General features: G+C 39.5%; 1 protein-coding gene across 2 annotated transcripts; it reads left to right on the top strand.

Annotated features, from left to right (window-relative positions):
• Positions 1-656: 656 nt before the first annotated feature.
• LOC119527373 (cytochrome P450 4X1) lies at positions 657-34,249 on the top strand. 2 transcript variants are annotated; one of them, XM_037827301.1, is made up of 12 exons: positions 657-946; positions 9,709-9,850; positions 10,720-10,764; positions 12,179-12,306; positions 14,364-14,491; positions 14,576-14,730; positions 23,944-24,050; positions 24,614-24,804; positions 30,402-30,535; positions 31,839-31,903; positions 33,393-33,475; positions 33,969-34,249. In XM_037827301.1, exons 1-12 carry the CDS (start codon positions 770-772, stop codon positions 34,135-34,137), a joined length of 1,524 nt encoding a protein of 507 aa, XP_037683229.1. In that variant the 5' UTR covers positions 657-769; the 3' UTR covers positions 34,138-34,249. The 2 variants fall into 2 exon arrangements, with proteins under 2 accessions (XP_037683229.1, XP_037683230.1); XM_037827302.1 differs by lacking the exons at positions 657-946; positions 9,709-9,850 and adding an exon at positions 9,932-10,597.
• The last annotated feature ends 26,699 nt before the right edge of the window (positions 34,250-60,948 follow it).

Raw genomic sequence — 60,948 nt, 5'->3', positions numbered from 1 at the left:
TGGCAAAATAGAACACATGAGGGGGCCAATGCTTGGTCAGATGAAGTTACCATCCCTGGGGTCCTAACCATTTGCCTGCTAAATGAAATCTGGCTCCAGAGCCTGGAGTGGGGGCAGATCATATAGCCGGGAATAGGAAGTCATAGCAGAGATCGGGTCTGTTGATCAGGCCTATAAATTCAACACCTAGCATAAGCTTGTCTCAGCACAAATAAATGAATAGATAATGCATTGTGGACAATGCCTATTAAAAAAAAAAAGAAGTCTGGAGAGTGGGAGACAGCAGTTTGGGAACTCAGCCTGTTGGATCCTAGTTCCCTACCTCCACCCCGCAAATCCCTATGGGTTTTGGTAAAACTCCAGAGTGGAAAAGAAGGTCTTCTTAAATAGCAAGTTGCTATTTATTTTTGACAAACAAGAAAAACAATGACCTCAGCCTTGGCACTATTTAAAAAATCTAAATTCAGGTCCTCGGTAATGAAAAACTGTCGCGCTTTAAATATGACACTCCAGGTGTAAGAAGTCCTGAATCAAGGCTTGCAGCTATGGGTTACGGGTGAGAAACCCCGACCGCGCGCCAGCTTCCTCTCCCAGGCCTGAGCGGCCCCTCCCACAGCCCTGCCGCCTTCCCCCGGATGCAGGGGGCGCTCCCTCAGGGCTCAGAGACGTGGTGGGCTGGCTGATCCCCCGCCCCGAGCGCCGGGCAGCGAACGCTCGCGGTCTCCACGGACCCCGGAAACCGACACCGTTCTGCGGTGCTCGGAACGAGATGGAGTCCTCCTGGTTGGAGACGCGCTGGGCGCGGCCCTTCTACCTGGCCTTCGTGTTCTGCCTGGCCCTGGTGATGCTGCAGGCCATCAAGCTCTACCTGCGGAGGCAGCGGCTGCTGCGAGACCTGCGCCGCTTCCCGGCGCCCCCCACCCACTGGCTCTTCGGGCACCAGAAGGTATCTAGGCAGGGGCGGGAGGAGGATGCTGAAGGGAAGACCCGCTAGGCAGAGAGGGGGCAGCTCACTTCCCCTCCTTGGAATCCTGAACCCCCTACAGCCCTCTCCAGCCTGGCCACTGGCTCTCGCATCTCTTCTTCACAGTGGAGTCTTGCTCCGCCCGCAGCCTTGCTGGGAAAGGGAAACACCCTGGTATAGCCACTGGAAAGGAAGCTTTGGGGGCTGGGAGGAGGCTATTTAAAGGGCAAAATATATCGGAAGCGAGGTGTCACTCAGGTCTGTCTCTAATGGGTTCCCCAATCGCTTGCTTGTATGTACTGCTTTTTAAAAAGCCCTTCAAAAGTGTTATTTTAAAAATAGTATGTTACCTAAATAATAATTATTAATTGCAGAAAGTATGCAACATCTGGACAGAGTATTGCCACTCTTGGTCCAATCCAACCAGAGAAAATTAGCTTTCATTTTCTAGGATTCTTGTGAAGTAGGGAGCACCCTAGCCACCCATTCAAGAAATGATTGATTGATTGATTGAAATGGGTAAAGTGGCATTAGACTATTACTTTTTGGATTCTTCTGTTCTCTAAATCCATCCCCATCTATGGTTCATTTTTTCATTCATTCACCAACTTTGAATGGTGCAGATTGCAAACAAAAGACTGGTCTCTGCCTTCAAGGGGCCCAAGCCGGTGCAGACTTATGCCACAAAGAGAAGGTGAACATACAGGGTAATGAATGCTCTGAAAGAGGCCTAGGGCAAGGGAATCTTGGAGGATGGTATGCATCTCTGCTTAGGGGAGGAGAGACAATCTGCGACAGGCTGGGCAGAATTTTAAAGGATGGGTGGGGTAGGGAGGGAGATCCCAGCAGGGCAAAAGTGTGAGCCATGGCATTGGGGTGAGAAATTGCGCGTTCTGTCCAAAGACCTTCAAGCTTCTGTTTGGGAGTGCAGGGAAGAGATGTTGAGGCAGGCAGCTGAGGCCTGTGGTGGTAGACAGTTGGGGCCGACAGTGGGGACCTGCTCTATGGCATTATCCATTATCCAAGGCATTATCTTTCCCATGTTAAACCTGTGATTTAACCCTGATCCTGCATGCCTCAGCAGCATCAGGTAAATTCCCATATAAAATAAAAACAAACTTTTAGCACATTTACTTATTTTCAATTAGATTTTATTTTCTCAAATGGTACTAAATGATTTATAGCAAAAAAAAAAAAAAAAAAAACTGCAACCTTTTGGCTCTTAATTCTCCCTTCTTCCCACTTCTAGTATTTCTTCCCCAAAGCAACATCTTTCAACTTTTGTCTGTTTCTTCTGGTATTTAAGTCCTTATTTGTAAAATAATATTATATTGCATTTCTTAATTTAATAATTTTAGACATCCATCTATAAACTTCTTTATGACAATTTATCACTTACACCTCACCTTCCTCTGTCCCAATATATGTCCCAATATATGTTGTATTTTTTGGTTAAATAGAAAATTAGGATTTATGTTATATTGACTATTACGTATGGCTGATCAAAGTGGTCCCCTTTGATTTTGATCCTTTTCTCATGTTTTTTTTTTTTCTCTCATGGTGTATTGACTGCCTCCTTTCTTTTTCATCTGTTTGGTTTTTCAATATCTATCACTTTTTTCCCCAGTGCTTTAGTAGAGCTGTAACACATCTCAGTATTTCCAAATAATCAGGCACACCAAATAATCTATCAGTGTATATGTTTTCACACAGACCTCTCCTTCTGTTCCAGTCTGAACTGATTGTTCTTTAGGACTGGTACATACATGTTGTTCTGGGACATCCAATTGATGCTGTACTGTGCTGGATACCATATTTTCTTTTTTTCTTGATTTATTACATCATTTTGATGATAGCTTCCTGAGAATGAGTTAAGGAATGTAAGGTAAATTTTTTGAGCTCTTAAATGGATAGAAATGTCTTTATTCTACTTTTAACTTGAATGATAATTTATCAGGGTATAGAATTTTACCTTGGGAATTGCTTTTCTCATAGATTTGAAGGCTTCTTCAATTGTCTTCTAGCTTTCAGGACTTTTGAAAATTCCTATACCTTTCTGATTCTTAGTCCTTATTATGTTACCTTTTCTCTCCTTTTTACAGCTTTAAGGGCTTCTTCAATTTACCTCTGGTATTCTAAAATTTATTGATGATATGCCTAGGTATGGCTCTTTATTTATTCATTGTGCTTGACACTTAGTGAGCAAGCCTTTCAATTCTGGAAACTCATATTCACCAGTTCTGGGAAATTTACATCCCACCTCCTCGTGAAGAGATTAACCATGCTGTGCCTGATAAACCTGTTACTACCTCCCCAGAGGAAACAGCCCTCAAGCCTCTCTCTGATGAGCTTAACTCTGTTCCACCAGAGGAAACTGTAATGGAATGCTCAAAGTAGTTGACTTGCAAAGCAACATAATTCTTCTCATGACTACCTCCTAACCCCTCTTTTCTTCTAGACCTATAACTAAACTGAAAACCCAACAGATACTGAAAGGTGAGGTATAAAGTATGACTCATGAGGAGATGCACTACACTCCAAAAGAAATGCTTGATTTTTCCAATTTATACAGACATAAATCAGGGGAGTATGTGTGGAAATGGATTTTAAAGGTATGGGATAATGGTGGAAGGAATATCAAGTTGGATCAGACTGAATTTATTGATATGGGCCCACTAAGCAGAGATCCTGGATTCAGTGTTGTAGCTCAAGGGGTTAAAAAGGGCTCTAAAAGTTTGTTCAGGTTGTTGGCTGAAGCATGAACCAAAAGGTTGCCTACACTGAATGAAGTTGAAATATCAGGATTGTCCTCATGTAATATAGATGAGGGAATCCAAAGGCTTAGAGACATTGGAATGTTAGAGTGTATTTATCGTAGAAGACATGCTCACCCATCCTAGGCATATCCAGAAAACACACCTTTCACCACTACTGTGAGGAATAAATATATGAGAACAGCTCCATCTAACCTGCGGAGCTCTATGGTCACTCTTCTCTGTAGGCCAAATTTTAATGTGGGAACTACTGCTACTGAACTTGGATCCTTAAATACATTGGGGGTGATCAGATCCCAGGTTGACCGGAGCCAAGTGGTGGCACTGTCAAAGGTGAGGTGAATGTGGCTGCTGTAAGGGACAGCAGAATCATAGCTGTAATAAGAATAGTCTGACTCATAGAGCCCTATCACATTGGCTAGTTGATCTTGGGATATGCAGAAGTAAAATAGATGAGCAGTCTAGCAAATTCTTACTTGATCTACAGCAGAAGAGTGCTAGGTCAAGTGGACAAAAGTCTAACTTGAATGATAAAAACAGACAGTCATGACCCCTTGAATGAAGGGAAAGTCAGGTCCCTTTGGGGAAAGACCCTGCTACTCTGTCAAAAAATGTATCCTTTTACTCTTCCTCCAGCCTTCCCCAAAAAGACATAGACCATTTAACAGGGTGGCTGTGCACTGGAGAAAAGGAATAATCAGACATTTTGGGGTTTACTGGACACTGGCTCTGAACTGCCCTTAATTCTAGGAGACCCAAAACATCACTGTGGACTACCAGTCAAAGCAGGGCTTAAGAAGGTCAGGTGATCAATGGAGGTTTAGCTTGGGTTCATCTCACAGTGGGTCCAGTAGGTCTCTGAATCCATATTGTGGTTATTTCCCCCGTTCCAGAATGCACAATTGGACTAGGCATACGCAGCAACTGGCAGAATCCCCACATTGATTCCCTGACTTATGGTAAGAAAGGCCAAGTGGAAGCCACTAGTACAGCTTCTACCTAGCAAAATAGTAAACCCAAAACAATGTCATGTTCCTGGAGGGATTGCAGAGATTAATGCCACCATCAAGGGCTTGAAGGATGTGGGGATGGTGATTCTTATCGTATCCCCATTCAGCTCTTCTGTTTGGCCTGTGAAGAAAACAGATGGATCTTGGAGGATGACAGTAGATTATTGTAAACTTAACTAGGTAGTGGCTCCAGTTGCAGCTGCTGTTCCACATATGGTATCATTCCATGTTATCATTCCAAATGTACACATCCCCTGGTACGTGGTATGCAGCTATTAATCTGGTAAATGCCATTTTTTCCCAATACCTTTAATAAATATCACCACTAACAGTTTGCTTTCAGCTGACAAGGACAGCAGTACACCTTCATTCTCCTACCTCATGGATATCAACTCTTCAGCCAACGATTGGCCCGTGGTCAAGCATTATAACATCATCTAGTCTGCAGGGACCTTGATCTCCTTTCCCTTCCACAAGATATCACACCACCGAGTTATATTGATGACATTATACTGATTAGACTTGGTGAGCAAAACGTAGCAATTACTCTAAACTTATTGGTAAGGCATTGGTATGTCAGTGGGTGGGAGATAAATCCAACAAAATGCAGGGTCCTTCCACCTCAGTGAAATTTCAAGCTTCCAGTGTTGTGGGCAATGTTGAGATATCTCTTCTAAGGTGAAGGATAAGCTGTTGCATCTGTGCCCCTTTTACAACAACAACAACATAAAAGAGACACAATGCCTAGTTGGCCTCTTTGGATTTGGGAGGGAATATATTCCTCATTTGGGTGTGCTAGTTTGGGGTGTGGACCATAACAAGAGGAAGCTCAGCAATAAGTCCAGGCTGCCATGCAAGCTGCTCTGCTACTTGTGCCATATGATCCAGAATATCTAATGGTGCTGGAAATATCAGTGGCAAATAGAGATGCTGTTTGGAGCCTTTGACTGGGCTCTCCAGGAGAATCACATCACAGAACCTTAGGATTTTGGAGCAAAGCCCCACCATCCTTGCAGATAACTACTTTCCTTTTGACAAACAGCTTTTGGCCTGCTACTGGGTCTTAGAAACCAAGCATTTACCATGGGCCACCGAGTTACCACGAGACCTGAGTAGCTCATTATGACCCACCACGCCATGAAGCTGGGCATGTGCAGCAGTACTCCATCAGCTAATGGAAGTGATATATATGAGTTTGGACTTGAGCAAGCCCTAGAAGCACAAATCACTAACACGAGGAAGTGGTCCAAATGCTTATGGCCCCACTCTTGCCACATTACATTCTCTCTCCCGGCCGACAACTATGGCCTCTTGGGGGTTTCCCTTATTCAGTTTGCCATAGGAAGAAAAACTCAGGCCTGGTTTACAGATAGTTCTACATGATACAAAGGTAGAACTAAAAGTGGACAGCTGCAGCACTAGAGCGCCTTCCTGGGATATCCCTGAAGGACAGTCGTGAAGGGAAATACTTAGTGGGGAGAATTTTGAGCATTGCACCTGACTGTTCATTTTGCTTGGAAAGAGAAATTTCTAAAAATGCATTTGTAAATTGATTTATGAGCTGTGGCTAATGATTTAGCAGAATGGTCAGGGACTTGAGAGAATTTGATTGAAAAATTGGTGACAAAGAGGTCTGCAAGAGAAGTTTACAGATAGATCTTTCTGAATTGGTATAAAATATGAAGTTATTAGTGTACTATTCATTTGAGGGTAATATGCTTTTTTTCCTCTGGTTATTAAAAAATTTTTCCCCTTGTCTTTGGTTTTCAGAAGTTTTACTATGTGGTGTTCTTTGATCTGATCCAATTTGAAATTTACAGAATTTATTGGATATGTGACTGGATTTTTTCATCAATTTTGGAAAATTCTTAGCTAATTTCTCTTCACATGTTGCTTTTGCTTCATTATCACTTCTCTCCTTCTGGAATTCCATGTATATGAATATTAGCCCTTTTATTCTCTTCCTTAACACACAGGTAGTCACAAGAAAAGGAACTATTTCACTTAGTATCATTTTAACTCTAGTCATAACATTCCAAAAGGAAAAGGTGAGTGTGTGGGGGGGGGGGTGTGGATTTCCTACAAGACAAGAAATTGCAGTCCTTGGTCTGTTCCAGTAATTCTCGTCTTCTCACCAGTCCTCAAACATGCCAAGCAAAATCTTTCCTTGGGGCTTTGAACATGCTGTTCTTTTGTTGGAATGCTCTTCCTGCAACTTACTCAGGCCTTTGAACAAGTGTCACATCTTAGGGAGGCCTTCCCTGACCACTGTAACTAAAATAGGACCTCCAGTACTCTCTACTCCCTAACCCTGCTTGTATTACCTTTTGTTTCATTACCACTTATCACTCTCTGATAATGTATTGTATATTCCTTTGATTATTAGTTATTATCTTTCTCCCTATTAGAATATGAGATCTGTTAGGGGAGGGACTTTGTTCATCCCTATAAACCCAGGTCTTGTACAGTTCCTAGCCTATAATAGGTGCTCAATTAATACTTTGTTGAATGCACAAATGTGTTAGGTGCTCAACAAATTCATTTATTTGAAGATTTATTGACTACACAGAGCCAGGTAGATTGTCATTTATTCAGTAGGTAAATGAATCCTAACCAGTGTGTGTGTATGCAAGTGTGTATATACGTATGTGTGTGTGTATGCACACATGCTTGGATATGATGTAGGGGAAGACTGTGTAATTAAGTACATAGTGAAGAACTTGGGCTCTAGACTTAAACCTGGGTTTGAATCCCCACTACTGGCCACTACTAGTTGCCAGCTATATTATGATCTTGGATAGTTAGTTAATCTCTCTAAGGCTCAACTTCCTCATCTCTAAAATAGGGATTGTAATTGTACTTCATAGGGTACCTGATGTAAATATTAAATAATATAAAACATGGAACACACTTAGCAGCACGTAGCTCATAGTAGTGCTTACTAAATGTTAGCTATTACTATTTGTTTTAATTTCCTTGGCTGCTCAAGCAAATACCATGCAAGGGATTGGTTTAAATAATGTAAATTTATTAGCTCATGGTTTTGAGGCTAAGAGAAAGTCCAATCAAGTCATCATCAAGGCAATGCTTTTTTCCCTGAAGACTGGCGTTCTGGGGCTGGTTGCCAGCAACCCTTGGTCCTTGGCTCCTCTATTACATGGTGGCCTCTCCTTGGACTCTCTGTTCGCTTTCAGGTTCCACTGAGTTTCAGCTTCTGGCTGCCCATGGCTTTCTCTCTGCCTGCCTAAATTTCATTCTGCTTATAAAGGACTCCAGTAATAGAATTAAGACCCATCCCGATTGCAGTGGGCCATACCTTAACTGAAGTACCCTCACCAGGAAGTCCTGCTTATGATGGGCCACACCCACAGGAATGGATTAGGTTTAAGCACATGTTTTTCTGGGGTACATACAGCTCCAAACTACCACACTATTTCTGTGGGCACTAAGCGTTTTCCAAACAAGTAACATGTTTCCTAGATATGTAGAATACCTATTTTTCAAATCTACTTAGATGTTGCTATAGATGAAGAAACATAAATTCACTTAAATATATTACAGATTAATAGCATCTTTTTGTCCTTACCTATGTTCCCAGTCAAGAGTTACTAAGGATATAATCAAATACTTTCATGTGGCCTAAAATGTCCTTGAAAATTTTTTACCTAAAAAAAGAAATCCTCTTATTAGGCTGCATGTCCCACAAGGGTAAAGATATTGCCCACCTTACATGTCTCTGTATCTGTACCACCTGGCATATGTAATAAGCACTTGATACAAATTGGTTTGTTTACTATTTGTAAATTAATAAATATTCAAATTGTTGGGATCTGTTGCTCTAGATAGTCATTGGGTCCTTGTTACTGGCTTGATTGTGGGAACCTCAGCAAAAAAGAGTCTGAATTTCAAGAGTCTCAGCCTTTCAAGGGCCCTAAGCTATCTGGAGAAACTTCATAGGTTAGGATTCACAGCTCATAATGGGAAATAGGAAGCCAAAGTGTTCCACCTCCCCCAAGGACAAAAAAGAAAAATCAGTCAAGTAGCAAATGTTGTGTGATTGGTTACATGATGAAAAACTTGCCCACCTCAAGGTTTCCTTAGGGACGGGGACACCCACAATCATGCTTATCTATGTAGATTGGCACACCCACACACCCATACATACACACACACACCCATACACACACACAGGTGCTCCTCCCCACTTTACACAAGAGGTGCATGTAAAAAATTAGTGATTTAGAAGAACTATTTAAATGAACCATTAGTAATCTGCTTATAAAAGCAAAAAGTCCTCTGATGGTCATATTTGCACTCTAAATTATAAACGTTGAAAGCGAGAGCTTTGTATTGGGGCTTGCGTCAAGTTTCACACACCTGTATAAATTTTTCTTCTATTGCTGTAGGGGAAAAGAAAATATTGGATGTTCTTTGTAGATGGAGCTGGCAGGTTTTTAGAGAGAAGCATGTATTATTAAGTCATATGAAAGAATCACTGATCAATAATTATAGAGAGATAAAGGAGAGGAGCAGTGAGCTGGATGATGAGGTTAAGTTCCATCTGCTAACCAGTTAGGTTTCCACATTGGAAAAGAATGTTTTTCAGCCTTCAGTTCCCACTCCTAATCTAAGTGTGTGATATTGGCAGGTAAAGCATGGGGTGGGGGTAAGTCCGCTTATTTCACCTTGTCTGTTGGGAAAACAGCTCACAGAATATATTATTCAAAAGTGACTTAGACTGAGGATGCAAAATATGTTTATATTGAGAAGATAAATACACTATTATCTTGTTTGGAAAATTATAGGCTATGCTTAGAAATCCCTAGCAAAGCATATTCACCCACTTCCAGAAAAGGCGCCAGGCCCTATCCAGGCCCTAAGTGCAATTTGTATCTATAAAAAGTGGGTACATTTCCAGACTGGCTGACTTATCTAACTTACTTTATTTTTTCCACTGAAGTTTTTTCAGGAAAATGAAATGGAGAAGTTTGAGGAGCTGGTAAAAAAATATCCTCGTGCCTTCCCTCGCTGGGTTGGGCCCTTTCAGGCGGTTTTCTATATCTATGATCCTGACTATGCAAAGACATTCCTGAGCAGAACTGGTAAGAAAAGGGACAAATTTCAGGGACCTAACTAATCCTCCTAGAAGTGGTGCACAATACCCACAGGCAGGACTCTAAAGGATGTAAATGGTTCCTGAAGCACAGGTTAGTACTGGGCCTTCAAGAGACCCTAGAGAAAAAAGGGATTCTCGTATCCTCCAAAATCCCTTTCTAGTTCAGGGCTCCCACGGGCTCTTCTAGGTCACCAGGCTGGCCAGAAGCTTCCTTTTCCTCTCTTGGTTTTGTGCCCTCAGCGTCAGCGACAACCCCACTCCAATTCCCTTTCTTGAACATGAGTCTTCAGGGGAAATCAGAAGCAGCTCTTCCTCGGACAGTTCCATATGTAGACCTAACAAAAGAAAACAACCTCTTTCTGAAAGTCTCCACGTTTCCCAGTCCCCCAGCTCTGGTTTGTCTCATGCCCATCTCTAAAAGGACAAGAGCTGTAAAACCCCTCCAGTTTTACATTCACAAAATAATCAAGAAGCATTTGTATCTCACTAACTGGTGCCTGCTGGCCTGTGCTCTAATAGTTAATCTGCTTTCCAAAAAGGATTTTGGATTTGATATGCTGTCCCAACTCCTGTTCTAGAAACTATGCAGTCCTCTGGCAATTTCTGTTTCAGTTAGAGGAAATGAAAATAAGGGAAGAATCTGGGTTTAACTGTCTGCCTCTCAGGGATTGCTGTTCTCTGGTCCCTGAACCCAGAATTCTGGTCTCCCTGGGACTGCCAAGGCCTACAGAGAGTGAGTGTTGGGCTCCCTTTTGCTCCCTGTTTGTCGTTAGTGCAGGCAAATGCACAAAACCTTTACTGATTTTGTGATTTACCTCTAATGCTGTCTTTTGTTTTCTCTGCTTGACTCTGCAGATCCCAAGTCCCAGTGCCTGCACAGGTTCTTGATTCCTTGTGTTGGTATGTATGTGCAGATGAGAGTGCAACCCAAATAAACGTGGGACTCTGCTCTCGCCCAAAGCCCCCTTTCCACACAGTAGAGCACTCCAAAGAAGCTCCAACCTGAATTCAAAAAGCATGAAGAGTAAGGTGGATCTCTGAAAGTCATCTGGGGAAGGCCAAAGGGGTGCTGTGAAGTCAACACAGACAACTTCCTAGAAACCCCCTCCATCCATTTCACTCCCCAAAGTCCCATTCTCAAGGCAGCGTATGAGTGAATCTGTCCCCCTTCTCTCTTTAAAACTGTAACCTCACCATCCCTATTCTTTATTCTATCCTTTCCTCCCTTTTGTTTTCTTTTCCTGGATCTTTTTCCTTTTTTTAAGAGTTTCTTTTTCTTCTATAAGCAAAATCAGTAAAATTTTGCTCCAAAGTACAGTTTGACAATATTCCCTGAGCAGATAAATCAAGTCCTTTAGTCACATACTTGGTATTTATGTTGGACAAGGAAGGAATTAAATGAAAGAATATAGGCTTTGGATTCAGAGCCACTTAGATGTGAATCCTGCCGCCCATTGACTAGTTGAATGTGATCTTGGGGAAGTCACTTAATATCTTCGAGTCTCAGTTTCCTTATCTTTAAAAATGAGAATAAGGGTCACATCTCTGGGCTGTTGCAAGAATTAAATGAGAAACACCTTCTCAGCTCTTAGTTAATGGCTGGCATTGTGCCAATGCCGGACAATGTATTGCAAGCCTGGGCAGGCAGTAGGCACTCAGTGAATGATGACAATTATATATTAATAAGCTTAAAAAGGTCTTTTAAAGCCAAATCCTTAATGAACTCTCTGGCAGTAGAAGGTTGTGGACCATTAGCCTTATAAGGCTTTCCACTTTCTAGCATTCACCGCATGAAGCACTGACCTGGACTCAGGGTATGGGTATCTGGGAGCAGGGTAGACACTTACTCGTTTCTTGTGAATTTCATATACACAATATAGTTTACAGCTCCCTTTGGGGTGGAGAGGAAATGAATATTTGTTGTGTTTCTACTGTGAGCTGGGGACAGTCTGGCTGCCTTATGTGATGTGTGTGCATTCATTTATTCAACACAGTGAAGTAGGTATTTATTATCACATTTTATAGTTCAGAAAACCAAGCCTCTGGAAGCTTAAGTAACTTACTCAGTTACTCCTGAGGTAGTAATTGGTGACTTAAGAATTAGCTCTGACATCAGTCTTCAAAACTTGATTCTTTCTTGCACTGTTAAATACATTCATGCCCAGATGTAAGGATCACCCCCTACCTCAATCCTAATGTGTCAGCACTGCTTCGACACTCACTATTTCATGACTACCTGTGCATCAGGTTTTTCACTTCTACTTTATCTCATCTAATAAAATGGCATGAGGTTTTGTGCCTTTTATTTCTCAAGGCAAAGGATTGACCAGTCTAGATGGGCCAAAGTGGTTCCAGCACCGCTGCCTACTAACCCCTGGATTCCATTTTAACATCTTGAAACCGTATTCAGAGGTGATGGTCCATTCTGCCAACACGATGCTGGTAAGTGGAGGGGGGAGACTGCTCTGATGCATTTCAAAATGCCTCCAACAGAAAATGTATTAGGATTATGTTTAGTGGGTGGTAAAAATAAAAAAGCAATGCTTTCTAGAAATTGATCTATGTACAAGTACCCCTTGAGTAGCAGGTGTTTATGCGAGTCTTTGCTATGTTCTTTGGGAGATAAAAATGATGAAGATCATTTTCTTTTGCTTTTGGAATTCCTTTTTTTTCCCATAAGCAAAATCAATAAAATTTCTCTTAGAAATTCTTCTGTCTTAGATATATTTTTGAGATCCTAAAACAGTAAACCAACTACCAAGTGGAGAGATTCAGATGCTAAGTACTATAGATGACAGGTAAGGAAGCCAGGAGTAGTCATGGCAGCTTCAGGGGTGAGAAGAGAGCAGATTTACCATGAAATATGAGCTGGACTTGAAAACATGGGTAAGAAAGAGGGAATTCTAGGCAGAGAGAGTTAGCATGAAGAAGGGTTTCGAGGTTGGAATGGACTTGCCCGATGGCCATAAAGAACCTAGCAAATGATTCCAGGCTGAACGAAAATCACAGATGCACGTTTCCTCCTGTAGGTGGTAGAGAATAACTAGGAGCTGATCCGCCCCTTCCAAAGGGACATGCACACATCGTGGAGGGATATTCCTATGAGCAGTCCCTCATAGGAATGAGTTCTGTTTCCAAACTCTACTTGTACATTGGTTTTAATGTTTAAAATGCATTTATTTAAAAATCAGAAAAATGATTCATTAATACAGTTTCATCATAAATATTTTGAACATCATGAACAGAACCAAAGGTTCCCTCCTCCCTTACCTGCAAACTTGCCCCTTTGGCCAGAGGGAACCACTCTTACCAACGTATGGGTTGGGTTCTCAGCCAAGCTCACAGAAGCAGATTTAACTGGACATGCTGGGACGAAGATGATATGAACGTGAGGCCTCGATGCAGAGAGCTTGCGGCCACGAAGTACAGGCTAGGGAGGGAAAAGAACATCCCCTTCCGATTCTGGTGCTGTTCAGCTTTAAGCACAGTTGCAAAACAGCCATTGATTGTATTTGAGTTTTATCTCCATTCCTATATCCTATTTCTACCTTTCTCAGTTCTCAGTCCCGCATTTCCCTGAGCTTCCTCTCACTGATGTATTTACTGTTCCAAAGTGCCTCAAGCTTTGAAGCCTTGCCCTTGCTCTCATTTCTTCTAAAATTACCATTTTTACTCAGTAAAACTGTAATTCGGAATGAAAGATATCTGGCTAGAAAATTGACACTTAAGTAAAAGTTTAAAAAAATCCCTTTGCCGTTTATTTGTGGTCTCTAAATCCTTAGCACTTATAAGTTTAGTGCTTATAAGTGCTTGATAAATGTAGGTTGAACTGAATTTAAACATTTGAATTTGTATTTTTATACAAAGAATACATTTTCAGCTGGAGCCTTTGTGGAGTTTAACAAAGTTAGGCAAAATATTTCAGGCAGTGTGAGTTGGTCTTTTTTTTGTAGGGAGATAAAGTGGGCCCAGGCAGGAGGTTGGCTGGGCGCCAGCTCCCCTAAGCTGTTGCTATTCACAGCTGCCCTCTGTTCCCCACTGCTGAATCCAAAGATGCTTTTGAAAAGTCCCAAATTTATTTTTAAATGTGGTTATGGTGGCTGAGAGTCGTAACAGGGTTTCTAGCAATTTGGGGGTTAAAGATGAAGGAAGCCCTGGGGAAACTCTTTGTAATGATGGGTCTTGAATCAGAGATTGTCTGTTTTAGTGGAACTCTAGTTTGTTTGAAAGCAGAGTTATGATAATAATTGAGAAGTCACAGATCCTTAACTCAGTCATTTTCCAGATATGCAGTTTCTTCCATGCTCTTTCCCATTCAGCTGGATACATTTTCTCCTTCTTGCCCAAATTAAGCACTTGGCTTATTTACTTTATGTGACCTTTGGTTCCTGCTGGGTCAGGTTGTCTCCCTTAAATCCTAAGACCGGGGTGAGGGAGGAACTTTCAAATAAAGGCAATTTGAGGAGGGTGATGATACCAATCTTGACCCCCAATTCCAGGAGAAGTGGGAGAAGCTGTGCATCACTCAGGACACAAGTGTGGACGTCTTTGAACACATCAACTTGATGGTCCTGGACATTCTCATGAAATGTGCTTTCAGCAAGGAGACCAACTGCCAGATAAACGGGTGGGTGACAGGAGGGCACCAGACATCTGTGTTCACCATTATCTAAGTCATTTATTAACACATTGTCCCAACTTTCTCTTCTAGCACGAATGACCCTTACGTAAAAGCAACATTCGAACTCGGAAAAATCATCTTTTACCGCCTGTACAGTTTCTGGTATCACTATGAGCTGATTTTCAATTTCAGCCCTGCAGGCTCCCACTTGCACGAGTTAAGCCAAGTGCTACATCAGTATATAGGTATTTCTTGGGTTTGGTTTGCTCAAGTCTATAAACTGTCATAATTGTATTGTCTTTCTAGAGGGTAGCCTCTATGTGAAAAGAGAAATAATTATTGTTGTTCTTAATGGCGCTCTATTTTTAAGAGCAGTAAAAATGACTTTATTGCCTCACTTCCTCTGCTATAAACATTCATGATGGGATTTTTCTCAGAATAATTGACTGTTTTTTATTTCTTTTTCTTCCCAATTTCCTTTTCTCTCTTTCTTTTCTTTTTTTGTAACTTTGAATCATCTTGCATTGTCCTTATTTCCTCTCTTTCTTTTTATTAGAGAAGTTGTAGGTGTACAGAAAAATCATGCAGAAAATAGAGTTCCCACATGACCTACCCCCCATTACTAACACTGCATTAGTGTAGTAACTTTGTTACAATTGATGAAAGAATATTATTTTAATTGTACTATTAACTGTAGTCCATGGTTTACAACAGGATTCACTGTTTGTGTTGTGTAGTTCTATGGTTTTGTGTTTCTTTTAAATTTTTATTCTAGTAACATATGTGCAACCTAGAATTTCCCTTTTTAAGCACATTCAAATAAAATTCAGTGCTGTTATATTCACAATGGTGTGCCACCAACACCATCTATCACCAAAACTTTTCCAAAGCTACAAAAAGAAATTCTGCACAAATTAAGTGTTAACTTCCCTTTCCCTGCCCCCGTCATGTCAACTGGCAACCTGGATTCCAGTTTTTCACTCTATGAATTTGCTTATTCTAATTATTTCATATCAGTAAGGTCATACAATATTTGTCCTTTTGAGTCTGGCTTATTTCATTCAACATGATGTCTTCAAGGTTCGTTGATGTTGCGTGTATCCGAACTTCACTCGTTATGGCTGAATAATATTCCTTATACGTGTATAGCACATTTTGTTTATCCACTTGTCTGTTGATGGACAGTTGGGTTGCCTCCATCTTTTGGCAATTGTGAATAATGCTTCTATGAACATTGGTGTGCACATATCCGCTCAAGTCTCTGCTTTCAATTCTTTTAAGTATATACCTAGAAGTGGGATTGCCAGGCCATATGGTAATTCTATACTTAACTTTCTGGGGAACCACCAAACTGTCTTCCATGGTGGCTGCAACATTTTACACTCCCGGCAACAATGAACAAGTGTGCCTATTTCTCTACGTCCTCTCTAACACTTTTTTCCTGTTTGTTTTTTTAATGTAGCCATTACAGTGGGTGTGAAATTGTATCTCATTGTGATTTTGATTTGCATTTCCCTAATGGCTAATGATGTTAAACAACTTTTCATGTGCTATTTGGCCATTTGTTATGTCTTCTCTGGAAAATGTCTATACAAATCTTTCACCCATTTTTCTAATTGGATTGTTTGTCTTTTTGTTGTTGAGTAGTAGTATTTTTTTACATGTTTTGGATATCAAACCCTTATCAGATATGTGGTTTCCAAAATATTTTCTCTAATTGAGTAGGTTGTCTTTTTAATTTCATAATGAAGTCCTTGATGCACAGAATATTTTTTTATTTTGATGAAGTCCATTCAATTATTTTTTCTTCTTGTTACTTGTACTTTGGGTGTAAAGTTTGAGAAATCATTCCCTGACACAAGGTCCTGAAGATGTTTCCCTATGCTTTCTTCAAGGAGTTTTATAGTCCTGGTTCTTATATTTAGGTCTACGATCCATTTTGAGTTGATTTTTGTATATGGTCTTAAATAGGGATCCACCTACATTCTTTTACACATGGATTTCCAGTTTTCCCAGCACCATTTGTCGAAGAGATATTTTTTCCCAATTGAGTGGACTTGACACCATTGTCATAAATCAATTAGTCATAGACTTGAGGGTTTATTTCTGATTCTCAATTTGATTTCATTGGTCTATATGTCTGTTCTTGTGCCAAGACCATGCTGTTTTGATTACTATGGCTTTATGATAAGTTTTAAGATTGGAAACTGTGAATCCTCCAACCTCATTCTTCTTTTTCAAGATAGCTTTGGCTATTCATATAAATTTGATGTTTGGCTTTTCCATTTCTGCAAAGAAGCCTGTTGGAATTTTGATTGGGATAGCATTCAATCTACAAATCACTTTGAGTAGAATTGACATCTTAACAATATTTAATCTTCCAATCCATGAACACAGAGTGTTCTCTCATTTATTTAGGTCTTCTTGGATTTCTTTTAGCAATGTTTGTAGTTTTCCATGTACAAGTCCTTTATATCCTTGGATAAGTTTATTCCTAGATATTTGATTCTTTTCATTGCTATTGTAAATGGAATTTTTTTTCTTGATTTCCTCTTCAGATTGTTCATTGCTGGTATATAGAAACATAACTAATTTTTGAACATTGCTGTTGTACCTCTCCACTTTGTGCATTTGTATGTTAGCTCTAGTAGCTTTCTTGTGTATTTTTTGGGATGTTCTATATATATGATCATGTCACCTACAAATAAGGAAAGTTTTACTTCTTCCTTTCCAATTTGGAAGTCTTTCACTTCCATATATTCAAGGATATGGAGAAATAGACTCCATTTCAGGATGGGAAGAATGGAAACATCACGTTGTAAAGGGTCTTGGACACGGAGGTGTGATGTGATCATTGGGTCCGTTACAATAAGGATCCATTTCACCATCCATTTCTGTTTTCTTTAGTGGTTTTATTAGGAATGGATATAGTATTTTGCTGAAGGCTCTTTTAGCATCGCTGTAAAGAATCACATGAATTTTCTCCTTAGACTTGTTAATACGGTATATATTAACAGAATTCCTAATTTGAGCCTCCTTTGCAACCCACCTGATTAGGGTGTATTATTTTCTTAATGTGGTCTTTGATAGTATTTGTTACTATCTTATTTAGGATTTTTGCACTGATTTTCATAAGTGATATTGATTTCTCGTTTTATCTTTTTTTGCTATCTTTATCACATTTATGTATCAATGTAATGCTTCATAAAAAGAATTGGAAAGTTTTCCTTTATTCCTTTGTTTTCTGTGTTCTGAAACAATTTGTGTTGTGTTGGATCTATATGGTCTCTAAAAGTTTGGCAAAATCTCCCATTGAAACTACCTGGGCCTGGCACAGAGTTTATTTTTGTTTGTTTTCTCAGGGTGATGGTGAGTGGTTCCTTGATAACTTTCTCTCTGTTTCTTCTATGGGAATTCTTCTGTTTTAGTGTTCTATTTCTACTGGTGTCAATTTTGGTATGTTAGATTTTCTTAGGATAAAAGTATGTAAAGTAGTCTCATATGATATTTAAATTTTTTCTCTTACCAATAATTATTTTCCTCTCATCATTTCTTATTTTGTATATTTGTGCTTTCCCCTTTCTTTTCTTGTTTAAATTAGCTAGAAATTCTCTGTTATTGATTTTGTTTTAAGGAATCAACATTTTGATTTGTTAATTTGGTCTTCTATTTTTATGTTCCTTATCTTATTAACTTGATGTCTTCCTTATTATTTCCTTCCTTATGCTTTCTTTGCTTTATTTGGTTGTTCTTTTTCTAATTTTTTTTTAGTTAGAAGTTAGCATATTTTCATTATCTCATTTTTATTGCTGTAAGTGTTTAAGGCTATGATTTTCCTTTGGTTAGTAATTAAATGTATCCTATACATTTTGATAAGTAGTATTTTCAGTATCATTTTCCATAGATTCTGTAGTTTCTGTTTTTATTTTCCCTTTTACCCAAGAGAAAGTTTTATACATTTCTAGGCGAAAGGGCATTTTTGTTTCTTGATTTTTAAATTTCCTAGAATTATTGCATTATGATTATAGAGTATTATTAACAATATTTCTACTTCATGGAACTTACTATTGTTCTCCTTATTTAATCTATAATCAGTTTTTGTAATTGTTCCATGTGTTCTTGAGAAAAAGATATATTCTCTGCTATCAAGTATGGTGCTTGATCCTCCCCCACCCCCACCATGCTCTACTTTATTGATTATTTTGCTTAGATCTTTTATATCCTTATTTTTTGTCCAATTGACCTGCATTGTACTGAGAGTAGTATGTTAAATATTCCTTCTGTTAGTGTGATTCTGTCTGTTTCTCACTGCATCTCTTGTAGTGTCTGTTTTAAATAGATATGGCTATGTTATTTGGTACATATATGTTCATAGCTATTATATCTTGTGATATTATGGCTTTGAGCATTAAAGAGTGACCTTGTTTGCCTCTTTTAATGCTGTTTTGCTTTAATTCCATTTTCTCTGATAACGGAATTGCAATCCCTGCTTTCTTATCATTTCTGTTTATCTAGTATAGCTCATCCCTTTTATTTTTAGCCATTTTGAATTACTTTGTTTGAGGTATATCTCATACACAGTATATAGTTGCATTTTGGATTATAAGCCAGTTTGAAAATCTTTTTAATAGGAGTCATTCCCACCTATGTTTATTAAAATGATTAATATGTTTGGTTGCAATATTTTCATATTTTAATTACTGTATTATGTTAAAATTACTGTGTTTATTTCTTTATGTAGTATGTCTTCATTACTTTTTTAAAATACAGTATCTTTTGGCTGGGAGAGGGGCAAGGATGGTGGCATAGAGAGGAGTGGAATTTAGTTAGTCCCCTGAAGCAACTAATAAACAACCAGAAATAACTACTAAATAGTTTGGAACAACTACTGGGAGACAACCATGACTATCCACACATCGTACACCAACCTGGTTTGGGTGGAATGGCTGAGATCGCAGCATAAAATCTGTAAGTAAAAACTGTGGACCCATGCTGGGAGCCCCCTACCCCACAGCAGGCTGAGCTGCAGGACCTCACTGTGGGAGAAAGCAGCATTCATGGAGCAAGCAAATATAGTTCAGCCCAGCTCCAGCTGGGGTTTTAATTAACAAAAGTGGACTGCTGAATACAAGCTACAGACACAAAACTCCAACAAGCAGCAAAGTACCCTGAGGTCACTCCCAGTGGAAAGGAAGTAGGGCTGACAGAAAAAAAAAAATTAATTAAAAAAAAGGAGAAATATGAAGGCTTTTAGAGACTAGCCTTGGAGTGCCCCAGGAGAGGGATCCCAGAGGACTGGATGCTCTATCTGACCAAAGGATGAAACTGGGGGGCTGTGGACTGGCTCTGAAAGGGGGCTTTCTTTCCCTTTTTCTCTTTCTCAACCCAAGTGGCCATTTTCAGTTCACAGCACTCTAACCCAGATAGGGGTGGAGTTACAGATTTAGAGGGACAAAGGAGTTATTCAAATGCAGAAGATAACTCCCTAGGGGGTGTATCTTCCCTAAAAGGAAGGAGGTGGGGCCCAGCTCAAGTGCCTGCCCACCCTTCAGAACTCAGTCCCCAGGGCCTTGGAGAAAACAGTCAAAATGGAAACAAACTAAGCTAAGAATTAAAGGGGCCACACCTCCTTAAACCAGTCAGGAGGGACAGGTTGACAGGCACCAGTGTCTGGGCAGGTTAGGAAAAGCACAGCAGCTAGAGGCTTCACAGGAAAGTCTGTCAGTCTTCTAAGACACACCCTCAGGGAAACTTGACTCTGAGAATAGCCCCACTCTGAGACCTGAAGCTGATCTGGTTTGGGAAAGTCTGATTGGGGTAACCAAGGAAACCAGATGCCTAGACAACAGGAAACTACAAACTACTTCAGGAAAAACAGAGATATGGCCCAGTCAAAGGAACAAACTCATACCTCAATTAAGATAGAGTTGAGCTATTGTTTCACTTTAATGAAACAATCAGTTAAAGATTTTTAAAGAAATATGTTAAATCATATCAAAAACCAAGTCAATGAGTTCAGGGAAGATACAGCATAAGAGATGAAGGATATAAAGAAAACATTGGGTGAACATAAGGTAGAAATCGAAAGTTTGTAAAAGCTACTGACAGAATCTATGGAAATGAAAGGCACAACACTAGAGATGGAAAACATAATGGAGACATACAACAGCAGAGTTCAAGAGGCAGAAGAAAACACTCAGGAACTGGACACTTGAAATCCTACACACAAAAGAACAGATAGGAAAAGGAATGGAAAAATATGAGCAATGCATCAGGGAATTGAATGACACATGAAGAACATGAATATGCACATCATGGGTGTCTCAGAAAGAGAAGAGAAGGGGAAAGAGGCAGAAGCAATAATAAAGTAAATAATTAATGAAAATTTCCCATCTCTTATGAAAGACATAAATTACAGATCCAAGAAGCACAGCATACCCCAAACAGAATAGATCTGAATGACCTACACCAAGACACTTAATAATCAGATTATCAAACATCAAAGACAAAGAGAGAATCCTGAAAACAGCAAGAGAAAAGTGATCCATCACATACAAAGGAAGCTTGATAAGACTATGTGCAAGAAGACTATGTGGAAGGCAAGAAGGAAGTGATGTGATATATTTAAGATAATGAAAGAGGAAAACCACCAACCAAGAATCCTATATCTGGCAAAACTGTCTTTCAGATATGAGGGAGAGTTTAAAACATTCTCTGATAAACAGACAATGAGAGAGTTTGTGAACAAGATACCTGCTCTACAGGAAATACTAAAGGGAGCACTATAGACAGATAGGAAGAAACAAGAGTGAGAGTTTTGGAACACAGTTTTGGGTGTTGGTAGCACAGCAATGTAAATACACTGAACAAAGATGACTGTGAGTTTGGTTGAAAGAGGAAGGTTAGGAGCATGTGGGACACCAGAAGGAAAGAGGAAAGATAAAGACTGGGACTCATTCAGTGAAACCTAGAGTGCTCAACAATTGTGATAAAATATACAAATATGTTTTATATGAGGTAGAACAAATGAATGTCACCCTTTCAAGGTGTTAAAAATGGGGTGGTATTGGGGAAAAAATACAATCAACGCACACTAGAGATTATAGTTAACAGAAACATTTTATTATGCTTCCTTTAATGTAACAAAGGCAATATATCAAAGCTAAATGCCTATAAGAGGGTGTTATAAGGGAGAGCTATGGTACTCTTGGCATTGGTGATGTTGTCTGACTCTTTTATTGCACTTTAGTTTAATTCTGTCTTTCCTTTTGTTGCATTTTAGCTGTCATTTTTTTCTTTCTTTTTATTTTTTTCTTTTGTCTCTCTACCTTCTTTGACTCTTCCTCCTTCTTTGTGGAAGAAATGGAGATGTCCTTATATAGATAGTGGTGAATGCATAAATACATGATTATACAGGGAACCATCGATTGTTTACTTAGGATGGAATGTATGGTGGGTAAACAAAACTGTTTAAACAAACAAACAAACAACAACAAAACAACAAAAAATGGGTTAATAAAGAAACCTTGAGGGCACTATATTGATTGGAATAAGTCAGACCCAAAAGGACAAATATTGTATGGTCTCACTGATATAAATTAATTATAATATGTAAACTCATAGACATGAAATATAAGTTACCAAGATATGGAATGAGGCTAAAGAATGGGGAGAGGTTGCTTATTATGAACAGAATGATTAACTAGGTTGAGCTTAAGTGTTTGGAAATGACAGAGGTGACAGTAGCACGTTATTGTGAGAATAACTAACAGTGCTGAATGGTGTGTGAATGTGGTGGAAAGGGGTAGCTTAGAGCCACATATGTCACCAGAAGGACAGTTGGAGGTTAAAATATGGGAATGTAGTGAATCTTGTGGTGGACAATGGCTGTGATTAACTGTACAAATATTAGAAATCTCTTTTATGAACTAGAACAAATGTATGACACTATAACTAGAAGTTAATAATAGATGGGTATATAGGGGAAAAAATATACCTATTGCAAACTATGTACTACAGTTAGTAGTATTTTAACATTCTATCATCAACAGTAACAAATGTACTATACCAATACTATGAGTCATTAATGGAAGGGGAGTGGTTAGGGGTATGGGAGAATTTGAGTTTTATTTTTTGTTTTTATTTATTTTCTGGAATAATGGATGCACAGCTGTATGATGGTACTGTGAGAAATTGATTGTACACTTTGGATGATTGGTATGTGAACAATCTCAATAAAATTGAATTTAAAAATATGTCTTTTGATATTTAAAATGGTTATTTTTGTTCTATAGCTAGCATAGTATTTAGTCTTTTTATAGAATCTTCACCCCCCCTTTTTCTTATTTAACATTTATTATCTTGTTTGTCAGTTTTCAGTGGTGTCCTTTGATTTCTATGTATTACCTATATAACTATCAGTGATCTTATTCTACTTTTCTCTTTCTCTCTCTTCTCCTCCCATGTTTAGTTGCATTATTTTCACTGTTAATATTTATTTATTATTATTCCACCCCATTCTTGTTTTAGTCTTAGATCTAGAATTAAATCTGTTAAAAGCCCACCTCAGTTCTTTTAATGAAGTTCTTCCAGTTGTCTCTTGGTTGGATGAAGCTCATCCTCTCTAGATTCCTCAGGATGGACTTACAGGCACAGTATTCCCTGAGTTCTTGCATGCTTAAAATGGTTTTTCTACATCCGTGATACTTGAAGGACAGTTTGGGCGGATATAAAATACTCAGCTCACACTTTCCTTCCTTGAATATCTTGAAATGCTCTACATTGCCTTGATTTCTTTATTGTTCTTGAGAATTCTGATGTTAGCCTAATTTTATTACCCTTGAAAGTCATTTGATCCTTTTGCTTGGAGTTTCTGAGGATGTCTCTTTTTGTCCTTAATATCTAATAGTTTTACTAGGATATATATTGGAGTTGATCATTCTGATTCAGTTTTTCATGAGGTGGCCCCTTCAATATGTAGATATAAGTTTTCTTGGATTATGGTTGTGAGGAGTAGTTCTGTTCCATATTTTTGTTTTGTTTTACTCCTCAGCCCTTTCAATTATACATATGTTGGAATTTCTTTTCCTATCTTACATTTCTCCCCATTTAATTTGATAACTTATTTCCATGAAAATACAAAATTCAGACTGAGGAAGAATGATAGATCACTTGCATCTAAATTTCAAATCATTTTAATTACATTACCTCCCTGGTGATATAAATTATGTTTTTGGTCTACTGTATATGTTGTCAGAGTTTCCATCAAAGGTTGTCCATTTGATTGGAAAATAAATATCTATGAAAATTAAATCTATTTATATATGATGTACACACTCTAATCTCAGTAAATCAGACAAGATTTGGAGCTATTCATGAGGTATGGCTTGCTCTTTAATTTTTTTGACTTTGATTGACTTTACTGTCACTTTGGTAGTGGTTACTCTACTCTATTCTAGAAAAGATAATCCAGGACAGAAAGAAATCCCTCAAGGATGAGAGGAATCAGGATAACACTCATAAGAGGAAGTATCAGGACTTTCTGGATATTTTCCTTTCTGCCCAGGTAAATCTTCCAAATTTCTGAGCTTATTCAAATATTTAGTTAATTATGTGGTAAGTGGATAAGTAAGGGTAGGATGGAGAGACACAAGCAAAATTAATTGACTAAATTTAGTGGTACTTTGGATTGATGAGTTGGCTCCATGGGTTGGCAGAAAGAGAATTCTGCAATTCTGATACTAGAGGGAGTAGAGGGAGTTAGATGGGACTAATTTTTTTTTTTTTTTTAATACTGATTTGACAGGATTTGGGGATTAGATACATGGTAGTTCAGGGAAACATAGGAAAATGGGTCACAGGATAAGCTGGTCAAATGAAGAGGAGGAAGCACTGGAAAATCTGGATAAATCTGAAGGGGAACTCTTGCAGGGACTGATTTTCTTATCTAACCTTGATTTCCTTTGCACCTGGTCATAGTTGCGGCTCATACAAGATATTTGTTGAACTGAATTAAAATGTAAACTCTGATTTGAAACTCCAATTTTGCCCCAAAACCATTATTTTGATTGGGGTTCCAGGCATGTATGAACTGACACTGAATTAAAATATCTCTACTATACTTTTTAGGCTGAAAATGGAGACATCTTCTCAGACACTGACCTGTGGGCTGAGATAAACGCATTCATGTCGGCTGGGCATGAAAGCACAGCAGGGGCCGTCTCCTGGCTTCTCTACTGCTTGGCCCTGTACCCTGAGCATCAGCAGAGATGCCGGCAGGAAATCCAGGGCATCCTGGGGAATGGATCTTCAATCACCTGGTAAGATCTGCATCCCTAAACATTTTGTCATATCTCCTGGGATTTTGCTTTATTCCTTCCCCTGGTACCTTGGTGTGCACAGAGCCTCCAGATATGTGTGTGTGCAATCTACTATTCTGATCTTTTGCAAGAGGGCCCCAAATTATCCCTCTGTCTTTTGCTAAAGAGGTTCATCTATGCATAAGTGATCTGTTTCATTGTTTTTCTAATCAGTGGTATATACAATGCCCCATTTCTTTCTTGCACCCAGGCTCTGGTGCACTGGAAATGGGAGCTTGATCCCTAGGCTTGTATTAGAGCTGGAATGGTGTGGCTCGAGCGGGGCTCCTTTTCTGAAAGAACTAAATGAGCAGCTGTATTGTTTATGCCTCATTGTGGACATTCTATCCTATCCCCTTGTCACCAACTTCACTTCTCAGAATTGGCTTTGGACTGTGAACTTAGTACTAAATGGTACACACTATAGCTCAGTTTAGCAAATGTGTACTGAGGACATTTGGAGTCTTGAGATACTGAAAAATGAACATGATTTTGTGTGGGTCCTGCCCTGAATGAACTCATGGTCTAGTATGGGAGATCAACCCACACAGAGATAATTGCAGTAAAACATGGTAAAGGCAATGAGAGAGCTATGTGCTGGCTACCCCAGAGACATAGAAGACAGGCACCGAACCTGGCCTTAACGGGTTCAAGGAGAGCTCCTGGAGGATCTGACACTTAAGCTGCCGCTTATACAATGAGTAGGAATTAGCCAGGTGGAAACTTCAGCTCCATTTTGCTAGACTTTGAGCCTAAATTGCTGGTAATGAAGCTCAGGTTATGGATTTGCCCCTCAGATGCACTTTTGCAAAGAAAAAACATGTCACTGATATAAACCATACCCCTCATTCTAGCTAGAAATTTTACATATCCTTGCCTTGCTGGTCAAAGAGTTAGAACGATAGAAATGCTTAGGGCAGCCAGACCCACGGCTAGGAAGAAACATCTTATTTCATATGCAAAGATCAGCTCAATTAGAACATTTTAAAAGGAAAATTTGAATTTATAAAAAAAAAAAAGTATAGTAGAGGTCTCACTTTTAAAAGGAAATAATAGTTATTTCCTACCATAAATTAAGGGGTTAATCTATATTCCACAAAATGCAGTATTGAGTAATAATTTTTTATTCACTCATAGAACTTGGAAACACTGTATACCACCTCCCAACATTAATTAGATATTTTAACCTTGATTAGGTTGGATATCTATACATTTCAACATTGACCTTTCTCATTCTTGTTTGCCCTAAGTGTGAAAATGACAAATTTTTGCCAGGTGAGGAAGACAAAATACAGAGGATCTGTTAACTATTATTTATTTTAACAAGAGAAATGGCAATAATATTATAGAGAATAAAATATATATATATTTTTTACTTTATAATATGACCTTATAGTTACATTTAAAGAAATTTGGACATGCCATTCTGAGAATTTATAATTTTTCTCTACAGACAACAAAACCACACTGCTAATAGCAATTTCTGGAAAAGCTAGAAAATTATTCATCTTTTCCATTTGGTTCCTTATGAGCCCATTTCTGCATTGATTTAGAATTCTTCTCTTCTTTCTGCAGCAGGATTGAGGTACAAAATTGTTTTTCTTAATCATGCAAAATGCCACACTAAGCAGACTTACCCTTTATTCTGGGCTTGAGGAGGAAAGAGTTCAAAATTAAAAAGTCATATTACCAAATCGCCAAAGCCTGCATTCAAAAGAAGTAATCAGAAAAGCAAATAAAAATATAGTAAAGCAAACAGGAAGCCTTAATATATACAGTCATTTTATTGAACCGACCTGACCAGCTAGGTGCAAATAAAAAGCAGCTCTGTTCTCCCTCTGACATTTCAAATTTGCTCTGTGGGACATGTTCTTTTCATCTCTGGAATGAAATCTTGAGTGGGTTTCATAGACTTCCCATCCATTTAAATCACAAGAACAGTATCATTTTAGTAATTAAACTGCCTGGTCCAGTGTAATAATAAACTTCAAATTCTTATCCACTTACAGCTTCTCCTTCCACCCCAGCTGGATACTTCTTTGGATCTGGAAGCCAGCCATGGGCGAGGGAATTGTAGTTTGATTCTTCGTACTGACCCAGTTGCTGCTGTTTCTGACCCTTCTAGAAATAGGCCTAGGAGGGAGAGGGGATTATGGAGAAACATCTCTTGCTCCCTTCAGTTCTGCCAATGTTTGTCTCATGTCCTTTGGAGCACCTTGATTGGGTTTTATTTGTGATTGTTATTTCTTCTTGGTGAATTGTCCCTTTTATTAATATATACCATAGTGTCCTTCTTTGTCTCTTATGACGTCTTTGCATTAAAGTCTATTTTGTCTGATGTTAGTATTGCTACCCCTGCTTTCTTTTGGTTGTAGCTTGCGTGGAATATTTTTTTCCACCCTTTCACTTTCAATCTCTTTGTGTCACTGGGTCTAAGATGAGTCTCTTGTAAACAGCATATCCACAGATCATACTTTTAAGTCCATCCTGCCAATCTTATCTTTTAATTGAAGAGTTTAATCCATTCACATTGAAAGTTATTACTGTGAAGGCAATTCTTGAACCAACCATCTTATCCTTTGGTTTTTACTTGTCAGATCTATTCCCCCCTGCCTCCGCCCCTCTCTTTTTTTTCCCTTTAAGTTACTGTTACTAATACTCTTCAGTTCTGTGCCCTTTTCCAGACCTCTCTCTCCTTTCTTTTTTTCCTCAGCAGGTAGAACTCCCTTTAGTATTTCTTGCAGGGCAGGTCTCTTGTTAACAAATTCACTTAGCATTTTTTTGTCTGTGAAAATTTTTAAATCTCCCTCAAGGAGAGGAGAGCTTTGCTGAATAAAGAATTCTTGGCTGGCAATTTTTCTCTTTCATAATCTTAAATATGTCATACCACTGCCTTCTCAACTCCATGGTGCCCACTGAATAATCAGTATTTGGTATTATATGGTTTCCCTTGTATGTGGTGAATCACTTCTCTCTTCCTGTTTTCAGGACTTTCTCCTTCTCTTCAGCATTTGGCAGTCTGATTTGCATATGTTGCAGAATGGATTCCATTTGGATTTATTCTACTTGGAGTTCGTTGGGCATACTTGATTTGCATACTTATGTCATTTATAAGGTTGGGAAGTTTTCCCCAACTATGTCCTCAGGTACTCTTCCTAGCCCTTTACTCTTCTCTTCTCCTTCTGGGACACCAATGATTCTTATCTTTGTGCACCTCATGTTGTTCATCATTTCAAATTTTTCGATTTTTTTCACCATTTCTTCTTTTGTGCATTTGCATTCAATTGTTTATCCTCTAGTTCACTTATTCTTTCTTCTGCCTCTTCAAATCTGCTGTTGTGTGTCTCTAGTATATGTTTAATTTGATTTACTATTTTAATTTATTAATTTATTTCTTTCAATTTATTAATTTATTTTTTCTTTAATTTATTCTTTCAAATTCTTCTTTATTCTCTTCTAGAATCTTCTTTATGTCCTTTTTGTCTTTATCCAACCCACTGAAGTTGTTTTGGAAATTTGTATGTACATCTTTGATTAATTGCTCCAAGTTCTGTGTATCCTTCAGCTTTTTAAATGGGTTGTTTGGCTAGTCCATTTCTTCTTGGTTCTTCATGTGCTTTGTGATTTTTCTGTTGGCTTCAGGGCATTTACTTATCTTGATAAGGTTATTTTTGAAAATGCAGGATTATTAGAGGATTTATGAAGAAATTGGCAGAGCCACTGCTTGCTGGATTGCACTTTCCCTGTCCTCCCAGAAGATGGCACTCTTGAGCCACCTCTTACCCTCAAGCCAGCTTTTCCCCAACTTCACCTGCATGCCAGGCAGGGTCCAAACCAGGTGGAAATCCAACCAGTGCACCAATTTTCTGTGTGTAATGGGGACTGCCAGCCCTGGGGTTGGGGGGTGGGCCCTGTACTGTTCGGCAGGGAGTCCACTTAAGGGAACAGTAGTTCTGGTGTTTCCTGGGCTCCAAGTGGATCACTTTCAGAGTGTGGGGCTGCACGTCTCACCCTCCAGCTCAGACATGCCCCGCTCCCTGCCTGTCATGTGCCCGTGAGCCTCTGGGGTGTGGGAGGGGCTCCTGGTGTTTCTGTATGGCACCCTCGCCTATCACCGCTACTTGCCCATGCACACCATGGGCTTCCGTAGTGGAAGAGTAAATGCGGTCAACACAGGTCTGCCATTTCCCGAGTTCCGTCATAGGAGCTCCTGGCTGGTGGGTTGAGGAGGATGATCTCCCCAGCTAGTTGCTGAGATTGGTGCATGGGAGTGGTTTTGCTGCTCACTCCCTTGCTCATCTGCTGGCTTGCCACTGCCAACCCCCAGTGGTGGTCCCAGCTGAATAAACTCACCCCATCCTTTGAGACGTAATTTCTCCACTTTTTTACCTGTTTCCCACCACGTATTGTAGAGGTCCCTCTCTGGCTGCTCGTACCCTGAAACTTCTGTCCCAGGCATTTTCTGCCTTTTCTCTAGTATTTTTTTCATGGAGGAGAAGTTTGCTTTGCTTCACCTATTCCGCCATCTTCTGAAGTCTCCCTTAAAAAGATAGTCTTAAGTCTCCCTTTAAAAGCAAGTCTCTTTCTTTTTAAGTTTAAAAAGAAAGAAGCTGCCAGACAACAGCAACTCCCTAAACCCCGCGAGCAGGAAGAGACTGGCCTTTCAGGAGGATTGGGCCACCATCCTGTGCCACGCAGAAGGAAGCAGGGGTCTCTTAAAGCTTACTTTTTGCCTCAAGAGGTGCTTCTGTGCTGTGGTTTTCTTGGAGATTCCCTTGATAGAATTTTCCAATGGTGATTTCCAGGGCAAGAATAATGCTTCCTTGGGCTGGCCGCTTTTGACTCCCCTCCTTTAAGAATTTTGTTCCTCCAGGTAGTCCCTTGGGAAAAATCCTTCACAATCTGGCTCTGGAGTCCCCTCTCTTGCCAGTTCATTGGCCCCTAGGACAAACTTGCACATCCTTACTTCCCCCGGGGAAGGCTGCTCTCCCCCAGTGTAGTCCTGCCTCTCTGTTCTAGGCCACAGCCACTCATGTCAGTCCCTGAGCTCCCTGAACTCCAGGTGACACATGTCAAATCATCTGAGTGATCCTCTTGAAGTCCCCTAACTTTATTTAGGATAGGGGAGCACCCACTTCTATTCTCCAAGGAACTCCAACATTCCAACAATCCTTTTTAAAGGAATTTTTCCTCTCAAAACTCTTAAGCCTCATCTCTTAATCCTTAGACATTCCTTATACATTCTTGATTTATATGATGAGCTAAGGGTTGAAAAACTCATTCTCAGAAACTGCCCTTGCAAGCCCTTTACTGGTAGGTTAGCATCTCACTTTACTATGAAGATAATTTGGCACCTGTTTGGTGCCTCTGCCTCTGGGACCTTAACTGATTGTGAGGCAAAAAGAGCCTCATTTAACATTGTTACATTAACCAATTAACGAAATAGCTTTAACCGGAGGGTGATATTTACCAGGAACAAATGTCAAATTAAAAAAATCAGTATTTACAAACATTGATATGGAGTCTGTGTTCCCTTCCTCCCTCCCTCATCCTCACAGGGACCACCTGGCTGAGATGTCGTACACCACGATGTGCATCAAGGAGGCGCTCCGAATGATCCCTCCAGTCCCATCCATTTCCAGAGAGCTCAGCAAGCCCATTACCTTCCCAGATGGACGCTCCTTGCCTGCAGGTCTCTGCATTCTTTTCTGCACCCGTTCCTAGAGACTGTGGGATCCCAGGGGTCACGGTGACAAAGATCGTCAGGTTTCCAAGCTCTAGGAGAAGTCAAAGAATAATGCTGAGAACATGTGGCTTAGGGTTGGGCACCTATTAAGAGCTCAGTGGGTGAGTGACTTAATCAGATGTGGGTTTCAGGGACTTTCCCGTAGGACCATAACCAGCTGCAGCAAAGCTAGGCCCAGAACCCAGCCGAGGGCTTTCTCTATTTTGGGGCATTGTTTCTAAGATCATCTCTGTTTGGCTGAGTTTGAGTCCCAGGTGAGACTTCATGGAAGATGAGCACCACCGTCTTTATTTAGGAGACCAAGGGGGCCTTTGGGCTCATCATTATTGTATCACCCTCAATAGTTTTACCCAGTGCCTCCACACACATTGTCTCATTTTGTTTTCTTGGAACATGATCTTAACAGACACTTACACAGTGCTTTACAATTTGCAAAGCACTTTCAAACGCTTTTGATGTAACCAACAACCCGCTGGGGGTGCTTCAGTGTGCAGATGAGGTTAACTGACATGAGCAGAACCAGAACTCACACAGAGGGCTGTGACTATTCTCCTCCCACCACGGGTTTCTGCACAGGGCACAAGGGAGGCAGAGATGCCCCATGTGAGAGGCTTCAGTGTTCTCCTAAATCTTGCCCTTGGAAACAAGCCAGCAGGATTCTTTGTAGCAAGCACTTCCAGCCTTTCACTTACTGTGACTTTGTTTGACAGATCCAGGATTAATTTACCAGAATTACTTCTGGAAACCAAATAATCCTCAAATTCTCTCTTTATTTTCTTTAATTTTTTTATCCCCCAAACCACACAGATATTTGCCAGCAGTCCAACTTTCTATGTATCAGCAGCACCAACAGAAATCCGTCACTTGATCTGTGTGATGTAATTACAATTCTGTTCTTAGGTACCCAAGCTGTCCCTGGTGGGTGCTTTATAGACCATTCAAAGTTGTTTAAATAGTTTCCAGAGGTAACAGAAAGCATAACCATAGGTGATCACTTTGGCGTGATACCAATAGCTCCTTCAAATAGAATCATGAATTAAATAAATCACTGATTTGATAACTAAGGTGCCAGTGCAAGCCTCATCTTCCCATGGGTCCTTCACTGCTGGCATCAGCTATATCACACAGAGCTCTGCCAGAAATAGCTCTTTTCCTTCAAGAAGAAAAGTCTTGCTGAAGAGTGGCCTAACAGTAGCCCACAATTGGCTTTTTCTTGCGCAATTTCTCTTTTGTTTCCCTCCTTTCTCAGGAATGACTGTCGTTCTCAGTATTTGGGGTCTTCACCACAACCCTGCCATCTGGGAAAACCCAAAGGTATGGCTATCTTGCACTTAAATAATTTAGGGAACTAATGTTTTGCAATTCATCTTTTGGTAGCTCAGCACACAAGTGCTATACAGTTAAAGCAAATGACACAAAGCAAACAAAAATAAATATAAAACCCAAAAATGTAAAACTTTTCTGCTAAAGGAAAACTGTCTTCCACTATTCCTGCTTTGTCTTTGCTTTGAATGAACAGATTGGTATAATGCCACACTATCATCTCTAAGTTGCCACACTCTGTACTTCAGCCATTCACTTATCAAGCTCTACCTAGCACTGGCCCAGAATATCTGCAATATTATAAACTGTTGATATGGTAATTCGGGCAACGTAAGTTGAATGTATAAATCAGAATTCTGGTAGGAAATAGATGACACCATCAATTTGGGCAATTTATGGAACATTTAATAAAGGAATATTTACAAAGGTATGGGCAGAATTTAGGAAAAACAAAATGGAGCCAGGAGTCATCGCCCTTCTAGACCTCACTGGACATGAGAGGACGGGTTACAGAAGCCGGTGAGAGATCCCTGCAGGGAGAAGGCCGTGAGATAGGAGCTGTGGCCTTCGGTAGACCATGCAGCCTACCTGAGGCAGCCTGGTAGGGAGGAGCCTGGGGAATAAAGACCCAAAACTTTTTCTCCTCCCCTACTCCCGATCTCCTGTCAATGCCTTTTTTTTTTTTTTTTGGCCAAACCCAACAGGAAAGCATGTGGGTCAGCTTCCTAGGGCTCGGAGCAATGTGGAAAAGGGAGGAGGGAGGACCTGGAGAGGCAGAAAGAAGATGTGCAGCATACCTGAGTTTCCCGATTCAGTGTTCCTGGCGCTCAAAGCACTCACAGCATGCTCCAGTGCATCCGTTCACCTGAGAGGCCAGGGTTTAGGGTCTGGTCTATGTAATGGGAGCCCAGACTGCGTGTGTCGGTAATGACCAGTCACACAGTCAGGTTGGTTTGTCTTCTACGTGGGTGCTCTCTTAGCAAAGAAGTGAAACTAATACCTCTGGCTGTAATGTTTCTGCTTTCCCCTTACTTAGTCTGTTCAGCAGCCTAGTTAAATAGGAGAGCCAGTCAAGACCTGCAGGTCTAGAGCGGTGCCATCCAATAGGGCAGCCATTAGCCTCACATGGCTGTCAAGCACTTTTAAAGTGGCTAGTTGGAACTGAGATATGCTGTAACTGTAATATACATATTGGATTTTGAAGACGTAGAATGAAAAAAAAAAACGTAAATATTTCATTAGTAATTATTTATATTGATTACATGTCAGAATAATATTTTGGATATATTGGGTTAAATATATTGTATAATTAAAATTGTTTTTCAACTGTTTCTTTTTACTTTTTGAAATGTGGCTACCAGGACAATTTAATTACATATGTGGCTCACTTTATATTCCCATTGAACAGTGCAGAATATAGCTTAAGAAATGTGTTAATGGTATTTGTGGGATGGTGGTGGGTGATGCCCTCTCTTTTCAGGTCTTTGACCCCTTGAGGTTTTCTCAGGAGAATTCTGAGCAGAGACACTCCTATACCTTCTTACCATTCTCAGCTGGACCAAGGTGAGAAGTCAGAGTTGTTGAAAATTCACAAAAATGTTTGCTTAGGAGCAGCTCACTCCCTTTAGCACCCCCAGCTCTGTAAATTCTGCCGTGGAGCTCCATCTTATCATCTTATCACCTGACCAAGAGGTAGCTCTGGGTGCCTATGTGAGTCCCTAAGTTAGTCAGTTAGTTTCACAAAGGACAACACCATGCTCTGTCACATTCCATACAGCCATGTCTCAGAGAGCTACCCCTGCACAGGGGCAGTGCAATCCATGCCCCATACAGGAGAAATGATTATATGAGTACCTCCAGTTGCCACGTTGCATGACATTGGAGCCTCCCAGCTCGCATTCTTGAGGAATGTTAAGTCCAGTGTCCAAAAGGTTCTGTGGATTTAGTGTGAAAATGTTGCATTACCATGCACATCAGACTTATTGTTCCAGTTTTTAAAGAATGAGAAGAAATACCATTTATTCAAGCATCACTTTCTGTCCCTTGGTGTTTGCAGGAACTGCATCGGGCAGCAGTTTGCCATGATTGAGTTAAAGGTGGCTGTGGCCTCGATTCTTCTCCGTTTCAAGGTGACCCCAGACCCCACCCGGCCTCCCATCTTGTCACCCCAGATTGTCCTTAAATCCAAGAATGGGGTCCACTTGTGCCTGAAGAAACTCTCCTAATGATAGATCTGAGGGTACGGTGATTAAATGTGTTTTGTTTTGTTTTGTTTTAAAGTTAAATTGTAGCTAACAGTCCAAGCAAATGGAGAGGAATCAAAGTGTGGTAGGAATGTCGGGGGTGGGTGGGGTGGGGGCTCTTTGTGGAGCTGTAGATAATCCAAAAAAAAACTTCTAGGTGACACAGGGAGTCAACTAGGACTGTTTCTGAATTTCAGATCTTTTCTATTTAGGTCTGGCTACTATTAATGCCATATACCAAGCATTTTGCTGGCTGACTGCCATATGTTTTTTGTTGTTTTTTAAAATAGTTTACAGAATTACACAAGTAATACGTGAATCGTTTTAAAAATAATTTTCAGAATTACACAATTTGTAAGTGTATGCTCACTGTAAAAAATTCCCAGCCCTAGAAAAGCATGGAGTAAAAGTAAAATTTCCATGTCAGATAGCCTGTACCCCCCGCCCTTACCAAGCCCACTGTCTTTCTTAAAGACACAGTAGTTTGGTGTGCATTCCTTCAGACCTTTTCCTGCACATTTCATGTATACATATGTATGTATGTATTCTTATAGATGGGTCATATCCATATTGTTCTTGCTTTTTTCTCTTAATAAAATCCACCTCATTCCTTATCATGGCTTCAAGGTGTTTTGTAATGTGGACGTACAGTAATTAATTTAACTATTCTCCTATTATTGGATTTTTCAGTTTTTTGTAGTTTTTAAACTTGCTTATTGGCCATTTGTGTTTATCCTTGTTTATGTTCTCTGTGATTTGTCTGTATACCGACTATGTTTATTTTTCTATGGGGTTGTTTGTATTTTTCTTATTGATTCATATGAGTTCTTTTTTTTTAATTACAAGATTTTGTAACAACATTGTTGTAAAGATTTTTTTTTTATTAGAGAAGTTGTGGGTTTACAGAAAAATCATGCATAAAATACAGGATTCCCATATACCACCCTATTATTAATGCCTTGCATTCTGTGGTACATTTGTTACAATTGATGAAAGCACATTTTTATAATTGTACTATTAACATGGTTTACCTTAGAGTTCACTGTTTTGCATAATCCCTTACAAGTTCTTTCTATATTGCGGATAACAATCCTTTGATAGTAATTTTTCCCCATTCTTTTACATTTTTCTAAACTGTATTTTTTCTAAATGATGTATTAATTGAACTATTTAATTTTCTTGTTGTAAGATATATAAACTTTTATTTATGGCTCCTGGGTTTTGAGTCTTGGTTAGAAAACCCTTCATTTGGAATATTATAAAGAATATTCTACATATTTTCATGGTACTCTTGTGGAGCCTGAACAGGAAGTTCTTAAAGATTTCGATTCATCATTCATTTGATATTTACCCACTACATGTCAGATACTGTGATAAACATTAGGGATTCGGTGGATTAATAAACAAGCTTTTGCCCTCATGGAGTTTATATTCCAAAGGGGAACATGGATGGTGTGATGGTTAGGTTCATGTGTCAGCTTGGCCAGGTGATGGTGTCCAGGTGTCTGGTCAAGCAAGCACTGGCCTGTTACTACAAGGACACTTGTGGCTGGTTAATAAACCAGAAGGCTGGTTTATTAAATCTTCAGTCAATTGACTGCAGCTGTGACTGATTACATCAACTAAGGGCATGTCTTCTGCATTGAGAGAATTCAATCAGCTGGATTTAATCCAATCAGTTGAAGACTTTTAAGGGATAAGAGAGAGGACCTTCATTTCTTCTTTGGCTAGCCAGCGAAGCATCTCCTGAGGAGTTCACTGAACACCTTCATCCGAGTTGCCAGTTTGCTGCCTGCCCTATGGAATTTGGACTCGTGCATCCCTGCAGTTGTGTGAAATACTTTTATAAAATCTTATATTTATAGATATCTCTTGTTGGTTCTGTTTCCCTAGAGAACCCTAACTAATACAGATAGCAAACAGATAATTACAAATTATACTAAAGGCCATGAAGGAAATGAGCGGGCTGAGCTAGATAGTAACCAGGGGGAACTTATTTTAGATTTGGTTTTCTGGAAAATCCTTTTTAAGAAGGTAACAAATAAATGGAGACCTGAAAGATGAAAAGGAGTCAGTCACGCAGAGAGTTTTCCAGGGATAGAAAACAAAGGTGCAAAGGCCCTGAGATGAAAACAATCTACTGATGTAAGTTTTCACATCTGTTATGTGGAGAATGAATAGATTAGAGGGGGCAAGAGTGGAAGCAAGAAGACTGGTTTGGAAGCTATTGCAGTAATCCAGATCAGGTTGATGGTGGCTTGTCAAGAGTGGTGCCAGTGGAGTTGAAGGGGAATGAGTGGATATGAGATATATTTGGGGGGTGTGGTAGAATTGATAGTACTTGTTAATCAGTTGGAAGTAGAGGGTAAGGGAAGGGGGAGAATCCAAGATTTATGAAGACTGACCAAGGCTATCCCATCCAATCATAGGAGCCGTTTTGATAATGCTGGTGACCAGTCTGCTGTCACTGCTCTCACCAAGTGTCCACCAGTTTACTTGGCCTCCCTGCGTATTACAATGACAATGAAGTCCTGTGGTAAAAGCTATGTGGATACTACGACTTCTAATAAGGAGAGAGGCTTCATATGTGGAAGAAGGGGGTGGTAATGAGATCAGGAGTTCCCCCAACCAGATGGAAGATCCACCATCTTGGGTTTAACAAAAGCCATTTCCTGCCAAGGGTGTATGAGGGAATAGAGAGAATTTAGCCCTCAAGGGTGAAATACAAAGGGCCCCATATATAAACATCTGGCGGGGCTCCCATAACTTTGACACAGCTCCCGCTTTCCTGTTGTCTCCTCTGTCCTCATGCATTACTGGGGAAGAGCACCAGCTCACTGGGGGCAGCTTCCCCTGCTCCACCGGTTTAAGTGGTTCCCATGGCCAGTGTCTTAGTGCTTGGTAAGGCTAAATGGGAGACTGTTACATCACAGTGGCCATGTTCAAGAGTGCCCTGGGCATTCCGGAACTTATAGCAGTAATTATATATGTGGTGAGCCTGGTTATTTCCTTTACAAATTTATCTGTATGTTCTGCTGGATATTTTTATAATTCTTGATTACTGAACTCTAAATGCTGTGAAATTCTTCCTGGTCAGCACTATCCCTGACACTGTTTCTATTTTAAAGGACTTGTCCTTGTCCATACTTAAATAATAGGCTGTTTGTGGCAGAGATGACTCATTGTCCCTTCAACATCCTTTCTCCACTTCTACAGAAATAGAGGTTTTAGCTGAGCACATGGCTGCCAGCTAAAGATGACATTTCCCAGTCTCCCTTTCAGCTAGATGTGGAGATGTGATGAGGTTTGGGGCAGAGCTATGAGCAGAAGTGATGAGCTTCCAGCTCATAGCTTCAAAAGGAAAGTTGCATGCCCTCCCCTTCCCTTTCATCTCCTACCCTGTCACTTGAATGCAAATGTGATGGCAGGAGCTATGGCAGCTACCTTAGACCATTAACTGAAAGCCATGTGTTGAAGATAGCAGAAAAGCACGATACAAGGAACCTGGATCCTGGATGCCCAGGCCTTACTACATCTGGACCACCTATTTCCTCCAGACTTTTTTGTAAGAGATAAATTATCTTTTTTTAATTTCCCTAATTTGGAGTCTTTTTGTTATAGTAAACTGTCACTGATGTGACCAGAGTATTCTTTTAATTTGCTATCTATCCAGATAATCAAGATCAGTTTGCTTTTACTTGGGAGGGACAATATACTTCTACTATTTATTTCAGGGCTATTTAAATTCTCCAACTTTGCCATAATTTTGCTGCTGGGAGACACATGAGAGAAGGAGGGGGTAACCTCCATTACCACATTTCCAGTCCCAAGCCAGGCATGGGTGGGGTGGGCAACCATCTTGAAGGAGCCATCTGAGCATGAACAAAATACTGTGGCTGTCTCGTCTCATCCCCCAACTAGGAAATGGCATACTCACTAACAAATGGTGCTGTTTCTTTCTTTTTTTTTTTAATTTGGTTTTATTGAGATAAATTCACATACCCTACAGTCATCCACAGTGTACAATCAGTTGTTCACAGTACCATCATATAGCTGTCAATTCATCACCAGAATCAATTTTTGAACATTTTCATTATTCAAAAATAAAAATAAAAATAAAAATACAAGTGAAAAAGAACACCCAAAACATCCCACACACCCCCATTATTCATTTAATTTTTGTTCCCATTTTTCTACTCCTCTGTCCATACACTGGATAAAGGGAGTGTGAGCCATAAGGTTTTCACAATCATGTAGTCGCACAGTATAAGCTACATAGTTATACGATCGTCTTCAAGAATCAAGGCTACTGAGTTGCAATTCAACAGTTTCAGGTATTTCCTTCTACCTATACCAACACACTAAAAATTAAAAAAGGATATCTATATAGCTCATAAGAATACCCTCCAGAATGACCTCTCAACTCTATTTGAAATTTCTCAGCCACTGAAATTTTATTTTGTTTCAGTTCTCTTCCCCCTTTTGGTCCAGAATGCTTTCTCAATCCCACAATGCCAGGTCCAGGCTCATGTCCTGCATTGCCAGGGAGATTTACACCCCTGGGGGTCAGGTCCCATGTAGAGGGGAGGGGAGTGAGTTTACATGCTGAGTGGGCAGAGAGGCCACATCTGGGTGCTCAGTCTCTTAAGCACTAATCTTAAAATTTTTCCTTAAAGGATAACACCCTCAACAGAGTTACAAGTTATATCAAATGTCCTCCTTTAAAAATCTGTATGGCAGTGATATGATTTTTGTGATTCATAAGACCTTTTCACAAATCTAAAAATGTGGATCTTCTCTTCAGAAATATGTACATACTCTAAGTACCAAACCACATGGTTTGTCTGTGATTCATGGCATTGGTGAACTCCCTGATCCCATCCCAATTAAGAAATCTTCCTCTGCCTCTGAGTTTCGGCTCTATAGTTAGAACAAATCAGATGTGGACTTGCACTAACATCCACCGCTCTGAAGTCAAGGTGCGCAGACCTGACGGTGTTCCCATCAGGCTCCCTGGACCTTTCTTTCTTCTGTACCTACTCCAGTCAGGGACCCATTAGGCTCTTGCCTCTCTGTTTGATCTCTCATTTACAATTCCACTTTTGCCATTTAGACTCAATTGCATTTTGGATTATCCTACCAACTCCCAATTCTCCTTTCCTCCTCAAGGACTTTGGGCCTGTACTAGTTCTATTCACTCTCCCTGCTACAGGCTACTTTAGGTCTTGTTGGGAATTCAGCACCCGACTTCTGGCCCAGTTGCTGGTTTGTGCTTCAAGCAGCCCCTTGAAGGGGGATCCAGACCCTTAGTTCATTTAGCTTTTTCTCATACACCATCGTCCTCGTATCCAACACCTTCCTGGTTTGTCTGTTCTGAACTCAAACCAGTTTGACAACATCCTCTTTTTTTAAAGCGTGATGCATGGAAATGAACAAAATAATCCAGGATAATGGTATAAGCCTATTTCTCCCAGCATTTGAGGCTTCAAGTAAGGACATTTGCTGATTCCAGAATGCATCTTTATTCAATACTCCAGGAACAAGAATCCCTTTGAGGACAGCTGCAAAAACTAAAGAAAAGGTTCCTTACCTCTCTCTCCAGTCTCAAGAGGGCTTGTGACAATCAAGTCCTCAGTGTTGCATGATTCAAATGGGATACAACTTATCGCCTCTTGAGTGGTGCAGTACAGCTTCTCTATCAATCTTCCCTAAAATAGCTAATAAGGACACTGATTTTTCCTTACTCCATTTTCCCCCAAAGTGTTCTACTAATTATGTTCTAGCAACCATCCCTGAAGTGGGTTCTGAATGCAAGCTGTGTCTGCCTAAGTAAATCTGACTGTAGACTGGCCCAACTGTGGTCACAGATCAACCCCTAATGCTGGATATCCATGCCTGCCACAGTGCCCGCGACATTGTAGGCACTCAGCAAATATTTGTTTAGTGAATGAATGAATTCACAGGTGGATGACTCAACAAATGAATTATGACCACAAGCTAACCTTTATCCTCAGTCATCTTATTAAACAGTTACTTATCTTTTGACCCATAACATCAGTTTCTGCTGGGGTTGGTGAGAGGGTTTGTGGCTTGGCACATGGGTCATCCCCACCACCAAGGACAGAGTTCAGTATCCATTTATTCCTCACGCACTAAATATTTACTGCACACCCTCTTGGTGCCAAGCACTGTTCTAGGCACTGAAAATATAGCAGTGAATAGACAAGACTCTAACCTCATGGTGGTTATATTCTAGACAGGCCACAGACAATAAAAACATAAGTTAATAAATCAGTACATTAAAATTTAGGCTAGCTATTGTAATCAATAAATCTCCAAATCACAGTGACTTAACACAACACAATAAAAGAAGTTTATTTTTCACTATCATAACAGTGATAACATCAATACAGGGGTTCCTGGTTAGCTGAAGACTTGCACATAGAGATTTCAGGAGTCATGCTGCTTTCATCTTGTGGCTCTTATATCCAGCAAACAGACAAAGAGGCTATGGAGAAAGCATACTTACTTCTTAGTTTCACTACCATGCTTCCAAACACATTCTATTGCTGAGGACAAGATGGGAGGATAAGAGTTGAATTGGAAAAATAGTCCCTGGCTGGAGAGCAACAACTCATGTTACCGAAGGAGAACCGCAAATATTGCCCTTCCCTGCACCAGTCTGTCCCTTTGGCCACCAAATATCTGGGTATACTTTTCTTCCCAAATATCAAACACATTCACCCTCTCCAAAAGGAAGACGACAGAAAGCACTATCTCGCTTTATGCCCCAAATCTCTGAGCAATGCACATTTCTCTCCATCAGGCTTGGGCATGGCCCCTTGTGTTCCAGGGGTCTGTGTCCTGAAAGACAAGTTATCTGCGCCCCTTACCCATTATGCAATGATGGAGCAGAGGCAGGATAACTGCAGTAAAACTCTCAACCCTAACCCAATAAGACGACTTTTCTCAGATGCTTTTGCTATTGGGTGTGGCTGTGTGACTAAGTTGGGGCTAAGGGCATATGAGCAAAATTGATGTGTACAACTCTTGGATCATTTCTAACTTAAAACCAAGCCACGTGCCCCAGAGTCCCTTTCCCCCTTCCCAAGGGCTGGAAAGCAGGCATGGCAGCACCTCAGCTTTGACAGACAGAAGAGAACAATAATTTAAAGGATGGTAGATAAAGATGTAAGGAAGCTGGGTTCCTGTACAACTTTGTGGAGCAGATCTTCCCCACCAGACTGGGCTGTCCAGGGAGAAATAAACACGCCTTTTCAAGCTCTGCATTTTTGGTGCCTGTTATAGCAGCTGGCCTTTACCCAAGTTAATGCATGCCTTTGTGCTAATTAGCAAAAGTTCGCCATTCAACTGTCTTATTAAACAATATGGAATATTTATTTCCCTCAATAAAATATCTCAAGGAAAGGCTGCTCCATGGTTGGCTAGTTCAGCAGCTCAGTGGTGTTATCCCAGACCCTTTCCTTCTTTCCACTCTGCCTGTCTTCAATATGTCATTTTCATTTCTCATGCAATATTGTAGATGCAGTTCAAGGTCTCACATGCATATAGAACATTGTAGAATAACAGAGAAGGGGTTGTCTACTCCTGGGAATGTCTTTTTGTATCCAATCAAAAGTCTCAAAAGAGACTCACAGCAGGCAGTCCCTCATATTTCACGGGACAGGATTGGGTAATACGCACCTTCTCAAACCGATCACCGGTGAGGGGAATGGAATTGCAGTGATTAGTTTTGACTAATCTAAATTTACTTGTGAGTTAAGTGGGTAAAGGTTGGATACTGAACACATCTAGGACTTTCTGCAAGGTAGAGAAAAGCGATGACTGTTGAATGGGCAAAAATAGTGTCTGCTATACCAGGAACTATATCTGTAACTTCCGTAGCCACCCTTTGATTAGGTGTGTGTCAGGAGGAAGCAGAAAGGGTAGAGGGACTAGTGTTTTGCTGAACTGTAGTTCTGCTCATCCCAGCTGAGGATTCAGGCCAAACTGGTGACATGAGATAATTAAGGATCCAAAGTTCTGATAACCATTTTGATTTCACAAGGAGCAATGCCTTTCCAACCATCACACCACAAAGACATTTCACCAGATTCCTCTCCACTTCTTAGTTCTAACCCCTTTCAGATCCGCACATTCCTGACCAGGTTTCTTCTTAGGTTTCTTTCCCAAGTTTCCTCCAGGCTCAATACGCTGTGTTTCTCTTCTTCGCTGAGGGTATAAGGCTATAAGGCAAGGGAAAGAAGTATCATAGTTACCTAACAACCCTTCTTGCCTCCATTTGAGAGAATCTGGGCTTTGGTGTCAAGTCACATTTGATTTCAAATCCTGGCTGCATCTCCTGGTAGCTGAATAACTTTGGGCTAATTCCTCTATGAGCCTCAGTTTTTGCTTGTCAAATTGAGCGTAACAGTTCTTTCTTCATGAGATCGTTTTGTAAAGGCTTAGCATAATGCCTGTCATAGAGGGGCACTCAGTTAAGTTTCCTTTCCTGATGGAAGCCGGAGACATTTCCTTTTGGCTTCATTTCAGTAGTTGTGGTCCGCTTTGTTCTTTTCTCCTTGAAAGCAGCATTCTTATTGCTGCATCACCTGCTCTGCTCTCTTTTGGGACAAGGAAAAACTTACCTTTCTGCCTGATTCGTAGGAAAAGTTGACAGCCATGTCTTTTTCTCTGTTCATGGGGGTAAGATGGTGTCCTTTGCCAGAAGGCTTTGCTTTGATGGATTTTTTTTCTATTTCTCCTTATTCTTCATATCCCCAGAAGTTTATTTACAACCTTAAAGCCTCTGGATCAGCATATATTTTTATGTGTAGTATAGTATTATAAAACTATTTTCTGTTTAAAATCTCTCAACAGGAAGAGAAAGTAATTCTGTAAAGAGTTTATCAGTAAATGGGAAATCAATATTTAATGGGCAAAGATCCCATTTCAGAAAAGCAGTGCTGGGAGTGGAGGAAGGAAATAGGGAGGAACTGCTTGTTGTTGTTAGAAATATGTTATTTTATGTGTATTTTTCAAAAAAAAGAGAAGAAGAATTTTCTCTTCTTTATATGACATGTAGAGGGGGGTCTCATCAGATGTTTATTTATCTTATGAGAATGAAACTAAATCATTTAGAGTTCAGTCAACCACACTGGGCATTTCAAACAGAGGACTATATGTGTCCTATAGCATCTCCTACCTGACCGCGGACTGACCGCACCCTGCCTCGCCTCCCCCAAGCTTGCCTCTCGTAACTCCTTGGAAGCACGGTGAGCTTCAGCTGCTACAACCTTGAACTCTTTCACCCCAAGTGCTTCTTGTTTTGAGAAAAGAGCACATACCTGGATGTTTTTCCAAAACTTGTACGCAAGTCTCTGGCATTCAGCCACCTTTGTCCACCAGCTCTATAGACCCTAAAAAGTGGTTGCCATAACGTGGAATATGACTCCCAAGGAGGAATGTAGACCTGGTGTCATGGGATGGAGAACATCTCCTTGACCAAAAGGTGGAAATGAAAGGAAATGAAATAAGCTTCAGTGGCAGAGAGATTCCAAAAGGAGCCAAGAGGTCACTCTGCTGGGCACTCTTACGCACAATATAGACAACACTTTTTAGGTTCTAATGAATCGAGGTTGGCAATAGATACCTGAAACTATCAAACTATAACCCAGAACCCATGAATCTTGAAGACGATTGTATAAAAAATGTAGCTTACGAGGGGTGACAATGTGATTGGGAAAGCCATATGGACCACACTCCCCTTTGTCCAGTTTATGGATGGATGAGTAGAGAAATGGGAGAAGAAAAAAAAAAAATCCAGTGTTCTTTTTTACTTTAATTGTTCTTTTTCACTTTAATTTTTATTCTTATTATTTTTGTGTATGTGGTAATGAAAATATCAAAAATTAATTTTGGTGATGAATGCACAGCTATATAATGGTACTGTAAACAATCAACTATACACTTTGTTTTGTATGACTGCATGGTATGTGAATATATCTCAATAAAAATGAATTTAAAAAAAGAAAGTGGTTGCCATAAGTTCAGACATGCTTGAGTGAACTTCTTGCCATCTCACTGTCATTGTCAGGTAGCTGCTGCTCTCTGTAAGTTCCCTTAAGAAATGCTTAAGTACTGATTACCCTGGCATTTAGTGCCTCTTCAGAATCTCAACAGGCCCTGTTGTGGGGCAGTTTGGGGCAGTCATGGCTGGGTCTCCCCCTATTTCTTCTTTGGGGTGAGTTCTGCTGTTGTTCAGTGGGATACAACAATATAATACAGGGAATTGTTTATACAGGTGTTGGAAAACTGAGAGAGAGAAGGAAAAAAAAAGATAGTGAAATGTTTCAGTTTGCTAAAGCTGCTGCAATGCAATATACCAGAAATGCATTGGCTTTTATAAAGGGGCATCAACAAGAAGGCATCAACCGTCACTGAGAAAAGGCTGACAGTGTCTGAACACCTCTGTCAGCTGGGCAGGCACATGGCTGGTGTCTGCTGGTCCTTTGCTCCCAGGTTATGTGGCTTTCAGCTTCTCATTTCAGTGGCTTTCTCTTTAAGTGTCTGTGGGTTCTAACTTAACTTCTCTGGGCAAACTCTGGGCTTCATCTCCTACTTTAGCATCTCCAAACATCTCTGGACATTTTCTCTCTAAGTGTCTCTAAGCTTTCTTCAAAATGCCTCTGCCTTTATCCTCTCACAGAGAATAAACTAATTAAGATCCACCTTGAATGGGTGGAGTCACATCTCCATGGAAATAATCTAATCAAAAGGTCTCACCCACAGCAAATCTGCACCCACAAGATTGGATTAAAAGAGCATGGCTTCCTCTCCCCTACATGGGACCCGAGTCCCGGGGGTGTAAATCTCACTGGCAATGCAGGGTATGACTCCCAGGGATGAATCTGGACCCAACATCATGGGATTGAGAACATCTTCTTGACCAAAAGGGGATGCGAAATGAAACAAAATAAAGTTTCAGTGGCTGAGAGATTTCAAATGGAGTCAAGAGGTCACTCTGGTGGACATTCTTATGCACTATATAGATAACACCTCTTAGGTTTTAATATATTGGAATAGCTAGAAGTAAATACCTGAAACTGTCAAACTCCAACCCAATAGTCTGGACTCCTGAAGATGACTGTATAACAGTGTAGATTACAAGGGGTGATAGTGTGATTGTGAAAACCCTGTGGATCACACTCCCTTTATCCAGTGTATGGATGGATGAGCAGAAAACTGGGGACAAAAATTAAATGAAAAATAGGGTGGGGGGGGTGGTTTAGGTGTTCTTTTTTACTTTTGTTTTTTATTCTGATTCTTATTCTTTCTGGTGTAAGGAAAATGTTCAAAAATAGATTGGGGTGATGAATGCACAACTATATGCTGATACTGTGAACAGATGATTGTATGCCATGGATGATTGTATAGTATCTGAATATATCTCAATAAAACTGAATTTTTAAAAAAATAGCATGGTTTCACTTGGCAGGTAAACTCACTGCCGTCCCCTCTATGTGGGACATGACTCCCAGGGGTGTAAATCTCCCTGGCAAGGTGGGACATGACTCCCGGGGATGAGCATGGTCCTGGCATCGTGGGATTGAGAAAGCCTTCTTGGACCAATAAGGGAAAGAGAAATGAAACAAAATAAAGCTTCGTGGCTGGGAGATTTCAAATGGAGGTTATTCTTATGTGTTATATAGACATCCATTTTCAGTTTTTAGTGTATTCATATAGCTAGAAGGAAATACCTGAAACTGATGAACTGCAACCCATAGCCTTGATTTGTGAAGACGATTGTATAACAATGTAGCATACACTGTGTGACCGTGTGATTGTGAAAACCTTATGGCTCCCACTCCCTTTATCCAGTGTATGGACAGATGAGTAGAAAAATGAAGACAAAAAGTAAATGAATTATAGGAAAGGATGGGAGGTATGGGATGTTTTGTGTGCTCTTTTTTGCTTTAATTTTTATACTTATTTTTTGTGGTAATGAAAATGATCAAAAATTGATTGTGGTGATAAATGCACAACTATATGATGGTACTGTGAACAATTGATGTACACTGTGGATGATTGTATGGTTTGTGAATATATCTCAATACAATTGAATTTAAAAAAAAAAAGAGCATGACTTTTCTGTGGTGCATAATAATTTCAAACAAGCACATGAGGTAAGTCAGAGGAAGCAACTACCACACCTTGGGCTGAGGCAACAAAAGGAAGAGATGAGGTTATCAGAAAGTAGGAGCTCAGGAGAGGGACCTGTGGGGCTGATGCTTGGACCTCTGGTGGGGAAGCTCAGATATCTAAGGAGGGGATAATGCATGTTTGGTGCTGGGAATGTTAAAAGAAGTTGGACACCGACTGATGATCAGAATGGTGAACTGTGCTGTATGCATAAAATAGAATATTGGGCAGCTGCAAGAAGGAATGAAGTTGTGAGGTTTTCAACCAGGTGAATGGCTCTTGAGGACAGCATTTTTTTTTTTTTTTTTTACCAATTAGTGAGACATTTAATGTCATATGCCTCCTGATAAGATGCCCTAAGAAGAGCACAACATCACTTTTCTGGTATTCTTGCCAAAAGCACAAAAAGCTGCATTTAATCATGAGAAAACATCATACAAACCCAAACTGAGGAACATCCTATCAAATAACTGGCAAGTTGTTCAAAACTGTCCACATCATGAAAGACAAAAAGGAACTGTCAGAGATTGGAAAAGACTAAGAAGCTGTGACAACTCAGTGCAATGGTGGTGGTGGTGGGGGGGGGGGGTCCTGGATTGGAAAAAGAGCATTAATGGAAAAACTGGTGAAATTTAAATAAGGTCTGTAGATTAGAAAATATATCAATGTAATTTCCTGTTTTTGACAATTGTGCTATGGTTATGTATGATTTTAACATTTGGGGAAGCGGGTGAAGGTTATATGGGGAATTCCTTGTACTATTTTTTTTTCCATTTTTATTGAGATTGTTCAGATACCATACAATTATCCAAAGATCCAAAGTGTACAATCACTTGCCCCTGGGTACCCTCATACAGCTGTGCATCCATCACACTTAATTTTTGTTCAATTTTTAGAAACTTTTCATTACTCTAGACAAGAAATAAAGTGAAAGATGAAAAAAGAAAAAAAAGAAAAGGAAACTCTAAACCTCCCCTATCCCTAACCAACCCCCCTCAATTGTTGACTCCTAGTATTGATATAGTACGTTTGTTACTGTTTATGAAAAAATGTTGAAATACTACTAACTGTAGTATATAGTTTGTAATAGATATATAGTTCTTCCCTATATGCCTCTCTATTATTAACTTCTAATTGTATTGTCATACATTTGTTCTGGTTCATGAAGTGATTTCTAGTATTTGTACAGTTGATCATGGACATTGCCCGCCATAGGATTCAGTTTTATACATTTCCATCTTTTGACCTCCAACTTTCCTTCTGGTGACATATATGACTCTGAGCTTCCCCTTTCCACCTCATTCACGCACCATTCGGCGCTGTTAGTTATTCTCACATCTTGCTACCAACACCCCTGTTCATTTCCAAACATTTAAGTTCATCCTAATTGAACATTCTGCTCATACTAAGCAAGAGCATCTACATTTCTTCCACAAGGCAGGAGGGAGAGTCAAAGAAGGTAGAGAGGCAAAAGAAAGAGGAAACAAAAAAATGACAGCTAGGAAGCAGCAAAAGGAAAAATAACCTTAAATCAAAGTAGAATAAAGAATCAGACAATACCAAGTGCCTAATATGCCTCCCCTATCCCCCCTTCTTATCTGCATTCACCTTGGTATATCACCTTTGTTACATTAAAGGAAGCGTAATACAATGATTCTATTAGTTACAGTCTCTAGTTTATGTTGATTGCATTCCTCCCCCAATGCCTCCCCATTTTTAACACCTTGCAAGGTTGACATTTGCTTGTTCTCCCTCATAAAAGAACATATTTGTACATTTTATCACAATTGTTGAATACTCTAGATTTCACCAAGTTACACAGTCCCAGTCATTATCTTTCCTCCTTTCTTGTGGTGTCTCACATGCTCCCCATCTTCCTCTCTCAACCGTATTCATAGTTATCTTTGTTCAGTGTACTTACATTGTTGTGCTACCATCTCCCAAAATTGTGTTCCAAACCACACACTCCTGTCTTCTATCACCCTGTAGTGCTCCCTTTAGTATTTCCTGTAGGGCAGGTGTCTTGTTCACAAAGTCTCTCATTGTCTGTTTGTCAGAAAATATTTTGAGCTCTCCCTCATATTTGAAGGACAGCTTTGCTGGATACAGGATTCTTGGTTGGTGGTTTTTCTCTTTCAGTATCTTAAATATATCACAGCACTTCCTTCTTGCTTCCATGGTTTCTGCTGAGAGATCTGCACATAGTCTTATTAAGCTTCCTTTGTATGTAATGGATCGCTTTTCTCTTGCTGCTTTCAGGATTCTCTCTTTGTCTTTGACATTTGATAATCTGATTATTAACTGTCTTGGCGTAGGCCTATTGAGATCTCTTCTGTTTGGAGTACGCTGTGCTTCTTGGATCTGTAATTTTATGTCTTTCATAAGAGATGGGAAATTTTCATTAATTATTTCCTCTATTATTGCTTCTGCCCCCTTTCCCTTCTCTTCTCCTTCTGGGACACCAATGATACGTACATTATTGTACTTTGTTTCATCCTTGAGTTCCCGGAGACGTTGCTCATATTTTTTCATTCTTTTCTCCATCTGCTCCTTTGCGTGTAGGCTTTCAGGTGTTTTGTTCTCCAGTTCCTGAATGTTTTCTTCTTCCTCTTGAGATCTGCTGTTGTATGTTTCCATTGTGTCTTTCATCTCTTGTGTTGTGCCTTTCATTTCCATTGATTCTACTAGTAGGCTTTTTGAACTTTTGATTTCTGCTGTATACATTTCCAGTTCTTCCTTTACAGCCTCTATCTCTTTTGCAATATCTTCTCTAATCTTTTTGAATTGATTTAGCATTAGTTGTTTAAATTCCTGTATCTCAGTTGAAGTGTACGTTTGTTCCTTTGACTGGGCCATAACTTTGTTTTTCTTAGTGTAGGTTGTAATTTTCTGTTGTCTAGGCATGGTTTCCTTGGTTATCCAAATCAGGTTTTCTCAGACCAGAACAGGCTCAGGTCCCAGAGGGAAGAAATATTCAGTATCTGGTTTCCCTGCGGGTGTGTCTTAGAAAATTGCTCCACCCTGTAATAGGTGACGCCTGTTAGCCTATAATTCTTGACTGGTGTGAGGAGGTATGGCCGTGTTCCCCCAGGCTCTGGGGTCTGGTTCTGAATGGAAAGGGCCCCACCCCTTTCCTCCTAGAGAAGACAGAGCCCCCAGGTGGAGGTCATTAGCATTTCAATTGTCTCTCTCTCTCTGCTTGTGGTGTCTCCACTCTTCCCAGAGTCACAGTCCTGGAAACTGAAAATGACTGGGGCTTTCTCCACTGAGCCAAAAAAGAAACAGATAGTCCCCTTCAGACCCAGTCCAAGGCGACCCTCCGGCTCTCCCAGGTCAGTTGTCACCCAAAGCCTCTGTCTGTTTTTTGGGGGCTGCGTACCTGTAGTGAGCAGTTCACACTCGCTACTTAAAACCCCAGCTGGAGCTCAGCTGAGCTGTATTCGCTTGCTGGGAGAGAGCTCCTCTGTGTCACCACGAGGCTCGGCAGCTTGGGCTATGGGGCAGGGGGTCTCCCGACCTGGTTCCGCAGGTTTTACTTACAGATTTTATGCTGTGTTCTCGGGCATTCCTCCCAATTCGTGTTGGTGTATGATGAATGGATGGTCTTGTTTGTCCCCCCGCAGTTATTCTGGATTATTTACTAGTTGTTTCTGGTTTTTTATAGTTGTTCCAGGGGGACTACTTAGCTTCCACTCCTCTCTATGCCGCCATCTTGCCCGAGATCTCTTGAGGACAGCATTTTGAGTGAAATACACCAGAAACAAAAAGACAAACATTATAACACCTCACAAATATGAACTAACTATAATGTATAAACTCTGAAAATTGAATTTAGACCATGAATTATCAGGGGAACACTTATTGTAAAGTTCCCTAGATTGAAAGCTCTTACAGCATTCACATCTATTCCAGAGTTGTAATGGTTAACTCTAAATTCTGAGATGCTGAGCTCTTTGTGTAGAACCTGTTCGGTCCCTGGAACTTCAAGTATCAATGTGACACCTGAGACTCAGAGCTAGAGTTTGGCAGCTCTGAATATCAGTATTACCTCATACTAAAAATGTTCAAAAAGGTGAAAAAGAGTTCAAACTTGAATTAGAGATATCAATGAAGCAGATCTGGTTAGGACTAAGGAAAATCAGGCCAAAGGGTAAAGGATGATACTGACTGTGTAGTAAAACTACAACTTCTGTGTGACACCAGGGGAAGAGATGTTTATTTGGTGCAGGATCTGTATTTTCTGTAGCACACTAAATAATTTAACTTGTATGGTCAATTTATTCAAACATCATAATTAAATGGAACTTTGAGTAGTAAGTGAGATCTGGTAGGTTTGTACAAGTTAGTGCAAAATCCCGAAACATCCCAAAGTAATTTGGGCAGAGAATAAAAATGTATTTGCAGAGCCCCCTAAGGAACTGGAGAAAAAATGCAGAAATATTAAACTTCCCGACCTGGGGAATTACTGATATTCTCACAAGCATTGAGAACTACCAATTTAGTAGGCTGAGCCCTTGATCTTGGAGCTTGTTACTGCAAAGGAGAGGCTAAGCCTACCTATAATTGTGCCTAAGAGTCACCTCCAGAGAACCTCTTTTGTTGCTAAGATGTGACCTCTCTCTATAAGCCCACTCAGCAGGTAAACTCACTGCCTTCCCCGCTACGTGGGACCTGACGCCCAGGAGTGTAAATCTCCCTGGCAATGCAGGACATGACTCCCGGGAATGAGCCTGGACCCAGCATAATGGGATTGAGAAAGACTTCCTGAACAAAAGGGAGAAGTAAAATGAAACAAAGTTTCAGTGGCTGAGAGATTTCAAATGGAGTCGAGAGGTCATTCTGGATGGTATTCTTAGGTGCTATATAGATACCTCTTTTTAGTTTTTAATGTATTGGAATAGCTAGAAGAAAATACCTGAAACTATCAAACTGCAACCCAGTAGCCTTGATTCTTGAAGATGATTCCCTTTATCCAGTGTATGGAAGATGAATAGAAAAATGGGGACAAAAGAAGTAAATGAATAATAGGTGGGATGAGGGGGATGGGATGTTTTAGGTGTTCTTTTTTACTTTTATTTTTATTCTTTTTTTTTTTGGAGTAATTGAAATGTTCAAAAATTGATTGTGGTGATGAATACACAACAATATGATGGTACTGTGAACAATTGATTGCACACTGTAGATAATTGTATGGTATGTGAATATATCTCAATAAAACTGAATCTAACAAAAAAAGTTGGAGACTGGAGTGATGCTGAAAGAAACTGGAAAGCAGATAAGAAGTCTCTTCCCTCCTTTTCCCATTTTCCAATAATCTTACAGGGCTTTCTATTATCAGGACCATCAGGAAGCCAATTGGCAAAGGAGTATTAAAATGTGGTAGCAGAGCCCTGGCCCTAGCATCACAGAACAGATATGGAAGTGGGCACTTGGAGCTGAAGGGCAAAAAGCAAAGAACCAGCCACCCACTTGCTTATGCCTGAAACATAGTAACATCTTTGATACCTCCCTCTCCTTTGCCTTATTATATGAATCCATTTAGGTTTCTCCTTCCTAATGAAACCATATAAGTTCAAGCCATTTCCTGCCTGCTCTCTTCTTGAATGGTCTCTTGGCTTTCAACCTTGCCATGATCTAATCTATTAGTTGCAAGGCTGCCAAAGCTTCTTCACCTAGGTTCCCCAGAAAGCAAACCTGAGGCAAGGCAAATGTGCCATTATTTGATTAGAGATCACAATCCAAGGTAGCAGGAATAAAGGAAAAAGGAATCAAGGAAGAGAACAAAGGAAAACCAGTTCCAGAGTGCACAACTGATCTGGTCATTGCTTGGTGTCAAGGGCAAATAAGACCGTCTTTGGAGAGAACTTATAAATGTCTGCTTCTCAGGGCTGTCCATCCAGGGAAGGAGGGGGGATGAATTTATTTACCAACCTTCAGTTCTGATTGGTTAAAGGTTTGCCCCACGATGTATTAATTTGCCCGTACTTCCTGGTTGGACATGTGTGGGCACTGAGCAGGTCCCATAGTGCCTCATGCCCCAGAATCAACCAGGGGTTGATCAGATCTGGTCCAGGGATAATGTGGGCATGAGGGGAGAGACTGTGGAGTTGTGCCCAGGTGGAGTTGGTCACAAAGAGTTGATCACCACATTGAAGGCTGAAGCTGGAAAAGTTTACAAATAACTTGGAGACAGGTGAAGCTGAGAAGATCCAAAGTGGCACAGAAGCAGTCTGTACAGCAATGTTTTAAAAATGCAACTCCAATACATTGTTTTAATGCAACAATTTCAGTTATAAGCAATAAAAACAACTTACACTAAGCAAAAAGAGAGAGTGTGTTGGCTCACGGACTTCAGGAAATGCTTGAATAGTCAGACCACGGGATGGGAAGGCATGTGGTCGAGCCTCAGGAACCACTGTCATTTGATGATGCTAACAATCAAATCAGGTTGTTAAATGAACAAGCATTTAAAGAGAGCTACCACTGTTCTAGGAACCATGGGGTTTTTTAGAGAAAGAGACAACACTGATTTTGAGAAAAGCTCAGCATCCAGCTACATGAAATTACTAATTAATTGAGTAGATAGGCTTGGAGGCAGGTAGCCAGGCCTGATGCTGCCTAACAGCTCTGCCTTAGATCAGGCCTGGCTCCCTGGAAACAAAGAGGTCCATGGACCAATCAGCTATGCTTAGCATTATTTAGTGTGGGAGCAGAGAAGAGAGTGGAGAGTAAGAATGTAAATATAACACTAGATCCCCAGTAAGAGGACAAGACCATAGGTTAACAGGGAGGAAGATGGGGGAGAAAAGAGACCTCCAAATCTCTAGGAGGGCAGCTGAGGAGCCTTTGCCACCAAATAGCATGGGCACCTGAGCCCCCATTTCTCTTCTCTGAACCTACTACTGTCAACGTTGCTGCCCTTCACTAGAACCCAATGTGTGGCCCAAGCAAGAAACAGCCATCTTCTCTCTTCCTTAAGGAGGAACCCTGCCTTCTTAACCCTCCCTTCCTTAAGGGTCTAGCAACATGGGGAGCTCCTCCAGGAGCCCATGCTCTATTATCCTCTCCACCTGGGTAGGATGAGAAGACAACAATCAGTAGGAAAGCATTGATTCTATCCACATTTGGCCGTGGAGGTGGGGTTGAAAAGTGGGAATGTAGGACAGGAAGCAGACAGGAAGCACTTTGGTCTGAGTCTCAAAATATCCATATTGCAGCTGCCTGCTAGAGTCTCCCTCACTTCCATTAAGTCCTTAGTTTGTCATCATGTCTGGTCCGGGAGGCTCAAATCTCAGTAAACCTCTTTTGTTATACATCTCATGATCTGGACCCCCTAATCTCGGGTTGCGTCCTCCTTCCCTGCAGCCTGCAGCTTGGTAGAGCCTGAACTGAGCAAATTAGGCTTCAGAGCTCCTCATCCATGTGCTCCCTAGAAACCTGCTTCTTGAGTTCTTTTCAGAGATTGCACATCTCTCTCCCGCTTTAAAACTGGGTCCTCCCCACTAGCATTTAGACATCCTCTTTCACATTAAAAACAAGTCTGATTTTATCCCTCCTTCTCTTCCATCTGCCTTCCTACCTCCTTCACCCTCCACAGATAAACTCTTTAAAGACTTGTCTCTATTCTTGATCCCATTCTTTTCCACCCACTTCTCATCTGACTTCAAACAAGCTCCCCCCATGTGGTTAAATCCAAAGGACATTTTTAAATTTTATTTTTATTAAAGAAGTTGTAAGTTTACAGAAAAATCATGCAGCTAATACAGTTCCAATATACCTCCCTCACACATAGAGTTTTCACTATTATTAACACTTTGCATTAGTGTAGTACCTTCATAAACATCGATGAAAGAAAATTACACTATTAAATATAGTCCATGGTTTCCATTATGGTTCACTGTTTGTGTTGTACAGTTGTATAGTTTTTAAACATTTTTATTCTAGTAACATATATACAACCTAAAATTTCCCCCTTTTAACCACATGCAAATATATAATGTAGTGGTGTTAATTACATCCACAATGTTGTGCTACTATCACCACCATCTATTACCAAAATTTTCCATCACCACAAACAGAAACTTTGCACCAATTGAGCATTAATTTCCCATTTCGTACCCCCACCCCTGCCCTGGTAACTTGTATTATAGTTTCTGACACCAGGGATTTGTTTATTCTAAGTATTTCATGTAAGAGAGATTATACAATATTTGTCCTGTTGTGTCTAGCTTATTTCACTCAGTATGTTGTCTTCAAGGTTCATCTGTGTTGTCACATATATCAGAACTCCATTCCTTTTTATGGCTGAATAATATTTTATTGTGTGTATATACCACACTTTCTTTATCCATTCATCTGTTGATGGACAGCTGGGTTGCTTCCATCTTTTGGCAATTGTGAATGATGACACTATGAACATAGGTGTGCAAATATCTGTTCAAGTCCCTGTTTTCAATTCTTTTGGGTATGCCTAGACATGGGATTGTTGGGTCATATAATAATTCTACACTTAACTTTCTGAGGAACTGTCAAAGTGTGTTTCCACAGCAGCTGCATCATTTTACATTCCCACCAACAATGAATGAATGTGACTATTTCACCACATCCTCTCAACACTTGTTATTTTCCAGAGTTTTAATAGTAGCCATTCTAGCGGTTGTGAAGTATCTCGTTGTTTTGGTTTGCATTTCCCTAATGGCTAATGATGTTGACTATCTTTTCATGTGCTTGTTGACCATATGCATATCTTCTTTGGATAAATATCTATACAAGTCTTTTGCCCATTTTTAATCGGGTTGTTTGTCTTTTTGTTGTTGAATTGTAGGATTTCTTTATTTTTGAATATTAAACTCTTACCAGATATGTAGTTTCCAAATCTTTTCCTCATTCTGTAGTTTGTCTTTTTAATTTCTTAATGAAGTTCGTTGATGCATAGAAGTTTTAAATTTGATGACATCCCAATTATCTATTTTTTCTTTTGTTGCTCATGTTTTTGCTGTAGAGTCTAAGAAACCATTGCCTATCACAAGGTCCTGAAGATTCTTCCCTGCATTTTCTTCTAGGCTTTTTATAGTTTGGGTTCTTATGTTTAGGTCTATAATCCATTTTGAGATAATTTTTGTATATGGCATGAGTCCGACTTCATGTTTTACATACGTACTTGACACCCTTGTCAGAAATCAATTGGCTATAGATGGGATGAATTGTTTCTGAGCTCTCAGTTTGATTCCATTGGTCTATATGTCTGTTCTTGTGCCAGTATCTTGCTGTTTTGATTACTGAAGCTTTCTAATAATGAGTTCTCAAACTTCATCCTTCTTCTTCAAGAAGGCTTTGGCTATTCAGGGCCCCTTACCTTTCCATAAAAATTTAATGATTGCCTTTTCCATTTCTGTAAAGAAGACTGTTGGAATTTTGATTGGGATTACATTGAATATGCAAATCACTTTGGGTAGATTTGACGTCTTAATTATTTAGTCTTCCAATCCATGAGTATGGAATATCCTTCCATTTATTTAGGTCTCTTTTATTTCTTTTAGCAATGTTTTGTAGTTTACAAGTCCTTTTCATCTTTGTTTCAATTTATTCCTAGACATTTCATTCTTTAAGTTGCTATTGTAAATAGAATTGTTTTCTTGATTTCCTGTTCAGATTGCTCATTACCAGTTGTATAGACACCACTGATTTTTGCATGTTGAACTTGTACCCTGCCCATTCATTTAATTAGCTCTAGTAGCTTTGTTGTGGGTTTTTCAGGATTTTCATTTCATTTTCTAATAGGGAAATTTTTACTTCTTCTTTTCCAATTTGGATTCCTTTCACTTCTTTTTCTTACCTAATTGTTCTGCCTAGAACTTCCAGTAAAATGTTGAAAAGCAGTGGTGAAAATGGGCATCCTTGTCTTGTTCCTGATCTTAGAGGGAGAACTTTCAGTCTTTCACCATTGAATATGAAGTTAGCATTGAGCTTTTCATATACACCTTGTATCATTTTGAGGAAGTTTACATCTATTCCTAATTTTCTAAGTGTTTTCATTCAGAAGCATTGCTGGATTTTAAACAGGTTTTCTGCATCAATTGAGATGATCATGTGGTGTTTTTTTTTCCCTTTCGTTCTATTGATGTGGCCTATTACATTAACTGATTTTCTTAAGTTTGAACCACCCTTGCATACTTGGGATAAATCCCACTTGATCATGGTGTATAATTCTTTTACTGTGCTGTTGGATTTGGTTTGCTAGTATTTTTTTAAGGAATTTAGAAATTTAACATTGATAAAAAACTCACAGTCCATGTTCCATTTTTTTCATATGTCCCAAAATGTCCTTTTGAGACTTTCTCCTCCATTATTAGATCCAGTCCTGGACTGTGTATTGCATTTAATTGTCATGTTTCTTTAGTTGCTTTCTTTTTAAATTGTGGAAACATACATACAGCATAAACTTTTCCATCTCAACCCCTCCCAAGCATATCATTCTGTGGGATTAATCACATTCGCAATGTTGTGGTACACTCACCATCCAGTACGAGAACTTTCTTATTACACCAAACATGAACCCTACATCCATTATGCATTAACTTCGTTTCTCCCTACTCCTGTTTCCTGGTAACTGTACTCTACTTTCTGTCTCTATGAGTTTATATATCCTAGTTATTTCATATAATTGAGACCTTACAATATCTGTTCCTTGTGTCTGATTTACCTCACTTAAGACGAGTTTTCACATTTCATCCATGTAGTGTCATGTATCAGAACCTCACTCATTTTTAATCACTCAAAGAAATATCCATCAAAACACTGGCTGAAAGCAAATTAAGACACCAAAATAAAAAAATAGCTACTGTAAGTCAGTAATTGGATACTTTGAATGGTTTGTTTGGTGTGTGAATATATATCAGTAAAATTGAAAAAAATAGCAAATATTGGGGAAGGAGGAAAATCTGATTTCCAGAGTTATCACATAATAATACTCAAATGTTCAATTTTCAAGAAAAAATCACAAGCCATGGGAAGAAAAAGAAAAGTAGCATCTATTCAAAGGGAAAAAAAATACATTGACAGAAATCATCCCTGTGGAATTCCAGACGTTTGAATTACTACGTGAAGACTTTAAAGCAACTGTCTTAAATATGCTCAAAACCTTAAGGAACCCATGGATAAACAACTAAAGGGAATCAGGAAAACAATGTATGAATAAAATAAAAATATTAATAAAGAGGTAGAAATTATGAACCAAATAAAAATTTTGGCAGTGAAAAGTACAACTGAAATGAAAAATTCACTAGAAGGTTCCATACTGGTTTGAATAGGCAGAAGGAAGAGTCAGCAAACTTGATGATAGGAAAATTGAAACTATGCAGTCTGAGGAGCAGAAAGAAAAAGAATGAAGAAAAATGAACAGGGCTTTAAGGACCTATGTGATACCATCAAGCATACCAACACATGTGTTACAGGATTCTCAGGTGGAGGAGAGGGGAAGAAGGGACAAAAAAACTATTTAAATAAATGGTTACCAAAAATTTCCCCAAATCCTGGAAATCAAAACAGACCTATAACAAGTAAAGAGATTAAATCATTATTCAAAGAACTTCCACCAAAGAAAAGCCCAAGACTAGATGTCTTCACTGCAGAACTCTACCAATTAAAGAAGAATTAACATCCATACTTCTCAAACTCTTCCAAAAAACAGAACAGGAGAATACACTCCCTAACTCATTCTATGAGGACAGCATTATTATTATCAAGTAATTATTACCAAAGCCAGAAAAATACGGCATAAGAAAAGAAAATCACAGACCAATATCCCTTATGAATGTAGATGCAAAAATCCTCAACAAAATTTTGGCAAGTCAAATCCAAAATTATGTTTAAAGGTTTATACACCATGAAGAAGTGGGATTTATTGCAGGAATGTAAAAATAGATCAATAGAACAAAAGAAAAAACTACATGATCATCCAAATTGATGCAGAAAGTCATTTGACAAAATTCAATACACCTTCATAATTAAAACCCTCAAAAAACTAGGAATAGAAGGAAACTTCCTCAACACAATAAAGAGCACTTACGAAAAATCCACAGCTAAAATCATACTCAGTGGTGAAAGACTGACATCTTTCCCACTAAGATCAAAAACAAGAAAAATGCTGTCTACCTCCACTACTGCTATTCAACATTTTACTAGAAGTTCTAACAAGAGCAATAAGGCAAGAAAAAGAAATAAAAGGCATCCAAATTGAAAAGGAAAAAGAAGTAAAATTTTCTCTATTTGAAGCTGACATGATCCCATATATAAAAATTCCCAAAGAACCCACATGAAAGCCACTAGAGCTAATAAATGAATTTAGGAAAGTTGCAGGGTAAAAGATCAGCATACAAAAATCAGTCATTTTTCTATACATCAGCAATTAACAATCTGAAAGGGAAATTTTTAAAAACTCCTTCTTCAATAGCTTCAAAAAGAATAAACTAAAAGAATCAAATATCTAGGAATAAATCTAACCAAGGATGGAAAGGACTTGTTTACAGAAAACTACAAGACATTGCTAAAAGAAATCAAAGAAGGCCTAAATAAATGGAAAGACATGCCATGTTCATGCACTGGAAGACTAAACATTGTTAAGATGTCAATTCTACCCCAAGTGATTTATAGATTCAATCTCAATCCCAATCAAAATTCCATCAACCTTCTTTGCAGAAACAGAAAGGTCAATCATCGTCTATATGGAAAGATAATAGACTCTGAATAGCCAAAGCCATTTTGAAAAAGAAGAACAAAATTGGAGGACTCACACATCCCTATCTTAAAACTTACTATAAAGCCATGGTGATCAAAACAGCATGATACTGGCACAAGGAAAGACATAAAGACCAATGGAACTGAATTGAGAATTCATAAATAAACCCTTACATTTATGGTAAACTGTTATTTGACAAGTATGCCAAGTCCACTTGACAGAGAAAGAATAGTCTCTTCAACAAATGGTGCTGGGAAAACTGGAAATCCATATACAAAAGATTGAAGGTGGACCCCCACTTCATGCAATCTACAAAAATCAACTCAAAATGGATTATAGACCTATATGTAAGCACCAAAACTATGAAACTCCTAGAAGAAAATGCAGGGAAGCATCTTCAGGACCTAGTGTTAGGCAATGGTTTCTTAGACTATACCAAAAGCATAAGCATCAAAAGAAAAAAATAGACAAATGAGACCTCATCAAATAAAAAGTTTTGTGTCTCAAAGGACTTCATCATGAAAGTCAGAATACAACCTACTCAATGGGAGAAAATATTTGGAAACCACATAACCAATAAGGGTTTAATATCCAGCATATATAAAGGAATCCTACAACTGAACAACAAAAAGACAAATAACCCATTAAAAAAATGGACAAAAGACTTGAATAGATATTTCTCCAAAGAAGACATGCAAATGGGCAAAAGGCACATGAAAAGATGCTTAACATCACCAGTTATTAGGGAAATGCAGATCAAAACCACAATGAAATACCATTTCACACCCATGAGAATGTCTACTATTAAAAAAAAATTACTAGTGTTGTTGAGGATGGGGAGAAATAGGAACACTCATTCATTGTTGGTTGGAAGTAAAATGGTGCAGCCATTATAGAAGACAGTTTGGTAGTTCCTCAGAAAGTTAAGTATAGAATTACCATATGACCAGCAATTCGACGTCTAGTTATATACACAAAAGAATTGAAAGCAGAGACTTGAACAGATACCTGCCCACGAATGTTCATAGTGGCATTTTTCACAATTGCCAAAAGATGGAAGCAATCCAAGTGTCCATCAACAGATGAGTGGATAAACAAAATGTGCTATACACATACAATGGAATATTATCCAGCCATAAAAATTAATGAAGTTCTGATGAGACAACATGAATGAACCTTGAAGACATCATGTTGAGTGAAATAAACCAGACACAAAAGGACAAACATTGTATAATCTCAGTAATATGAAATTAAAATAAGCAAACTCATAGATTCTGACTACCTAGAATAAAGGGACCAGGAGCTAGGGAGGGGGGAGGGAATGGAGATTTAACGCTTAAATTTTACAGAGTTTCTCTTTGGGTTGATATCGAATCTTTCATGATGGACAGTAGCACAATATTGTGAAAGGAATTAACACTGCTGAATTATATATTTGAATTTGGTTAAAAGGTGAATTTCTGGGTTGTATGTATGTTACTAGAAGAAAAATTTAAAAAAAAATCCATAGAACTATACAACACAAACACCGATCCCTATTGTAAGCAATGGATTAGTACAATTATAAAAATGTTTTCTCAAGAATTGAAACAAATGTACTACACTAGTGCAAGGTATTAATAGTAGGGTGGTATATGGGAACTATGTATTTTATGCACGATTTTTCTGTAAACCTACAATTTCTCTAATAAAAAAGGACAGATATTGTATGGTCTCACTTGCATGAAATAATTTGAATATGCAAATTAATAGAATAAAAAATAAGAATATAGGTCGCCAGGGGCAGTGGATGGGGATGGATAATGGAGAGTTCATGCTCGGTTAGTACAGAGTTTCTGTTTCGGGTGATGGAAGTT

This window comes from Choloepus didactylus, chromosome 2, assembly GCF_015220235.1.
Source record: "Choloepus didactylus isolate mChoDid1 chromosome 2, mChoDid1.pri, whole genome shotgun sequence".
Classification (NCBI taxonomy): domain Eukaryota; kingdom Metazoa; phylum Chordata; class Mammalia; order Pilosa; family Megalonychidae; genus Choloepus; species Choloepus didactylus.
This window is presented reverse-complemented; position numbering and strand designations above follow the sequence as displayed.

What these genes read in the sequence shown, in the direction of transcription:
- LOC119527373 (XM_037827301.1), top strand. Translation starts at nt 770, where the DNA reads ATGGAGTCCTCCTGGTTGGAGACGCGCTGGGCGCGGCCCTTCTACCTG. An exon ending in GGCTCTTCGGGCACCAGAAG is followed by an intron (nt 947 to 9,708) that starts GTATCTAGGCAG and finishes TTTCCACTGAAG; the next exon opens with TTTTTTCAGGAAAATGAAAT. An exon ending in ATATTTTCCTTTCTGCCCAG is followed by an intron (nt 24,051 to 24,613) that starts GTAAATCTTCCA and finishes TATACTTTTTAG; the next exon opens with GCTGAAAATGGAGACATCTT.